The sequence below is a fragment of the Cebidichthys violaceus genome, unplaced genomic scaffold, assembly GCF_023349555.1.
Source record: "Cebidichthys violaceus isolate CVI_PGR_0920_01 unplaced genomic scaffold, fCebVio1.0.p SCAF_1, whole genome shotgun sequence".
Classification (NCBI taxonomy): Eukaryota; Metazoa; Chordata; class Actinopteri; order Perciformes; family Stichaeidae; genus Cebidichthys; species Cebidichthys violaceus.
The window spans coordinates 16135877-16207965 of record NW_027176262.1 but is presented as its reverse complement, the minus strand read 5'-3'; the positions used below and the strand labels follow the sequence as shown (position 1 = coordinate 16207965).

Genomic DNA, 72089 nt, shown 5'->3' with positions numbered 1-72089 from the left:
TCGGACAGAGTGTCGGTCTGTTCGTCTCACTCAGACAGAGCTGCAGAACCAGGGTCACAACAAAAATAGCGGCTCCTTGCTGGCACGGCGGCCAAAAAAGAACAAACTGCACAACACAAATAAACAATAAGATTGCACAGCGGCCAGTTAACACAAACAGCACTACCGACCGACCGGCCGACACTCCGCCTGAGTGAGGCAGTCAGACCGACCCGACACTCTGCCTGAGTGAGACAGACAACCAGACCGACACTCCGCCTGAGTGAGACAGACAACCAGACCGACACTCCGCCTGAGTGAGACAGACAACCAGACCGACACTCCGCCTGAGTGAGACAGACAACCAGACCGACACTCCGCCTGAGTGAGACAGACAACCAGACAGACACTCCGCCTGAGTGAGACAGACAACCAGACAGACACTCCGCATGAGACAGACAACCAGACAGACACTCCGCATGAGACAGACAATCTGACAGACACTCCGCCTGAGACAGACAACCAGACAGACACCCCGACTCAGACAGACAACCAGACAGACACCCCGACTGAGACAGACAACCAGACAGACACCCCGACTGAGACAGACAACCAGACAGACACTCCGACTGAGACAGAAAGCCAGACAGACACTCCGCCTGAGACAGACAACCAGACATGCACCCCGCATGAGACAGACAACCAGACAGACACTACGCCTGAGACAGACAACCAGACAGACACTCCACCTGAGTGAGACAGACAACCAGACAGACACTCCGCCTGAATGAGACAGACAACCGGATCGACACTCCGCCTGAGTGAGACCAATAGACGGCCGACACTCCGTCTGAGTGAGACCGACAGACCGACACTCCGTCTGCGTGAGACCGACAGACAGACACTCCGTTTGAGTGACACAAACAGACACTCCGTCTGAGTGAGACAGACAGACAGAGTGTCTGTCTGTCGTCCTCACTCAGACGGAGTGTCGGCCGGTCTCACTGCCTCACTCAGGCGGAGTGTCGGTCGGTCGGTCGGTCTCACTGCCTCACTCAGGCGGAGTGTCGGTCGGTCGGTCGGTCGGTCTCACTGCCTCACTCAGACGGAGTGAGACCGACCGGCCGGCACTCTGTCTTAGTGAGACCAACCGGCCGACACTCCGTCTGAGACCGACAGACCAACAGACCGACCGACACTTCGTCTGAGTGAGGCCGACAGACAGACACTCCGTCGCAGTGAGACCGACCGACACTCCGTCTGAGTGAGGCCGACAGAGAGACACTCCGCCTGAGTGAGACAAACAGACTGTATGTCTCACTCGGACGGAGTGCCGGTCTGTTCGTCTCACTCAGACGGAGCTGCAGAACCAGGGTCACAACAAAAATAGCGGCTCCTTGCTGGCACGGCGGCCAATAAAGAACAAACTGCACAACACAAATAAACAATAAGATTGCACAGCGGCCAGTTAACACAAACAGCACTACCGACCGACTGGCCGACACTCCGCCTGAGTGAGGCAGTAAGACCGACCGACACTCTGCCTGAGTGAGGCAGTCAGACCGACCGACACTCCGCCTGAGTGAGACAGACAACCAGACCGACACTCCGCCTGAGTGAGACAGACAACCAGACCGACACTCCGCCTGAGTGAGACAGACAACCAGACAGACACTCCGCCTGAGTGAGACAGACAACCAGACAGACACTCCGCTTGAGTGAGAGAGACAACCAGACAGACACTCCGCTTGAAACAGACAACCAGACAGACATCCTGACTGAGACAGACAACCAGACAGACATCCTGACTGAGACAGACAACCAGACAGACACCCCGACTGAGTGAGACAGACAACCAGACAGACACCCCGACTGAGTGAGACAGACAACCAAACAGACACTCCTTCTGAGACAGACAACCAGACAGACACTCCGCCAGAGACAGACAACCAGACAAACACCCCGACTGAGACAGACAACCAGACAGACAGTCCGACTGAGACAGACACCCCGACTGAGACAGACAACCAGACAGACACCCCGACTGAGACAGACAACCAGACAGACACTCCGACTGACAGAGACAACCAGATATACACTCCGCCTGAGACAGACAACCAGACAGACACTCCGCATGAGACAGACAACCAGACAGACACTCCGCCTGAATGAGACAGACAACCGGACCGACACTCCACCTGAGTGAGACCGACAGGCCGACACTCCGTCTGAGTGAGGCCGACAGACAGACACTCCGTCTGAGTGAGACCGACAGACAGACACTCCGTCTGAGTGAGAGAGACAGACCGACACCCTGTCTGAGTGAGACTGACAGACAAGACACTCCGTCTGAGTGAGGCCGACAGACAGACACTCCGTTTGAGTCACACAAACAGACAGACACTCCGCCTGAGACAGACAACCAGACAGACACTCCGCCTGAGACAGACAACCAGACAGACACTCCGCCTGAAACAGACAACCAGACAGACACCCCGCCTGAGACAGACAACCAGACAGACACCCCGACTGAGTGAGACAGACAACCAGACAGACACCCCGACTGAGTGAGACAGACAACCAGACAGACACCCCGACTGAGTGAGACAGACAACCAAACAGACACTCCTTCTGAGACAGACAACCAGACAAACACCCCGACTGAGACAGACACCCCGACTGAGACAGACAACCAGATATACACTCTGCCTGAGACAGACAACCAGATATACACTCCGCCTGAGTGAGACAGACAACCAGACAGACATTCCGCCTGAATGAGACAGACAACCGGACTGACACTCCGCCTGAGTGAGACCGACAGACCGCCGACACTCCGTCTGAGTGAGACCGACAGACCGACACTCCGTCTGAGTGAGGCCGACAGACAGACACTCCGTCTCAGTGACACAAACAGACAGACACTCCGTCTGAGTGAGGCCGACAGACAAACACTCCGTCTGAGTGAGGATGACAGACAGACACTCCGTCTGAGTGAGACTGACGGACAAGACACTCCGTCTGAGTGAGGCCGACAGACAGACACTCCGTTTGAGTGACACAAACAGACAGACACTCCGTCTGAGTGAGGCCGACAGACAAACACTCCGTCTGAGTGAGACAGACAGACCGACACTCCGTCTGAGTGTCTGTCTGTTTGTCTCACTCAGACAGAGTGTCGGCCGGTCGGTCGGTCTCACTGCCTCACTCAGACGGAGTGACACCGACCGGCCGACACTCCGTCTGAGACCGACAGACCGACCGACACTCCGTCTGAGTGAGACCGACCGACACTCCGCCTGAGTGAGACCGACCGACACTCCATCTGAGTGAGACAAACAGACTGTATGTCTCACTCGGACGGAGTGTCGGTCTGTTTGTCTCACTCAGACGGAGTGTCAGTCTTTTTGCTTTTTTTGGTATTTTGGTCAGACACATATTCAACGCTGAGTACCTTGTAATATGTGTGGTATTTGTTATAAATGTACATTGGTACATAGAGGGTGATAAGAGGCTGCACAGGGAGGGACTTAGGACCCAGGGGAATGAAGGTGAAGGAAACAGGAAAAGACGGAAGAGACGCCACACAAACAGTTGTTCACCGCTGGCTGCCCGATGTTATGATTTATTAACCAATACATCTGTTGTTGTCATAGTTATGGCAGCTGTTGCAAATTTACGCATTCGGCTGAAGGTCGCCAGTTAACAGGGTCCCTGTTTAAACCATAACACCGGTTCTTGTGTTAAAAATGTCCGCTAAATAATACATTTAAAAAACCTGCGTTAATGCGCGATATAATAATTGTTGCAGTTAATGAATGAATGCGTTAACGCGATATTAACGCGTTAACTTGCCCAGCACTAATAAAAAGTTAACTTCACTTACAAAGAACATGATGAAGACCATGGCACTTCAAACAATGCAAGTGAAGAGGAATCTTTAAAAAGTTTAAATAATCCTCTTATGGAAATAAAACATAACTCATCTTCATCAGCACAATAGTGGACCAATTTAACTAAAGTATTACAATTTTCACCCCAGCAATGGGAACATATGAGCACCTTCAACGAATGTAAAATCTTTCAGGGGTCTACCACCCAGACTAAAGGACCAGAGACACATCAAACATATCGCCTCAGAGATGACACGAGCAACACAAGCAGGCTTTAGCTAGTTCAAGATAAAAACATGGCACAAATGGAAATTAACAGTACCTAGCGCGGGAATCCAGTCAGTCTCAGTATTAATAAGCTAATGTTCGGCTAATAAAGTTAGCAAAAGACATTTTTCTACATAGCACCACGGTCACAACAAACATATCGGCTTAGAGATGACACAGCGGCCACACAACACAAAGCAGCACAACACAAATAAGAAGTAGTTATATCAGCTCTTACTGTGTGTAGCTCTCCTTCTGGGTCCTCAGCTAGCTTCAAACGTCTGCAGACCAGATGAAAACCGCGGCTAAAATGAGTCCAACGAATTAGCTAACTAGCATTAGCAGTGTTGACAAAAAAATACGAAGTTTGGTTCATAACTAAATCTCCTCAGCTGGTGTTGTCTCTGCAAGCTCCTCTCTCGAAATTAAGCCCTTCAGCTCAGTCCTGCACAAGGCAGACCTCATGACTTGAGCAATTTGTCAATCAAATGAAAACAAAAATATAAAAATGGTTGTCACCTGGCAACGAGCTCTGAGTATGCGCATTGTTGTTTTCCAAAACTACCGGGGGTACATCCCAAGTCTCTTAATTGCATCCCCGTTTCCTTCACTTGCGTCCTTTCCTTGCGTCTTAGTCCCTCACACCAGGGATGCATGGAGGAAACCATGCGAGGAGAGAGGAACGAGGAAATATGCTTTAAGAGACATGAGCCGAGAGACAGCCAGATCCAGTCTGCCAGTCAGGTGCCACAACTGTGGCTAGCGAGCGGCACTCGTTCGGCACCTGTCAATAAGCTGCCGAGCTGAGCGGGTGGAGCCACATTTCCTGAGAACACCCATTGCTGTCACGATAGGATTTTGAAGCCCGAGGGTCCCCCATTTGGACGCAGAGTACATACAAACTTAAGAGAGTTTTATGTTAAAAGTAACTGGCAGAGAACCCACGAAGAACGAATATAATGATGTTATAGTTCTGCAGAAACCTCAGCGTCCTGGGAACAACATGAACTCGGTCACTTCTACATGAGACAAACACATCTCCCATCAGCCAAGCAAACAAATAACAAAATATCATAAATCACAACTCGATATGACTGGAAAAGACCGGAGAAAACAGCTGCTACACTCCGTTAGCAACGTGCTACCTACGAACATGCTCCGCTTGACGGAGATTACGGACATATCTTCCATTTCTCTCTCAGGCAAACCATCGCAGAGATATTCAGCTTCGAACACAAAAAGTCACACAGCTTTCATCGAATATTGTACTCACTTTTGGTCGAATCTCAGCGAAAAAAGGAAATATCTCCGTACTTCCACTGCTTGGTATGTCCAGCTGCATGTGCTCCGTGTGAATCCGTTCGATTCGTGACTCTCCGACACTCCTCGGCTTCTTGGGAGGGTTGGAAGCTCAGCAAATTAGATTTCAGATCTGCCATCAGATGGGACGTTTATCATTCCCATTGGCTAATAGTGCTGTCAATCATCTAGCTTTCAATTCCAGGCAATTCTATTGGCTCCTACTGTTCGAAGGAGGTCTCAATGGTGAAAATCGGCGAAAGGGGGGCTGAGATACAGCCCTAAGCAGAGAGAGACGGGCTGAATCTGAAGCAGTATGTGACCATAAAATGAAAACTAAAAAGGGCTTAGAAAGAGCTTAAAACACTCAAAAAAGCCCAATCTTCTATCTTTTGATTCATTGAACATCAGGAGTGATACATAGAAGTGATATAGAGTGTTTTTGAATTTAAAAAATATTTTTTTATTCAAATATTGGAATATTTAATCAGTTTTTTTAATTTGATATGCTCTATATTTTATAAATGTTTCACTGTATCTATGTATAGCTGTGTATAGAGAGCCTTTATCAGTTGTTATAAGAGCTGGGAATATTTTAAATCTTGGATTTCCATAATTTCCAAAAAACAAAAAAACAGAACAGAAAACAGAAATTGCTGTTTTTCCAGGGCGAGCTTTTGAATTTTCCAAGTTGTGCTGTGTTCCATCCTTATCTTATGTAAACCTGTAACATGTATACTGATATTTCCATGACTTTTCACATCTCAAAAATATATAATTTTTTTTTTTTTTTTTTTTTTTTATTTAATTATACACTTAATTAGGTATTTCTTATCTTTTTTCGAGCTGAGGCCTGCAAATAGGCCTCGTTTTTAAAAGGTTTTAAACTATATTACGAACTGTATTGCATCAAACAATCCACAGATTAATCGAAAAGTTGATTATTGCTGTGTACATGGATAAATTAATATGAAATCGCATGTAGTCAACTATTGTTGCTAACATACTCCCATCAGCCCACGTTTATTTATTTATATTTATTTATTTTTCTTCTAATGTTACCCTGGTATGTGCTTGCACCATAGACTAACAGTTGTCTTGCATACAGTCATTCTATTGCCTTGATTTTTTTGACTTTTTTTTACATCTGGACTACCTGTCTTACTTTGCATCGCTCTTCAAAAGAAAAAAACTAATAATCCATAAAACAGACAAAACGTACACGGACCAGGGGGGCACACTCCTCTGACTACTGGTGACAATCCTCTGACGCCTGGTGGTACTGCCCTGACTAGTAGTGGCAATCATCTGACACCTAGTGGCACCCGGCTGATGCACTACTCTGACTACTGGCGACACTCCTGTGACTAGTGGTGACACTGGCAGCTTGTGGCACCTATGACACCTACATATAAGCAGAGGAAGAGTGAAGATATCACATATTTAAAAAAAAAAAAGTATTCAAACATTTTGGCATAACCACTTGTCAGGGTCATTTGGCACTCTGTAGATGCTTGGATGTCACAAAAAAGTGAAAAACAAACTAAAAATAGTGAAAAATGTATTAGTTATTGATTATTGCAGCTGATAATCTTTGGCTATTAAGGCCTAATAATCAGTAAAGATTGCATTTTTGTTTCAAAATGACCTAAATCATGACGTTGATTTAGATTGACTTAAATCATAAGATTGACTTATTCGGACTGTTACTGAGTTACATTTCCCATCCGATTTCAATGGAGGCTGTTTATATTCAGGGGTTTACGATCTACGTGTTAGAAAACAAGTTTTTTCTCCAGTTAATTAGAATCTACTATGATGATAAAACTGATTTATGGCAGCTGACCTATCGTAACAACAATGGGTGTTCTCAGGAAATGTGGCTCAGCTCGGCAGCTTATTGACGGCCGTGTGGCGAAGGAGTGTCACTCGCTTGCCTTCAGTGGCCGCTGAAGTGCCACTGACTAGTCACTGAGGTGCCACAGTCCTGACGCCTGACTGGCGCTTGCCACAGACTAGCCACTGCGGTGCCAGTGCCACAAGGAGGATCTCGGCCTTGCACGACAAATGACTGTGGAATCCCACAAATTTACATATTTGGCTTAAAGAGCCGCAGAGCGACATGAACTCCAATCAACTGCTCCATTAGACTCCATGTTAAATTTGACCACTAATTTCTCAAAGAAAGCAGCACCAGTTTTGTACATTGCGCTGGAGCTCACATTTTTAACACCACAAACATAAAAAACACAGCAGAGCGTTCGGCAGAGTCTTATCTCTCTCATGGTACGTGGTAAGAATAGCCATGGCCCTGCCTTCCTTCATATGCCCATGGTGTTTTTTTTGAGAAACTGTACAGTGAGTTAATGTTAGTTGAAAAGTTTGACTCTGAAGTTGATTATTAAGAACATCTGCTTCTCTTCTTCTCCCTCGTCCTCAGGGTTTGGTTCATTAGGAAGTTGTTGGTCTTTCTCTTTTCCAAACGCACTGAGAGAAACAGTCAGTTGTCCGTTTGTCCATCCAGCGAACACATAACACATCTGTTTCATGGTTTGGTTAATGTTATGACTTACCAAATGGCATTTTGACTTAGTATTTGTTGTTATTGTCTCCTTTTTTTAGATGATAAATTGGAAGATTTAATGGTTTCCAAAAAAAAAGATTGTAAGTGCCACATTTTTCACACTCAACATTTAATATATGTGGCTTTTACTGACTTGTTTAAAGAGAGTTTGGATGTCATGACGTTAGGGAGTGTGACTGTTCAAAATGTTAAAATGCAAAATGTCATTTCTTTTTAACAATATGCAAAGTAATATTTCTTGCCACAACAATTGTTACATGTTCATTGCAGCTGCCTCCTAATGTTTCCTTAGTGTAGTTTCCCTTCTTATCATTTAGGTTTTGCTAGTTACAAAATGATTCAGGCTAAGTTTATCATCAGAGCTCATCTATGTTTTAACTAACGGACCACAATTCAGTCTTAAAATGACCGTTTACCTTGTTTGTGTTTCCAGCTGGAGGAAGTGATGGAAATGGAGACGTACAAAAACGCCAAACTCATCCTGGAACGCTTTGATCCTGACTCTAAGAAGAAAGCTGTGAGTGCTGTTGTCTTTTTTTGTTCTAGTTTTATCTTTTAGTGTTTTTTGTTGTCTGGGTTGACTTTTGTTGGTTCTGTTTGCTGTTATGTTGTAGGAGCTGGAGTCTTGCTGCGTCCTCAGATGACTCCCAGGCCAGGACAAGGTGTGACGCACATCAATACACAACGGAAAGATAAACGTTTAAAATTTGTTTAGTGGCTTTTGATGGAGCTCAGGCTATACCTCAGCAGGTGAGGCTTGGAAAGATCACATTCAGCACCCGGCCAATCAGCACTGGCGCCCCCCCCCCCCCCCCCCCCCCCCCCCCCCCCCCAGGGATGTGTGCTCTCCCCACTGCTCTTTTCCCTCTACACCAACGACTGCACCTCAGAGGACCCATCTGTTAAACTCCTGAAGTTCGCAGACGACACAACGGTCATCGGCCTCATCAGGGACGGTGATGAGTCTGTGTGCAGACGGGAGAACAGCTGGTCCTCTGGTGTGGTCAGAACAACCTGGAGCTAAACAAGCTCAAAACTGTGGAGATGACAGTGGACTTCAGGAGGAGCCCCCCCCAACACTGCCAGCCCTCACCATACTCAACAGCACTGTGTCCGCTGTGGAGACTTCCTGCGCCAGCTCAGGAGCTGCTGATTCTGTTCTACTCCACCATCATCCAGTCTGTTCTCTGCTCCTCTATCACTGTGTGGTTTGGATCAGCCACCATACAGGACAGGAACAGACTACAACGGACTGTCAGGTCTGCAGAGAGGATCATTGGTTCCAGCTTGCCCTCCATCCTGGACTTGTACACAGACTCGTAGAGATTACCCCCCGCAGCCCATGCATCATGGGGGGGGGGCTCTCCTGGCCCCCACCCCCCAAAATTACATGGGATGCAAACTATGGTCTTATTGTCATGTCTGTGTTTCCAGAGTTGATATAAAAATAAAGAAAAATATATTTAATTGTGTTTTGTCTGTCATGCACAGCCAACCAGGAAGCCAACGGCGATGAAACAGTCCAACTTGAGGACAGTGATCGACTGACAGAAGAACATGACGAGGGAGACTCAGATGAAAGAGAGACCACGGTGCTCTCCGCACCTATATGGGGGGGGGGCCTCTCAGGGTTATTCTGCGGGGGGGGCCTCACATGTTTCCATTACGGTACTGCTTGTACACCTCCAGAGTCAGGAAACAGGCAGGAAAGATCACTGCAGACCCATCACACCCTGGACACAAGCTGTTCCAGCTCCTCCCCTCTGGTAGGCGCTACAGAACTCTGTACGCCAAAACCACCAGATACAGGAACAGCTTCTTTCCAATGGCCATCACTCTGATGAACAATAAATAATAAATTATACTGCACTACTACCTCTGTTTGCACTATTACCACCACCTGCACTATCACCTCAATTCCATTGCCATTGTTGTTTATAGGTTTATGTTTACATGTGTGTGTATTTATATATACACTTTTTTTTGGATATATATTTATACTTATATTGTATAGCTGTTAAATGTTTATACTTACATCTGTTCTACTTTTTTGCTGCCCTTTTTTTATTATTTATATATTTTTTCTTGTTTATTATAAAATAGTGTATGTACATTGAGAGCGGAGTGGAAACCGGAGCCAAATTCTTTATTCTTTATTGGCCAATAAAGCTGATTCTGATTCTGAAATTGCGTTATTTTAGGGGTTTAGGATGGACAGAAGTGTGATAGATGTCATGTGTACAGAATGAACATAACAGAGTTACACATTCAATGCATATAACAGAAATGATTCATATAATAAGAGTAGTAAGCCTAATCGTGATGGGAAAATTACGACTACTAATAATATCGGCAATAGCAAGCAATGCGACTAATAATAATAATGATAGTAGCAGTGGGTGTTAGCAGGACCACAGGAGAATGAAAGACCAGGGTCCAGGTAAAACCCTGATCAACAGAAACCTGTGAAGTGAGAAAGCAAAAAAACTCTGGGCAAGAAGCAAAGTCAATAATGAACATTAATACATACATTCATACAGAAGGAGAGAGAGAAGAGGAGAGAGGAGCTCAGTGTATCTTAGGAAGTCCCCCGGCAGTCTGGCCTATAGCAGCTTATCTAGGGGCTGGTCCAAGGCAAACCTGAGCCAGCCCTAACTATCAGCACTATCGAAAAGGAAAGTCTTCAGCCTACTCTTAAATGTGGTGAGTGTGTCTGCCCCCCGGACTGAAACGGGAAGCTGGTTCCACAGAAGAGGAGCTTGATAACTGAAGGCTCTGGCTCCCATCCTACTTTTAGAGTCTAGGAACCACAAGTAACCCTGAATTTAGGGAGTGCAGCCCTCTTGTGGGGTAATATGGTACTATAAGCTCATTAAGATATGAAGGTGCCTGACCAATCAGGGCTTTGTGAGGAGAAGGATTTTAAATTATATTCTAGATTTTACAGGGAGCCAGTGCAGAGAAGCTAATACACGAGTAATATGATCTCTTTTCTTAGTTTTTGTTAGTACATGAGCATTCTAAATCAACTGGAGAGATTTAAGAGACTTATAACAGCAGCCTGATAATAAGGAATTGCAGTAATCTAGTCTAGAAGTAACAAATGCATGAACAAATGTTTCTGCATGATTTTTGAAATATTACGTAGGTGAAAAAAGGCAGTCCTTGAAGTTTGTTTTATCTGGGAGTTAAAAGACATATCCTGATCAAAGGTAACGAGATTCTTTACAGTGCTGCTGGATGCCAGAGCAATGCCATCTAGAGAAACTATATCATTAGATAACTGATGTCGGAGGTCTTCTGGGTCTAGTAGAATGACTTCAATTTGGTCTGAGTTTAACATCAGGAAGTTGTAGGTCATCCAAGTTTTTATATTCTTAAGACATGCTTGAAGTTTAGCGAGTTGGTTGGTTTCGTCTGGATAATTGAGTATCATCTGCATAACAATGAAAGTTTATAGAGTGTTTTCTGATAATATTGCCTAAAAGAAGCATATATAAGGTGAATAAGATTGGTCCAAGCACAGAACCTTGTGGAACTCCATGACTAACATTGGTGTTCATCGAGGTTTCATCTCTTACATATACAAACTGAGATTGATCTGACAAAAAGGACTTAAACCAGCTTAGTGCGATTCCTTTAATGCCAATCAAATGTTCTAGTCTCTGTAACAGGATGATCAATGGTGTCGAATGCAGCACTAAGGTCAAACAAGACAAGACCAGAGAGAAGTCCTTTGTCTGATGCAATTAGAAGGTCAATAGTAATTCACCAGAGCTGTCTCTGTGCTATGATGCACTCTGAATCCTGACTGAAAATCCTCAAATAAACTTTTGTTATGTAGAAAGTCACACAATTTGCGACTGCTTTCGCAAAGATCTTAGAGAGGAAGGAAAGGTTAGAGAGGTCTATAGTTAGCCCACACCTCTGGATCAAGATTGAGCTTCTTAAGGAAGAGGTTTAATTACAGCTACTTTGAAGGACTGCGGTACATGGCCTGTTAGTAAAGACAGATTGATAATATCTAAAGAGGTGCTAACTAAAGGTAAAACCTATTAAAGTAGCCTAGTCAGGATGGGGTCTAAGAGACAGGTACAAGTTTCAGACGTAGAAATTGTTGAAGTCAATTGGTCAAGGTCGATGGGAGAAAAGAATTCTAAATATATACAGTGCTGTGAAAAAGTATTTGCCCCCTTCCTGGTTTCTTATTTTTTTGCATATTTGTCACACTTAAATGTTTCAGATCATCAAACAAATTTTAATATTAGACAAAGATAACCCGAGTAAAGACAAAATGTAGTTTTTAAATGATGATTTAATTTATTAAGGGAGAAAAGCTATTCAAACCGACTTGGCCCTATGTGAAAAAGTAATTGCCCCCTAAACCTGATAACTGGTTTTGTCACCCTTGGCGGCAACAATTGCAATCCAGCGTTTGCGATAACTGGCAATGAGTCTTTCACATCGCTGTGGAAGAATTTTGGCCCACTCTTCTTTGCAGAATTGTTTTAATTCAGCCACATTGGATGGTTTTCGATCAGAAACGGCTTGTTGAAGGTCATGCCACAGCATCTCAATCAGATTTAAGTCCAGACTTTGACTAGGCCACTCCAAAACCTTCATTTTGCTTTTTTTGAGCCATTCAGAGGTGGACTTGCTGGTGTGTTTCGGATCATTGTCCTGCTGCATAACCAAAGTGCGCTTGAGCTTGAGGTCACGAACTGATGGCTCGACATTCTCTTTCAGGATGTTCTGGTAGAGAGCAGAATTCATGGTTCCATAAATTATGGCAAGTCGTCCAGGTCCTGAAGCTGCAAAGCAGCCCCAGACCATCACACTACCACCACCATGTGTGACTGTTGGTATGATGTTGTTTTTATGAAATGCTGTGTCAGTTTTACGCCAGATGTAACGGGACACACACCTTCCAAAAAGTTCAACTTTTGTCTCGTCAGTCCACAGAATATTTGCCCAAAAGTCTCGGGGATCATCAAGATGTTTTTTTGGCAAATGTGAGACGAGCCTTTGTGTTCTTTTTGGTCAGCAATGGCTTTCGCCTTGGAACTCTCCCATGGGTGCTATTTGTGCCCAGTTTCTTTCTTATTGTTGAATCATGAACACTGATCTTAACGGAGGCGAGTGAGGCCTGCAGTTCTTTAGATGTTGTTCTGGGGTCTTTCCAGGCTGATTCATGTCAGTTACTTTGTTTCTCATCTGTTCTTGAATTTCTTTACATCGCGGCATGATGTGTTGCTTTTTGAGATCTTTTAGCCGACTTCACTTTGTCAGACAGGTTCTATTTAAGTGATTTCTTGATTCAACAGGTCTGGCAGTAATCAGGCCTGGGTGTGGATAGTGAAATTGAACTCAGTTTTCCAAAAAATCACAGTTCATTCATGATTTATCAAGCGGGGGCAATTACTTTTTCACATAGGGCCAAGTAGGTTTGGATAGCTTTTCTCCCTTAATAAAAGAAATCATCATTTAAAAACAGCATTTTGTATTTACTCGGGTTATCTTTGTCTAATACATTACATTACATTCATTTAGTAGATGCTTTTATCCAAAGCGACTTACAATTCAGTATCTATCTACACACTGTAGACGCAGCTACGGGAGCAATTAATATTAAAATTTGTTTGATGATCTGAAACATTTAAGTGTGACAAATATGCAAAAAAATAAGAAACCAGGAAGGGGGCAAATACTTTTTCACAGCACTGTATATCAGGTTTTACAGCTGTTTCTAAGGTTCCTGTATTTGAGGAAAAACCGGTACAGGTTGAGGGCAGAGTCATCAAGTTCAAAAAGTTTGCCTTAATAGAAAAAACTTTAATGATCATGTTATTGTATTTACAAATATAACTCACAAACCAATCAGACAAGGTACAACAAAATTACATCACGGACTAAGAAATTTCCTTGCGTACAAGAAAACTTACAAATGAAAATGAAAACACAACAATCACTACGAATTGTTGGAGAAGCAAACATGTCTAATGTTCACTTTCTTCAGAAAGTCAGAGTTCAGATCTAACGAGGGCTAATGTTTTCTTCCTGTTGGGCATTTCAAAGACTAACAGCAACATGAAGAGGTGAGCTCCGTATAAAGGTTTGGAGACTGTCTAGCCCTGGATGTGGTTCCTGCTGTGAGGATACGGCCTACATTCTGAAGACATCATATCACTGTAAACAATGAACATGTTGCTAAACGGCTCCACTGCAGTTTGTGTACATTCATGACGTTAGTGTTTCTGTTAGCAGTGTTTGATGACCCACTTAAATGACCACTTGAGAATGTGGGTGTGCATACTGTAAAGAAAAAAACACAACCTAACATCAGCGTACACTTTTCATGTATTCTAGCACTTTTCCTTAAGAGTCTTGAGTTTGTCAACGGAAAAGAAACTTTTACAGTGTTCAATTATAATCGATTAATACTTTTGCTTTTGAATTATATAATATATATATAATTTTATTTGCTTTTAAAATGTGCATTAAAAAAAGTAAAATTTAAAAAATATTAGATTGATTCATTGAATAACATAACATTGAACTGAATTGGAAAAATACATTTTAGGAAGCATTTCATATTTTACATTTAAAGATATGCATGCAGTATGTCTAAAAATCATATCTTCATACACACTTTCAAATTAAAGAGAGGTGTATGTAAAATACAAAGAAAATGAAATGGACACTGTGAATACTTGATAAAAGGTTAACTACTTAATAACAAACAATAAAAAGCTCATCCTACAACATATTGTGTGGCTGTACTGTACATGGCATCATGTGATCTACAGTATATCTGATCAGTTCTACAGAATAATAAGGACTTCACATCCAGATAACAAAATAAACCCTGAAACAGTGTGAGCTTCTGTATTCCTGACTGGTGACAGTGGATTTTCTTTTAGTGCTGCATCACATGTTTGGACCACACACGCTGTGTTTTGGAAGACTGATCGGGATTATGGAAGTGCAGTGATCGAAAAGAAAGAAAGTGTGGGATGATGGGAAGAATAGTCCAACATTTTAGGAGCTTGTTCACCAGAGACAGATGAAAGATCAATAATAACTTATTTTTCAAATTGACTGTTGCTTTCAAATATTGTCTTTGTTATGATTGAGCGCTCTGAATGGTACTAAAGAGTCCTAATGTTGATAACCTCTACTCCTGTGTGGAGTATTTGTGCTTGTATGGTGCATCAAAATCAAAACAGAGGAGAATCATTGGGGGGGGGTTTCCTGAGAGGAGAAGACATCAACTAAAGTTTCCAAAAAGAAGAATCCATCATCAACCTGCAGACAAATCACAGCAAAAACTAGACAGACAAAAGCTGCCTGAAACAACTCTGGAGCCAGTTCATTACGATACAGTTCAATAAACAACAATCCAAGTAGCCAAGTCATAGTATTATGGACTAATGTCTGTGACTATTTGGAAATATTGTGGATTGGAAAACAAATATCTTGGTGCCATTTGGGGGGAGCCTTTTTTTGTTACACAATGATTTCCTTTAGAAGACAGAAATGAGTGCAAAGACCCCATATAAGAGAGCAATCTGGATTGTTTATGTAGCTGGGTGAAAGGTCATAGACTAAACACAAAAGCCCACCATCTGTTCATGCTTCCTGTGACTCGTGTTGTCTGAGTATGACATTGTGTCTTTTGTCTTCCAATTTAAATCATTAAATCAATCTAAAATGTTTGTTTTTATTGAGCCTACTACACAGGTGGAGTGTCTGTTTTTGTTGTGTATGTTTTCAAAGTTCATTATGCAAATGAAATTCCCAAAAAGGTAAATCATTTATAGATACGTTTAATAGGAATTCATTCCATTTTGACGGGAGGGTAAACTGAGTTCTCTGTTAAAGTTCAACATTCAAACAAGCTGCTCAAATTGGACTTGAAAGTCAACATCAGTAAATAATCTGAATGAGAAATGAGAAGCAGCACACGATCATGAGTGAACATTTCACCTTCTGATGATGGGGCCATTTAGGGATTTGTCCCTTACAGCTGGAGTGCAGGACTTTTACATATGAACGTCCGGTTTGTTCCTTTCAAGCGTCTTCCAAACAAGTGAACACAATGCTGATTAACACCGTCACTGCCAGGGCAGCTCTCTGTATTTAAAAAAAAAATGATTCATTCGACGGTGCAGTCAAGCTCACATCTCTCCTACAAGCAAACCTCTAAACTGTTTGTGTAATTACTGTCAGTGCCAAGGGGGGAGACGAACGTTCTGCACTTCACTGTGACCTTTATGTTCACCTGCTAGGCTCTCACTGTGTGTGTGTGTGTCTGTGTGTGTGTGTTGCTTGGTGCTGGGCAGTAGAGGACAGAGGCTTTATCAGAGCTGCTTTAAAAGTGATGTCATGTATGACTTATAATACATGTGTAAAACATGCATGAACACTGGAGTGGGCCTTCAACAAATTCCTTTTTTAACATCAGTCAGTCATCCAAACTTTGTTCATCACTTAATAAGCAAATAGCACATTGAAGTAGTTTAATCAAAGGGGATAGATAAGTGATAGATAACACACACACTTAAAAAAAACAATCCAGAAAAGTTCCTTTGTGGAGATTTTCGGAAGTGATAAAAACATGTAATGCACAAAGGGAGAAAGAAAAGAGTTGATGATCTAACCTCTCCTAACACCTTCTGTTCACACAGGCAACACCTCACTCTTACTACTTATTGAATCCATGCTAGTTTCACATCTACACATACAAATGAGGAGCAGTAGAAAAGGGTCATTTTTGTGTTTGCATTTTGTCCAACTTCAGTCTTCACTTCCATGTCCAAACATGATGCCATTGTTTACAGCATTAACTGTGGGATCTAGAAAATGTTTTCTCCCTTCACTCAAGGAGATGACATCAACAAAGACACGATTTGCTACAAGGACAATCTGATATTTCCTATTTCCATAACATCTTGCAAACATCTCCCAGGTTTATGCAAGAGTTCTGGGAACCTGGCAGAATATTATCAAAGTTTTAGTGAAGCAGTGAATGGAGCTCTATGGGCATGCTCACTTCAAGCATGCCCAGAGCCAGGGATTCAAACTTCTAGTGTGGTTCAACAGGTGAGGTGAGATCAATGCCATTCCCCAAAAAAGAAACATTACAGTGAGGCCCAAAAACACAGGTCTGAGCCACAGAGTCCCACCCACACTGAAAGGGAAAACAATTCACCACTCTCCATTGACTTTGCATTGTGTGAAGGTTCCTCCTCGTCGCTTTCACTAGAAAACAGATAAATGGCTAAAAGCTGGTGTGTGGTTCAATGCTCTACCAACACATCAAAGAACACAGACTAAGTTTTTAGAAGCTGTCAAACCGAAAGAGGCATCAGCAGGAAGAATGGGAAAACTGTGGGATCAGTTTGAACTATATTTCTCTATATTAAGCTAAAGCATGATGACAGTTCGCAACTTGTCTTATAGTGGAATATGGACCAATTAGAAAGCTATGCAGTATTATGTTGGCAAGTGCCTTAGCCAAACAACATTAGCTTGCTAACTTGTCCCGTTATCGTTGGAGTTTTCAACTGCACCCCTGGAAGACATGCTGAAATCTGTGGCTGGCTACAGGCACTTCAGCCCTTGGTTGCTAATTGTTTTCCCTCCTGTAGGCGAGGTATCCAGAGAATGTCTCTGTCTCTTTGCTCTGGATGTGGAAGGGCTGAAAACATAATCCAAACCAACAGGACATGACCTCAAACATGTATGGGTTTATGGGTAGGAGGAGGTAGATATTGACATCTGGAATTGGAGTGCCCAATTCACTTTGAACCTTGCCACTGTTAACAGTAATGGTGTCCGTTTCTCCTATATCAAGGACACCACTGGTTTGGTCCCATTACAAATTGCAGCCACCACAATATTAAAAATAGAGGAAGGTATAATGCTCAGACTCATTCTCATCAAAATCATGTTATTGCTGTGTGGGAAAACAACTGAAGGATTTATTTAATCTAAGTCTGACAACAATATGCTGTTATGTCGCATCACATCTGTAGCATTACGTTTGATAAATGGTGTTATCATTCACGTGACACCCATGTTCCGTCATCCTGGTTTGATATTCAGACCACTGTGCTGTTCATGGTGCTACAACAGATTGAATGACACCGTTTCCACCTTTCCAAAAAAAGAAAGAAAACTGGTAAACTGCTCTAAACATGCTTTCTACTGACAGTCCTTTTGATCAACTGGTTACATTGGCCAAGTGTTGACATTTGGCCAGCCACAACATTAATGGCCACAATATTCAGACATTAGAATTTCACTTACATAACCCCTGACTTTCAAAAACAGCAGAATATTACAATCTGATAAGAAAAGATGGTAAAAAAGCTCTACATGGTTTATTGTATAGAAAGGATCTGAAATGCCAAGTCTGAGGGGCACCAATCAGAATACAGTCTGGAAAAGTAACAAAAGGTTCATATGGCAAGATCATCACTACTCTAGTGTTCCTCTCACTTAAGGGAAGTAGTTAACAAATACTGGTAAGGATTTATGCATTTTCCTTTACATTTAAAATGATATATTAACAAAGTGTTATAGTACAAAGAGAATGCATTTATAGACAGTTAGGCCAGTGCTGGGAACAGTCCAGTTCCCCTCTCTGGGGAGGAGGGGTCTCATTGCTGAGCCTTACATTGGCTGGTTTGGATTAGGGTGGGGTGAGCAGGTGGAGACAGGAAGAGCTGCGAGGCCACCACCCGTGAGTCATGCTGCCTTCGCCATGGTAACCCTGATATGGTGCAGCATCAGAGGATCTGAAAGGCAGGAGAGAGCGTGTATGGTTAGGGATTTACATCCCAAAATAAAACTATGAAGACATTGTCTGTGCCTTATTTTAAGGCTCTTGAAAGTGCTGGACTACAGAACTACAGAAGACACAGTGATCAAGTAGGACATCTCTATTTTGAGCTCAGTTGAGAGGAAGAAAGCAGAAACGTAGAAGAAGATGGTGGTCAGTATATACATTAGATTCAGACACAGACTGATTGATATTGAACATTTAATTCATTTTAATTGAGGCATGTGTAACCTTCAGACAAGATGGCCGCAGCCCCTTTGTTCCCTAACTTAACAACCGTTCACCTTATTCCAATCTGTCCACTGGCGACATCTTAGATTTTTTTTACAAGATGCCACACACCAGACTAAAGCTAAATGGAGCCAGCCATAATGACTCTTACTGGATTACCAATGTCATCAAAGTGGCAATAATAAGACAACAATATTAATTTATCTCTTGATAAAATGTAACTAGATACATTTGTGCATGCACTAAAGATGTTCTGTGTTTTCTTTCTCTTAAGGAATGGGCGCCATGGCTGTACTTGGCAAGCTTTTCTAGGGTCCTGTTACTTAGATAGTACCACTATGGACAACATGACAGATATTGTTTGTTTTTCTACTCTTACTTGAGGATAGGGGATACTGGATAAGTTATTGCCTCACCATTTCTTTATTTCCATTTGGCAGAGATTATATCTATTATCTTTTTGTTGTTTTCAAGGCTCGTTCTTCCTCCATGACAGTCATCCACATGGCTAGTTATAAGATTAAACGCTTGCTGCACACACATCAAGTGGATGTAAGATTTATCCAAAAGTCACATTTGAAATGTAACGATGTGACACATTCCTCTAATGCTGCATTTCCACTGCATGATACGGCACGGCTCTACTCAACCTGGTACCACCTTGGTAGAGGTTCCAAAAGAACCAAGCAGATACAAGAAGGTGGAGCTAAAACACTGCAGGCCACTGACTGGTCAGGGAGAATCATCACAAGCACGATACCGGACATCTAGCACAAACCCACCGTCTTTAAAAAGCTACCACTCTATCCACTCAACCGAAATGTGATGACCGGGCAGCCTGTATAACTACGACATCCACTACTGTGTACACTATGCCATACATGAAGTACACTACTACTACTTACATGACGGCATACAATAAGACCACGACACCGTACACTAACACTACACTAGTGTACAATACGGCATACATTACACTAAGAAGTACACTACAGAGTACAAATGAAGTGCAGACGTTCCTGTGTGGCTGCAGATGAAAGGATCCAGCGAGTGTCCTGTTGAAGATGATGTCACAGCAGTCTGACACGGTGTTGCTACGGCAATGGGGTGACGGTTGCTAAGTGGAGAGCAGGGCCGTCCTTCAATCAGAGGATCGGCGGTTTGATCCCCGGCTAGTCGCATGTCAATGTGTCCTTGAGCAAGACACTTAACCCCAAAATTGCTCCCGTAACTGTGCCTACGGTGTACCTAGATTCTGAATTGTAAGTCGCTTTGGATAAAAGCGTCTGCTAAATGACTGTAACGTAATGTGATCAGCTAAGAATCCCGCCTACACTGAGGGCTAACTATCTGCAGTGTAAACGAGCCATACACTCAAATACTAGAAGGTCTGTGGTCATTAAGTAACGCTCTCTGTCCTTAACCATCAACTAGAACGTTCTAGAAGTAAAGATGGTCGTATTTCTTCGATAAAGACAATTATTGCTGGTAAGAAGTTTGCTTTCATCTCAGTCTCTGACACCCAAAACTATTTAATTCCATGGTTTTTTGTATAAGAAATATTCACCAAACTCATACATGCTTAAGAATCACAACTAGAAGCGTTACGAGTAACATCAATGCTTTTCTGAGTGACAATCATTGACAGCTCAGCACATAGTACACTTTCTAATACATAGAATAAAGAGAAAGTACTATGTTAATGGAAATAAACCCCGCCGCTTTAAAGCTCAGAGAAAATTAGATTTTATTAAAACTATTCAATCAGACTGTGGCCTGCTGACAGATCTCAGTGGAATCTGCTCACCATTTAGCAAATGGTATGATCCTTGATGTAACAAACACCTCTCTCCCCTCTTTTATGTATTCTCCCCACTAACCTCTGACCCAAAAGATGAGACACTCTTGTTAATCACATTTTGTCTCCATTGCTTACATGTTTGACAATAGTTGGATGGAGTTAAGCACATGTTTCCATTTGAGCACAGTGTTGGTACGGTGCTGATTCATATACACTAGTTACAACATAGTCTTTATAGCAGGACTCACTTTTAGCCCACGTGGAATGACTGAGGAGTACCTTACCATAATATTGGCTCGTTGCGTTGCTCGTTTTCTTCCTGAGTGTTTGCTCTTCTGGGATGACCATCTTCCTCTGGACACAGACACAAAAACACATGAACATAGCTATATGTGCCCTGACGTAGTCACATTTGATCATCTTCATTTTCTTTTCTTAATAGTGTTTTGTGGTCGTTGTCATTTGACACTGTGGGAATGCTCTTCTTTAGGTACCAGGTAAGACACCAAGGTATCTTCTACATCAGGCACAACTTTTATCAGCTCAAATCTCATAAGAGGCCAACTAAACGCTACAATCAATAATTCTAATGTGAACACAGCAGGTGTGGACACAGGTGCAACACAGCCCACCCAGCTGTGATCAGGCATGTGGTCAGAGGTTCCCTGTGGAGTTTGTGGCCACTATTAATGCTTTAGGACAATGTTTTTATGTGCATGTGTAGGCCAAATTGAAACCAATGCTAAAGAGCTGCATTCTCTAGTGTCCATCAGGGGGCAACTCCTCTGGTTGAATAGAAGTCTATGAGAAAATGGCTCTACTTCTCTCTTGATTTATTACCTCAGTAAACATTGTAAACATGAGTTTATGGTCTAAATCTCTAGTTTCAAGTCTTCAATACAGCATGATGTCCATTTAGTAAATTATGGTCCATTTAGAGTCAAACAGACCATAAAGCAAAGAATGCTTTAGGGGCGGGGCTACCTTTAGATTGACGGGTCTCTAACACGGCGTTGTCCGAAATGGTCTTACAAATTTAACCCTTTCACAGTTTGTTTTCACTTCATGAAAGTTAATTCTAACCATTCAAAATGTTGTTGTACTAAGTTCCATCCTCTCCAGTCACAAAAAACAACCAAAATGCTGATCTCGAAGAGGAGGAAAACATAAATGGCTTGCTAAATCTCCTTTTCTAAAACAGGGAGCCCAAAAAACAGACCGAGTTGTCTCATTTCAGGTTGTGGGTTTGAAGTCACAGCAGAGACCCACATTTATGTTCATGGACTAAAAAAAGTTAGTTTTTCTTAACATGTCACTGGTTATGTTTTCGCTGCAGAAATGTAGCTATTTTGCAATAGACTCGAAGAAAACAAGGAAGTTCTATTATTGAGCAACATTTACAGCACACACCCTGAGGCCCAGACTAGAAATCAAAGCTGAAATAGCAGCCTGTAGTTCCAACTACATCATTGTTAGTGTTTAATTAAATTGGAAAAAACTTGAAAGTTGACATTGCAATAGTTTTTTTTCTGTCATATATATTGTGATATGGAAAAAGTACAGGATTCTCTCTCTCTCACACACACACACACACACACACACACACACACACACACACACACACACACACACACACACACACACACACACACACACACACACACACACACACACACACACACTCCTCTTTCTGGGTCAATATAGCACGCACTAAGGAGTTTATTGCTTCAATCAAGTTAATTTACCTTCAAAGCTGATTGGACATCCAGATAAAAAAGGTGGCAAATTTTCTCTAGAAGTTATTATAGTTTTCATCTTGTGAATTCAAATTGAACCACAGCTCAGTGGTCAGCTCGGTCTCCTCAGTGACCTGACGTCTGAGGGACCATCTGCACCCTGAAGCTAGATCAGTTAGGTAGCACTGTAACATTGTGGCAACAGAAAAATGTTTAACATCGTGTGGGTGACATGCATTTCTTACCACAGGGGTTTCCCTCTACATCGTCGAGGAGATTGGCCGTAGAGTTGGTTGTGCCCAATCTGGAAAGAACATTAGTTAAGAACACCAAAACCCTAGTTATGCATCAGTCACACAATTCATGGACTCACAGAAATCAGTTAGGGAGGCTGATCGTTAGCTGATGATGTATGTGTGAAGCAGAAATCTTAACAATTATGGTGTTGATGGAGTATGACTAGGGTTGCAAAGGGGTGGAAAATTTCTGGTACATTTCCGGAAACTTTCCATGGGAAATTAAGCTCTGGCATTTGGGAAATTTTGACAATTTTTTATTTTTTTTTGCAAAAGCATATAACAGGGAACTTAAATGTTGTTGAGAACAAGACTACGCAAGCCTAGCTCAGCTGGACCCTGGATGCAGCTAGTTGGGAACATTGTCTGCCAGAAACATAAACATGAAACGTTCTGTTGTTTTTGAACGTCTTTGTCATTACCTAGCATATTGATTACTTGGTAAACTGAAGCCATGTTCATTTTAATACCAAGTTTATTTGTATACAGTAGGCTAACTTTTTACAGCAGTGAGAGTAGGATGTATGTATGTCCACACAAAAGTACACCATCACCTCGATTATTCGCGGCTGTTGGGGTCCATCAAAAAGCACGAGTTGGGCGACTTATAAATAAAAGTAATTACTGCAAATGAAAGGCTGAGCAATTCAACGTAATTCAAAACTATATTTTAAAGATTTATGGAATGCAGCACATGCTGTGTTTCTTTCCGACGTGATCAAATACGTCAAATGAAAGTATTCCTCCATCACATGTGCAGTGCATTCTTCCATCACATGCACACTACAGGAGGGCTATTGAGGCCACACTACTGCATTTGAGCAATAGGGAATACACTATTTTATTCAACATTCATGTTTTTGTTGTTCAATGAAAGAATAAAGTTCTACTCACAAATGGATTAAGTCAAAAATGTCATTTTTTAAATCTGCTAATGACAAAACAAAATGTTGTTTTGTCATGTATGACAAGGTAAATACAGTTAAATTACCCCAAAATGTATCTGTTAATTCCCATGGAAAGTTTCAACTTTGAATATTCCTGGAATTTTCCCACCCTAAGTATGACAATGCTTTATGTAGATGATGTAAGACTTTGAGAGTCTAATGGCAATGATTTTGCTTTCTTCCATATAGATCAGCATTAAAGAAACAAACGGCACTAAGACAAAACATCTGCAGGTTATGTCTCTGCTTGTTGCACTCATGGAGGACAAGAATGTGTTGAGTCACTGCTGAATCACTTGGTGTTATTGAAGCAAAATGCTTTTATTTGCTGAAGTATGGCCACTTTGATGGTGCATATGATCGGGGTAAATAAACATTGTCTACTTAACTATTTGAGAACAAAATTAAAAATAGCCAGATAATGTGACCAAGGTATAGCAAAGGATACGAATGGTGCTTCAGGAGCATCTTCCTTTTCGACTTTCTCCGCTTTGTCTTTTCTGAGAATGTTCTGGCAATTTCAAACAGCTTCTTTCTTGTTGCTGAAGGAGAGAAAACATTCCAGGTCATGGACAATGACCTTAAAAAGGGTAATGCAATTTGTGAAATATGAGTGGTCTTGTAAATCAGAACACTTACATTTGCCCATGTGTTTGAGCTTGTCTCTGAACATAGCGTCATCTGAGACGGCCTCCATTGAAGCTGCAGGGTACTGATCTCCTGCACACAGACACAGCAACACTACCCCACTGTACACTTACGCATGTACTGGTACACAAACAGTATTTATAGTAGGATGTCTGGGGCACACAACCTTGACACAACCAACAAATATCACAGTGAATGCACACAGACCAGTATTCAGTCAAATTCAGTGTGCAAAGACACAGTTGCAAATAGCTTGGCAGAGGAAGCTTGATGGGTGATATCTACCTGTGGAATTCTCCATACTAGATGAATGAGTGGACTTTGATTTCTTTGATTCATACTTCAAGCGATCTAAAAACAGAGAGCAGATGTTATGACCACTGATGTGAGGAATCAAGATGTGATGAGCTCTGGTATAATGGTATAATGCCCAGACTTCTAAAGCTCCATGTCAATTCATCTCGACTAGTGTCAACCTTGTCTTATCTAGCTTGTCTCAGCAAAGTCGGAATCTCAGAAGCACTAAAAAGGGAGTAGTAACATTTCTCTCTAGTGGACTTTTTGAGAATAAAGTCAAAGTCTTATTTTTGTCTCAGAATGTAGGAAAAAAACCTAAAAAACCTTGAGCGTGGTTCAGGCCCAACTGGATCTCTTAATATACCTACTAAAACAATGGAAGCGAGGGCCTTAATCACAAGCTGAGGGATGTGAGACTATGACAAATGGAGACATATGGAATTCATTTTGTCCAAGTAAAGAAAAGCAATGAGAAAATAAACACCAGAAACCCCAAACTATTCAACTAAATGTGACAAGAGCCTATATGGGAAAAGCAAAATAATTGGATATTTAAAAAAAAAAAGAAAAAAAAAGGAGAATCACAGTTTAAACTAATATAAGACATTTCGGGAAACATGCTAAAATCAATGAGAGTGTCATGTCCGTACAGTAGGCTGGATACTGAACAGAGCTAGAGGGGAAGCCTGCCCCTGACTGAGTGAGTGACTGAGTTACACCATTCATGGTCAATGTTTAGAGTTTCCCCATTGGCCCTCGTGCTTGGGCACGGACAGTCCTCAATTATTTGACTTAGCTTAAACATGTCATGTGATGTGATCTATTACTTGAAAACATTTTAAGAACTCCAGAAAAGTGCAGATGAACATCAATATTTCCAAGGATTCACATTATGGACAACAACGCTGACTTTCCCTGGAACAATTTGGCTACAATTTAGCACACGGACCATAGACGGTCCAGCCATATACTAGTTTAGACCTAGTCTTTTTAAGCTAAGCTAGGCTACCTACCTCTGTTCCCACTGGAGCTCTCAGTTCACTCTCCATCGTCTACAGGCTGATCATGTGTCCCGGTCTCACCAGAAAGCAGTAAAGCAAAATTAATTTGCACGTTTGTAAAAACAGGTGGTGCTGGAAGCTTGGTGACCGTGACTACTGGGCCACTTTTCATTTTAACTTATGTTCAAGTATTCAATCTTTAATGATCAATTAAAAATTCACAGTGCGTTGTCGCAACACGCTGTACTACACTGTGTGCACTATTAGACAAGTGAGTATTTTGACCATATCATAATTTTTATGCATATTTTCCAACTCCAAGCTGTATAAACCTGAATGCCCATTGGATTTAAGCATATCAGGTGATGTGTATTTGTGTAATGAGGGAGGGTGTGGCCTAAGGAGATCAACACCTTATATCAAGGTGTGCATAATTATTAGGCAGCTTCTTTTCCTCAGGCAAAATGGGCCAAAAAAAGAGATTTAACTGACTCTGAAAAGTCAAACATTTTAAAAAGTCTTTCAGAGGGATGCAGCACTCTTGAAATTGCTAAGATATTGGGGCGTGATCAAACCAGTACAAGAACCATCAAACATTTTGTTGCAAATAGTCAACAGAATCGCAAAAAACATTGTTGAAATTTTTTTTTATTTTCTCAAATCTTTGGCAATTAAACGTGAAGCTTCCAGGAACCCATTATCCTCCAGTGCTGTCATATTCCAGAACTGCAACCTACCTGGAGTGCCCAGAAGTACACGGTGTTCAGTGCTCAGAGACCTGGCCATGGTCAGGAAGGCTGAAAGCCGACCACCACTGAACAAGACACATACTGTAAGTTGAAACATCAAGACTGGGCAAAGAAATATCTGAAGACAGATTTTTCAAAAGTTTTATGGACTGATGAGATGAGAGTGTCTCTTGATGGACCAGATGGTTTTTAGAAGACACTTTCTTCAAGCAGTGGTACAGGAAAAAAGTCTGCATCTTTCAAGAAGACCATGATTGTTATGCAGGACAATGCTCCATCACATGCATCGAAGTACTCCGCTGCGTGGCGAGCCAGTAAAGGCCTTAAAGATGAAAGAATAATGACATGGCCCCCTTCCTCACCTGACCTAAACCCTATTGAGAACTTGTGGGTCCTTCTTAAACGGGAGATTTACTGTGAAGGAAAACAGTGCACCTCTCTGAAGTCTGGGAGGCTGTGGTTGATCGTCAACAAATCAAGAAACTGACAGAATCCATGAATGGAAGGCTTATTAGTGTTATTGAAAAGGGGGTCACTGATTGGTCAAAAATGTTTTTGTAAATTTTGAGTTGTTTATTATTCTCACTTTAACAGATGGAAATAAACAAGTGAGATGGGAACATTTTCGTTTTTCATTTAGTTGCATAATTGTGCACACAAATGGTTGCCCAATAATTGTGCACACATAGATATTCTCCTAAAAAAGCCAAAACCTCACTTTTACTTTCTTAAACATTCAGGTTTGAGGTTTATTAACATCTTGGATTGACCCAAGAGCACTGTAGTTGTTCAATAATAAAATCAATCCTCAAAAATACAACTTGCCTAATAATTGTGCACACAGTTTAGAGCAGGGGTCAATAGAACTGGTCGTCTCAGGGCCTTTGTTCCCTAATGAGTCAGTATCAGTCACCTGATTGCAACTCCATTCACTGGTAATGATTTAATCTGAAACTTCAGGTTATTAATGCTGGTTTGGCCACGCCTTACGGAAATTGAACTCACCATTAGAATTGTTTCAAGTAGTACGGCACTATATTCAAATTTTATCCATTCGCATCTTCTACAGCAATAAGCACCGCCGACACGCTGCTGTTACACAACTCTCTCTCCGTTGTCTTCTGCTAGCTGACCTTTCAGCGGTGCCGTTTCATTTGCACTCGCCATAGTGTGACTGACTTGCACGCCAATCAGCTCGTTGTGCTCGCCGCAGCATACGACTAAAAGTTTTTGAATCTGCATTCCACGCATCAATCAACGTAACGTGTATTCTGCGTGCACTGGACCAGCTTTGGGTTGCTGATATTGCGGTGTGGTTTGTAATCATACATTTATCATACCAAGTTTCAATACTTGGACAAAATAATTCCAAAGAGACAGGCATAGGACTTGAGCATCAAGGCAAATTATGGGGATAACGGCACAAATAAAGTCTTTTAAAAAGGTGCCCTGTGGAGTTTTACATGGTAACAGTCAGTGTTGCTCACTAAAACCCATCGTGTGCATCATTGAGCTCCAACAAATGGGTGGAATGTATTTCCTCCCTCGCAAAACACTTGCTAAGCCGTGTTTTATATTTGAAATCCAGCATTGTTAAATGTTTTACAGCTGGCAGTCTTCTTCTTCTTCCTGCCTTTGCTGGTCTGTTACCAACACCTATGGATCAGCAGAATAGTGTGAAACTACTGGTAGGAGTGTGTACTGTGTCACCCAAGTGTCCTCGTGCGCATGCATGAGACAAACCAAACAGTTCCACAGCACCACTAGAGGTCTAAAACTCCACAGGGAACCTTTGATGATGACCACCTTAAAAAGGACAGTATCTTAATAATATGTGTTCAATATCTCACAACCTCCAATATACATTCTATACATTATTACCAGTGACTAAATATCTTATACAGTACAGCTATTGACACTGACCTCATGCTGACATTGTGAGCACAATTTCTCGGTGTATAATGGGTCGAAGAGACACAGTCATACCTCTCTCCAAGGCGACGAGGAACTCGCGGTTGCGCTGCAGCTCTCTCATGAACTCCTCGTTCTGCAGGAACAGGGCGATGCGCTCGTCTTCCAGGTACTGCTTCAGCTTCTTGTCTTGCTCTGTAGCTCCTGTTGTCAGACCTGGACTTCCAGAAGTCCCCACGGCTCCAGACTGAGAAGCAGACTGGGCCGTCCATTGGCTTATTGAAGAAACTGAGGAAGACGATGAAGGTTGGGATAGACTGCTCTGAGAGCTTTGCTGAGGTGAAGACAGGAGAGATTATTGGTTAATATCAGGACTACTCCTACTATTAGTACTGTACAGGCATTGGTAAACATTCCTTTCTTTCTGAGAGTTCGATGAGAAGACATATCAATCTCATGTCTGTGTGTTGAATACAGAGCTGATGTCAGCACGTAGAGTTAGCCTAGAGTAGCATCCAGACTGGAGGCAGGGGGAAAGCACCTCATCACCTGAACAAGTAACATGTATACTAGACGTATACTAAATCGTTGAGCTCACGACCGTTTCCTGTCTGGAAACCCTCGCTGTAGCAGAATAATCTGAAGTGTTGGGAGGATGGATTAACTAGTTCCAGTACATAGCTCCCCTAAAACCACAGATTCTCATTTAAACACAGCTGACTGTGCATGGATTTAACAAACAATATCAAACTCATTTAATTTGTTCATTCAGTTTTCAGCATATTTAAACTCAGACTTCACTTGTTCTTCCATCTGCAGTCTGTATGCTAGATCAAGCTAATCAACTGCCAGCTTCAGATCCATACCAAACCATTCCAGACATGTTTTTCCATATTATTGTGGTTGGAAAACGCTTAAAAACGGGTTTGAGTTGCGTAATCACTCATGGTTAAAAAAGGTACATTATTGTTTAATGCAGTGCAGGTAATGCACTTTAGACCTCTCAAACCAACCTGCTCTTGCAGGGCATTACCATAATGCAACACGGACAAATATTTGTTTGAACTTGATGTTCACTAATGGAATACTTAACTCCAGCATGTTTCCAACTGATCTCTGTAATGTATGGGAATTAATGGAAACTGGAATGGTTGGAAACAAAATGAATGAAAAAGAATAAAAGTCATTAGCTTGACTTTGTGGAAACAAAAACAGTCCTTTGACCTCCTACAGCAAAAAGGATCATTTAGTTCAATTTAAAGACTGCAGGATGCTGCCCAGGTGATCAGACAGTAAATGAGCCAACAGAAACTAAAAGTCATCAGTGATTGATAAGGATATCCCTGGCTGTACAGTAGACACCATTGGCTGGCAGTCACTTGAATAAGCTACTGTGTTGAGCTAATGTAGCTGCTGAATCCTGGGCAGTTAGAGTGTTGGTCAGTACTGCTCGTGTTCTGTTTACGAAGCACTTTGTTTTTAGAACCTTCTATACTATATTTTATAATGCATATGTATATTTTATGACAAAATTAAAATGCAAGTACATTTTGAAAAACTAAACCAAATGCACCCATTTAACATCTACTGTATATGCGGATATTTTTTACCTTTATGCTTTCCAACTGCTGTGGCAGGATCCGCAGAAAATCATCAGGGAGATTTCCAAGTAAAGGAGGGTTCCAGTTGCGGTAACTTCTGACCTGCTGGTGACCTGGTGGGGGCTGGGCTTCAAATCTATGAGAGCCCATAGAGCAACAGGACACATAAGTAAATTAGAAATTAAAAAATAAAAGTGTCTGATTGATTACATTAACCATTAGTGTACTTTGATTGTGGTATAATGTTAACAATTGAGCATATAATGCATTGTCTACCCTCTATTTTAGCCGCACATTACTTTGACCTGGACTGAAGTATCTGAGCAGCTACAGGATGGACTGCCATGAAGCATTGTGTGGTCTTCAGAGGATGAATCCTAAGGACCTTTCCTATTTTGAGTGAAATATCCCAACAGCGATTGGATGCATTGCCATGACATTTGGCACTGATGTCCAAAGTCTCTGGAGGATGAAGCCTAATCGCAACATCTACTTGTGATATAAGGCAAGCTACAAGGTTCCAACAGGAGTCAACAGAGGAGCTGCTTCCTCAGGATTGGGGAATCTGCAGATACCATCAGCAGGAGACCAGCACCCACAGGCCACCAGATAGGTATCCACAGAGGCAGAGAAGACTAGCTCTGGCTCTAGCTAAGAAGGCGGGACAAGACATGGGGAGCTGCAACTCCTTAAATAGGTTAGTTGCAGGGGGCGTCAGAGAGTTCAGTGCCCCGCCACCAGGTGATGTACCGGGGTAAGGGCCAAAACCTCTTAGAATGGTCCTAGAGCCTAGCAGGATTAACACCGACCTGTTCAAGTCAAAGGTTTACCACCAAATATTTGCAAAAATGTGTGTTAGCTACTACTTTGTGTTAGCAAAATAACACCATGCTAACATTCTAAACTAAGACTGTGAACATGGTAAACAGTACACCTACAAACCATACACAATGCAGCTGTTACACTTGGTTTATACTCGCGCACCAGAAAGTATACATTTGAGTATTTATATTTTGCAGCCAAATCAAAATTGATTACACGATAGTCAACTTCCGTTTCATTATAATGCATTAATACTTGACTTCTTTCTTTACAGGGCTTGTACAAAGGCAATAAAGTAGTTCATGAATATGAGATTACAGTTTATTACAGTTCCTCCTAGGCATCGTGGAGGTTGGTTTATGGCGTTTTTTTAAATTACACTCGTCTGCTTGCTTCTTCACAGTACATTTTGTTTGGCGTCTGAGAATACCGTAATGAATTGTGCACTGAGCATTGTAATGTGAGTATTGGTAATGTCCTAAACCAGAAGCAACACTATTAAACACAAACTCTCCCACATACAAACTCTCCATCCATTTAATAAAATCAAAAAGATACACTTAATGTGTGATACAAAAAGCCAAAGAGAACAAAAAAAGGTCTCAGCTTCTTATATGTGAACGTTCAGTCCCTCTTCCTTACCTTGGCGGGGGCGTTGGTGGGGCTTCTGGGTATTTCCTGTCATAAATGTGCATATCATACGTTGGTGGGGAGTAGACTGGAGGCGGTTCCTCATCTGAACTGTCAGGTTCCAGTGTTCGCTCCAGGATCTAGAGAGGAACAGACAAGCCTCTTTCATTAACTCGTCTTCTTCTCAGTTCTAATGGCCTCACAGAAAGGCCATTAGGCAATGCATTGCTGGGATCAAATCCAATCTTCAAAATCAAAATCAATTAGTGCCTGGCTCAGCCTCATGTCATGAAGCCCTGGGTCAATGCCTTGTGACTGAATAGAGTCAGCACATGTATTTATAAGTCAAGGTAATGTATGACATTGCGCATGTGATGTGTAACAGGAGAACACTAGGAACTCCCAAAATAAAACCAGCCTGTCTTAATCTGCAGAAAATAGCAACAGGTCTTTTGTTAGCTCACTGCATACAGCCACTTCTCCTGTCGATGGATTGAGCACCAATCGAAAGGACTAATTGTTCAATTTGTGGTTGTGGTTTACATTTGCTGTCAAAAAGGTTATGTATAGCAAAGGTTTTTGGAGTCTGTGATCATATGCTATGAGCAAACAAAGAATTCTGAAATAAAAAGTAAAAAAAGGATTCAGCGTAAACGACCTATAGTGATCACGGTTACAGCACACGCAGACCAATGTGTCCCTCCTCCCTCTACGCCACTCACCGTTCATCTGCATGCAGCACCCCACTGCAGGGACACAGAGCCGGCCAAAAAACGGCAAAGACTTACCAAAGGGAGCAGAATGTGATAACATTTTGCCTACGAAAAACATCCACTCAGTGATCACCCCGACCTGAACGGACAGGATCACTATAAGCGGTTTCTACTCTATCATAATTTCATGTCCATAAAGTGACGTTAAGTTTTGCATCTCGTTAAAAAACATTCAATGAATGCCCAAAAGTGGTCAGGTGTATTTTAAATCTTTTTCTCATCTTCTCAACATGTCTATCCGTCACAGACCCGACTAGTAATCATTGAAATAAGTTTGGTTTAACAGGCTGGGCCAGCATTAGACTGAGTGGACCTTTCCACTGACCTCTGGTGGAATGCTGTCATCAGAGTCTGAGCTGTCGTCTGAGCCCTGTCCGTCAATGCTCATCTGGAGCAGCTGATCGATAGTGGCGTCCACCGCTCCATTGTTAGAGCGCAGCACGCACTCTATTACCTCATAGTCCATTGAGGGGAACATGGTCTTGAAGTCCTCCATGGCCTGGTTGAACTCCAGGCGTCGGACCTGCCGGTTGGGCCTGCTGTTGTTGAGCTGCCCCTGGCCACTGCCGCCCCCACCACCGCTTCCACTGCTTCCGGAGCCTCCATTGCTGCTGCTGCGCTTGAACAGGCTCGTCATCCTCAGGTGCCGCCAACCTACTGAAAGGATGGCTCTTCTTCTGTCACCAACACACGCACTCTGGCCCCTTCAGTCTCACTTGCTTTCCACTTCTCCTCTGATCAGTTTATCATTCTAACACAAACATGGCAGTCTTTAGAAAAACTTGAGTCCTCCCCGTCACCCCGTCACCCCGTCACTCCCAACGCTACTTGTTATTCAGCTGCATCCAGCATGGCTGACTTTATTATAGGGTGTGCAGGGGCTGGAATAGTCCGGTGGTGACAATAATGAAAAGGTCCAAGGGTCTGTCACCAGGTACAGTTTACAGTCAAACTCTGCCAGGACCCACGCATAGCTACATCACAGTCATTGGCACCTACAGAGAGAAGAAAGGCAGTGTGTTAGCACGAGTTAGCAGCACAAACTTTATATACTTCTATTATTAATCTTATAATGAAACTACAGCATTGCTTCACGACTGGGACCCAGACAACTGAGAAATAGATTAAAATATGTTAGAGGTCTGGAGAGAGAAGCTGGCTGTAGCTTTCTTTAATCTATTTGCAATGGCTGCCTCTCCCTCCCTTCTGCTTCACTGGGGTTCATTGTCGCTGGCGGCCGCCCAGTGCCACATGGCAGTGCCAGGCCCCATCAACAGCCTGTAAACAGAGCCCCTCTCTCAGCCTCCTATTCACCAAGAGGCTGGCTTTGATGTTAACAAGATGCCCATCCTAACAGCCATGCCTTCCTGCCACAGTGAAGCTCTCTGTGTGTGTGTGTGTGTGTGTGTGTGTGTGTGTGTGTGTGTGTGTGTGTGTGTGTGTGTGTGTGTGTATATACACAAAGAACAAGAGTCACTGTACAATTCAGGAATTGAAAATAGTCCCAATACATAATTGTGTGCAAACACATGAACGTGAGATAAGGCCAGGCATACAGTGAGGGTGCAGTTACATCTAGGTCACTCTGAAGGCACTGGTCAGTAGGCTCTAGCCAGAAGTCTTGTTACAACTTCTGCATTTGATCAAGCACACGTTTCCACTGCAGAACTGTAACTCCTGATGGCCACCAATTGTTGCTGAGTCATGTTCCAGCTGAACCACAGCTGGAAAGTCGTGGCTCTTTTCTCTGCTCCACTAGCTTGAAAAACACGTCATGTTAAATATACTTTTCACATGTTACACAGTTAGGATTTTGATATTGCCAAACTAGTTTATTGTCTTCTTACTTAATCTGAACTATTGTTGTATTGCTTCATGTGACCAGCGCAACAAATTGCAGTTGTAGCTGTGGTCGGCGAGGCGTCTCAGCATCACGCTTGGAGGCGGGTCGGGCGCACTTTGGCCAGAGTCCGGAGATGGTCTATCTCAGGCGGGACTCTACACGCCAAAATTCTTAATGGAAAAGCTATAACTATCTTTTATTTGTCCACCTTCTTTTGGTCACCAACGGCCATTCTAAGCAACGGGAATGAAGGAAACATCAACATTCACATTCAACCTGAGGACACAGCAGCACACGAGGAGCCAGAGCACTTTAAAAGGCCCTTAGTGAATTTGTTCTTTGAGGAAACTCCATTTTTCTCAATTTTTTTGAGTGTGTGGTGAATGCATGTTTTAGCGCCGCAGCTCTGCTGGAATGTGCAGAGGCCTGTTGAATCGTGTTATTTGGGTTTTATGTTATTCTACATGCTTTGTTGTCATATAAATATATGTGACCGGTTCTTGTGAGTTTGTTTTTGTCATTGTGTTAATTACATTGATTTTGACTATATGCATTGTCCATTAATGACGCAGCATCCCGTCATGCTGGCGTCATAATGAGGTTATTAGGAGGTGGTTCAACTGTAGTAGGACAGCACTGAAGGCCCAGGTATGAAATACATGGCCCGCCACTGATATGTGGACATCCATTGCGTCACTGTAACCATAATAGGAGGATTTGGTTAAAGAGAAGTCTATATTATTTATTTGCTAATAAGGGCAGCTTTTTATTTCAAGTGATTCAGAACCTTTTTTTTTGTTGGTTCTCTTTGCAACGCTGGGGAATATGTTGGAAAATGTAAGCCTCCAGTTGACACATCTCTTACGTTTGTTACTAATGTTGCATTATTAAAATGAAAGTTAATTGATCTGTTCTATTAAATACAAATCATTGCAAATATGCTATGTTTCCGAATCAAACCATGAGGTGCCTTGAGATTCCCACCCCTAAATATGACAGCTGAGTGAGGTGTGTTCATGCTTTTACGGGCCTGCACTGATCTGTCAGCTCTGGCTATCTGACATGAAGGCAGCTATAGCAGGGAGAACTCCCAAACTAAGACGCATCACTTTAACATTTACGTACAGTATGAAAACATATGGGGAAAAAAACAAACATAATGAATATATTCATGCTCAGATGTTGATACAATAATGCATTAACAGTGAATCACTTAATGTTATGGGATTTTTGGGGCTCTAAAGTATGACAATGCCATTAAGTGTCCTAAGCAAAAGGTCTCATAAGAAAACTAGTGTAAAACATAAATATAATACTAATGTTAATTGACACCTTTGAAATGTCTCACTACTGTACATATCGTGTCCACCAGAGAGCACTGAACAAATGTAGGGCCTCATCAGAAAAGGGGATTTTGAGCGTGTAATAATGACACAGATAATAATAATAATAATAATATCCATTATGAATTTCTTAACTCTCAAACACCAATATTAGTATCAGCCTCAAAAACCCAGTATTTGTCTGGCTCTAAACCCAATAGGCCCTGGTCCCTCAACAAACAACAGAACCACTGACTTCAGAACTGTGACCTCACATTCACTGTGGCCATGTTCACCTACAGACGCTGATCTGTGATCAGATTACATGCCATGCACACAAGAGGCAGCTTGATGATCACATTAAGGATACAGAAGTTTCTGCTGTTGCACTTTTATATGACTTGTTTATGATTTGCAACCTAAAATGCGTGCGTTAGTCATCTAGCTTAGTTCAAACAGTGTTACGGATTTTAAGAGCAGTTTCCCCAACAGTGTGCCATGAAGTGTAAGCCAGCGCTACTGTAACAGATCATCAGAAGTACCTACTATACAGTAATGGAGACTCCACGGTGGTTTGCACAAGAGATTAATGTAATCTCTGCTACACTGCCCAGCTCGGTGTATTTTAGGTGGAGGGTATTTTGAGAACAGCTGACGAAATAAGAAGTTGATTTTACATAAATACTTAAGTGCCTCATGCATCGGATGTATGCTGAATTAATAAGTAGAGAATGGGGGGTCGTCAAAGCTCAAAACATAATGTACTTGTATGTGTCAACATACACGGCTGCATTAAAATACCATTGTTTTTTTCCACTTGCTTCTTGTGCATGTGCTCGTATCGGAAACAGGTCGCTGCTAACTGGCTAACGGTACTGTCCAGCTATTAGCCAACTCAGTGGTGGTCTAAATACCGTGATTAACGCTGGTGGTCCGAACGGAATTCATAAAATACTACAACGTTGACTGAATGCTACAATAGCTAATGTTAGCAGCGAGCTTTAGTTAGCGGCGATACGGTAGCTCTTCCAGCTAACTAATCACAAGCAGGCTCTTACGGTCCTGCGGACAGAGGCTTGTCATCGACCGTTAACGTCACAAGGCCTCGGTCAAGTGACTCTCGGTCGCAGCATATGAGCTCTGTCTGAATATGTCATCGAATAAGAGGCACGAATGCTCCGCTTGGAGTGGAACAAATGCCTGCTATTGAAGACGACACTGGTCCATCGCGGTGTTGGTGTTTTTAAAGAACAGTGGTGAACTAGGCAGAATATCGACACATAAATCCAGTAACGTTAGTTAAAGCTGTGCATCGTCAAACACGGAGCAATGTTAGCGGTACTCACCGAGGCACACGGGGTCCAGCAGAACCGATAATACCCGCAGAAGCTCAGTCGAACAGCGGGGCGGTGGGCTAGAGCATTCTAATGGGAACCAGAAGGATAGCGTTCCTCAACAACACACCAACAGATATGCCATTAAATTCAGCTGGCAACCGGATGTTTCAGGTCAGCCACAACACACTCAAAGTTTCAAAATAATGGACATTTTTCTGCATATTATTTGGATAATATTTTTCAATTTTTTAATTTATCAACGCCTATCAAAGATCAATGTGCGCATACATACTTGTAATAATTATGAATGCATTCCAGTAAATATATGCAACATGATAAGCATGTACTGCAGGGAAATCCATCCTGCATGTTGAATGTTGAGTTTGGGTTTATTTAACCATACTGAATTAGATTTTGAACACTCCTTATTTGCTGTGATAAGGACTTTGTTTTGAATCCACAGTAGGATCACAGATGTACATACATACATGTAATTGTGATATGCTCGTATATTCATGTTGTGCAGTCAAGCATTTTTCCAACCAACAAACCCATTTGTTTTAAATTCTTGTACAGGTTCTGCAAGTCTAAAACATACCAAATGTAAATTTTGGCGCAATTGGTATCATGATGACAAATATATTAAAAATATTATCCTTTTATTTGGAATAGTATAGTATAAATGGCATCCTGAGGTTGAATTATTAACTAACTAATTACTAATTGATTATCTACTGTCACTGGTGTGGAAGTCTTTGTACACAGGAATCGAGAATTTAAAAGATAAATAGAAACGTTGTACTGTTCACTACATCGCCATTCTTTTTAGACACATTTTTAAGTTTATTTTGAAGGCCACATTCTTTTGTATCCGGTCTTATTTTGGTACAGCCTCTGGTCCTCAGGGCCTTTAACCAGCACAGCAGATGAGTGAACACTAGTCAGACAACACAGGCTCCAAATAAATAGCAACTTGGAAAAAGTGACATGGATTTCAGTGTGAAACTGCTCTCACTATGAGGTTAGACTTCTCCCATCATGCATTTCAGCATGTCTGTAACAATAAGCTTTCTCAGATGGGTGAAAACAGGAACGTAATAAATTATAATACCAATAATTCAGTGTCAATTACAGTCACATTTAGATATTGATGAAAGTATTATTACCGTTTTCAACATGGTGGCAAGGTCACAGAACTTCTCATTTTACAGCTACATACAGTAACATTTGTTTCAGAAGACGTTTGAGGTGAGAAATAGGCAACACTGTAACATCTTGATTTATATTTGATCAGCTCTGCCTATGTTTGACAGTTGCGTTACAGACTCGTTGGCTCTGATTGGATGGTTTCCTGCCATCGCTGCAGAATCTTGCAAATGCCATTAGGAGCACTAAAAAGGACAGAGGAACCATATTCATATATTATCTGTCTCAGGATATAGTGACGGTTTGAGTACATGTGACAAAAAGTTATTTTCATCAGATCAGTTCATCCTAGAGTCCAAGTGGATGTTTGCACCAATTTTGAAGAAATTCCCTGAAGGAGTTCCTGAGATATCGTGTTTAGAATGGAGCAGAGGGACAACCTGTAAACATAACTCCTCTGAACACGACTGTCGCCAGAAAAAAACTGTTCTCTTTAAATGTCCATTGGCCAAGAAAACTATGTGACCAAGACTTGCCATGAATCCTTTCATTTTAATGAACATGTGGGGGGAAAAAGTACAATAAACACTTTCAATAACTTTATTTTTTTTCCCTTAATAGATCTGTACAATCAACAAATCAAACTTAAGATGAGCCTAGCAAAACTGGTCTGTACATGTTAAATGCTTTTGGGCAGACGACCGTAACACCCATTTAAATAATCAAATGATGACTTGTCTAGCTATGCAAACACTTATCTCACAGCTTGAGAACATTGATTGAAAAAGGGGAGGCAGGATGAACCAGAACAAACCAAACAGAAAAAAATACCAATAATGTTCCCTTTATACCTCTTTCTCTCCAGTGTTATAGAAAAGTACAGTCAAACATCTTATTTACAGAGAAATGAACAAAACTCTAGTTCGATTAAAATGTTTTAAGGTGTGGTGAGGGTAATTTATCTGGATTTAAAAAAGGGGGACAGACGGGATCAGACAGTTTGTATGGAACAGAGAGGAAGTATGCACACAAGCCAACAAGATACAATATGGCTACTGCTCCAATTCCAGCACCAACATAAGGACACCTTCTTCAAGAACTCATAAATGTCTTTTATGTTATTCTTCGTCAAAATGCCTAATTTCCCTTACATCAGAATTGTCTCTGTTCAAGCACAATCATGCCCCTTTCCTCTATCAGCTGCCCTCAGGCCTGTTGAGTCCATAACCAACCACCTAATCAACCATTCCTGAGATACATTATTGACAAGATGTATTATTGAGGAGTTTTTAAAGTGTTGTTTACATGTGTTATGTTATGCAGAGAACATGCTCTGTTTGTAGTGGTGTTATATGGAGCACTTTAAGCCCACCCCTTTCCACATTCTGTCCTCCTAATTCAAAATAAAGCTGCCTTATTGCTTGGGTAACAGTGATTTCATTTTTCATTGAAGAGACTTAATAAAAAATAAGAAATAGACAGAGTTTATGTTATTTAGAATTACATTATTAATATTTAGAACATGATTCAATGTCTGAAAAATAGTGTAATCTATACTACAGTAGCAGACTGGACTGAAAAGAAACTTGTAGGACTGTGGGTGTCCCTGCTCAGCAGGACCTTGTTCTTCATATGTAGTTTAGCTAATCCAGAGGGGTGATTCATAAAACATTACAAGGACGGCTGAAATAGATCAAGCTCATTTACAGTTTCATAAAGTCATAATAAATCACATTTTTCTCTTAGGCTTGTTGAATTGAGGTGATCCGCGCTTCATGTCTGCGTTCTATCACCATGTTTCTATTAATACGGCCACATTAATTTTGGGTTGGGTTAGAAGAAGCCAAGCTTTTCATAATAAACAGCACTCAGGCTAACGTGACGATAGCCAGCTATAATGGTCTCATCCAGAAGACTTGGTTTGTCAAACACAGTAAAAGAATTGATTTGTTAAACTTGGATTACATTATGAGTGACACCGCGCTCTTATTTTGGAAGGAAGACATGCTTTTGAAGAAATGTAGAATTACACCCACATTGTGTTCATTCTCAAAAACTAGAAAGGTTTCCATCAGGGGCCTGTATCACAAAGTGAAATTAGTGGCTGACTGGCTCACTTCTAAGGAGGTAGCGATTACCATGGTAACATATGCTGCACTGCTACTTCAGGAGATCCAATCAAAATCTGTCAACTGTCCTTCAAACCAATCAGATCACTAGAAAAGTAGTCATCCCTCTTCCACTTTGATTCTCCTGGCCTATAGAAACAGGTTGCTCTTATTACTGTAGCCTTTTTAAATCACTGTGGGTTAAAACAGGGCTTCTAACAAACAGTAGTGTGTATCTCACTAAATACTAATCAACTGACTTCATCTGCACTTTCATTGTTTCCAGACAGTGTTGATGCATTTATACTTATTCCATCACTGCAGCTCACATTAACATGACGTATACATTGCTTGTTGATACAGGCCCCTAAAATCTGAATTATGTCAACGTTTCAGGTTTGGGTTGAGGACTTGTTGCCATGACAACTGATCCATATCATCTTTAAGCCGAAGAAGTGATGAATCATCTCATCCACATGAAGAACAAGGCCCTGCTGTCTGTGGTGACACACACAGGTGGACAGTGAGGCTGCTTTACCATGGGCTCCAATGACACACACTGGATTTAGACCAACAGTTAATATTTGGTCCATACTGACGAGCAGCACTGAAAATGAACTCTTGTGTAGCGTTTCCTTCCCACGTCAGTCAGAGTTTGGTGGTTCCCTCAAGTCCTTGTACTGAAACTCACTAACCGCATGAATCATCCTTTTCTTTGGAATTATGAAACCAGAGGACACCCATGAGACATTGACCAACATGTGAAAATGAGTCAACACAGAACTCTAGCCGCTACGCTTCCCTTCAGATTGAAATGTTTGATCATTTGTTAGTTTTGATAGATTTAAAAAAGAAGAAGAAAAAAAAGCCAACTCTGTAATGGTGCCGTTAATTAGCAACGTTTTCCAAGTAGTTTTTGTAGTACAGAATTGTCTTTTAACTATGTTTTTCTTATCTCAACTGTGGGGGTACTTAATTTGGAGGTGCTATCACACAATGGGAGTGGATCTTTACAGTTCTGTCAGTCTTTAACAAACAGCCCCTCCATAATGATCTGCATCGTCAGCGGTACGCTGTCTTGCTGACATGCTGTCTGAAAAATGCATCTTGGAAATTTTGAGTTAAGGAAATCTTGCCCAACTTAGAGCTCCAATATGAAAAACTGGTCAACTGCATTTTGTCCGGTATGTTGAAATCCCTGGCTTCTCTATATAAACGCAGTGCAAGTTGGTGGAGAAAGGCAGAGCAAAGGGAACCAGGTCTGTCCTCCGTCCTGGTTGGAGGTGGAGCTGCAGCTCTGGACGTACACCCCAGAGAAGTCCATGTCTCTTAATGAAACACTGCTGGGCAGACCAGCTGGGTGCTCCACCAGGGACCAGCCTCTGGCTTCGTCTCCTCTGTGCTATGCTGTCACTCATCAGTCTCTACAGCCTCTCTGCCCCCCACATTCTATCCAGACAAGAACCCCAAAATATCAGATAAATCTTCTTTGAAATGTAGTGAGCTACAGACGACGATAACCGAGGTGTCAATGAAACTCCAAACTGTTCACAAGTGTCGACAATTCTGATGGAGGCGTTTGTCCTTCCACACAGCACGATGATCCACAGTCAGTGAGCAAAGGCCCGGAGCAAAAATTAAGTTGGGATGTGGGAGGAAAAAAATATTGGTTGAACCTTTATTTAGTTACAATATAGATTTAAAAATGTTTTTTTTTTTTTTTTTTTTTTTTAACAAGTACCTGTTCCTTTCCTTCTTTAAGTTATTTTTGTGTACAAGAACAAGAGGGGAGGTCGTCTTATTTTGAAGCAGTGCTGTTCTTGTAGATTTTGCCTGAAAACAATTTTTAATTTCTTTTCAAAGAAATGGGGTTCGGGAAAAAATAGAACAAAAAAGAGCAATGAAAGAAAAAACAATCTTCTTAGATCCACCGGCGTGTCTGGTGGGGCTGGGACCTCAGGATGACCCGGGTCCAAGACAGCTGTTCACAAGAGAATAAGGGGATGGAGCTCAGAGCATGAAGGAGTTCAAAATCCATCCACCCAAACACCCAGGGCCCTCTCTGCTAGCGTACGGTTCACTGAAATCACCTGAAATGAGGAGAAATGGAATTGGTTAGGGCTCAACATTAAGGCTCATAATCAGCAAGCTGTTTGGGCAACAGAAAAATAAATGTGATCTTTATCCAGTACAAATATGGCATTGGGAGATCGTCATGAATGTTTAAAATCACACTGAGCTTAAAATCTGTGTTGAAATCAGTAGGAGGAGAGCTAGTTAACATTAGCTGTTAGCAGCTGGGGGGCAGCACAGTCCTGCTTGGCTACATAACGACCTTGATGACCTGTTTAACTTCCTAACACAGATTATTATACATAATAGAAACTACTAATGTCAAGAATGTAGTCATAGCAAACATTAAAATAGAAATACAATGATTTATTTTCTGATCATTTGAATTGTAGAAAACAATAAAGTGAAACGCTTTCTGCAGCCACAGTATCGGTTTGCAGAGAGCTAAAAGAAATAAAAAGCTCAACATTTTTCCCCCAGAGGACGATATTGTAGTAAAGAAACTACTACCGTCACTTTCACTGGTTGAAATGACAAATGTCACCAGCAGTAGGTCACATCAGCTGTCGATACTTCACGTAAACTCTGTAACCTGACGGCTGGTTTATGTGCTCTCTGCAGGACGATGTTTATGAGGTGACAGCAGCTTCACTCTGTGGCACCACCGTACAACAGTCAGTGGACACAGTGGGTTTTTGAGTTCCAACAACTGCAACAGAGTGATGCATCTTCCGTCTAGTGGATCGTGTAATGCCAATTTCACATTATATAGCAAAATTTTCTTTATCATATCAATAACTGAAAAGAAAAGGTGTTGAGGGCTATCTGTAATATAAAACAATGTTGCCTGAATAGCGACGTTTTTTTTCCCCGACAGCTTGTTCGTTGGTGTTGGCATGTTGAATGCATGTCCAATGAGGCGAGTCATGCCTCGGGGATAACATTTAAAGTTGTTGGTTGTTTTTGGTCCAATTGTTCAGATCCCCGTTGATTTTCATTTATTTTTCAATGGGCCTACATTTTCCATTCATGAAGATTGTGTTAGTACAACAGAATCGTACTAACACAATTTGGGGCTGTTTTTTTTTTCTCCAGTGAAAAGTCAGGCTCTCTTTGGAGGTGCAACTTCTTTCAGCTGAGACGCTTTGGTTGCTACGATATGTCATACCCGCAGCAGTGAAAACATTGGCTCTGGATGAAGCACGCAGGGAGAAAGGACAGACCTGACAGTCTATGGCTAATGAGATGTGCTGGAAACATCACGTCTCTATGCTAGGCCATCTGTCCCTCCTCCACTGTGATTGGATGGCTGGGTAAAAAGCGAAAGAGACGAGCGGAGCGTTTTACCCAAAGTTGAACATGAAAAAAAAAGAAAAAGGTGCAGCGTTCAGCTCCTCATCACGCTGCTGCCGTTTGTAGCATGATAATAGGTTTCAGAGGAATACAAGTGCATTTCATGATTATGAAATGCACTTGTATGTAACACAATCCCATTCATTTGTTATTTTCTGTTTATTGTATGTATTGATGCCATCTTTCCAGAGACAGCTGTGGAGTAGAAATGTGTATGTAAGTGGTCCATTTAAAAAGGTGTTTTGTGTGGCTGCAGGGTTTTATACCGTGAGGGAAGACGATAATATTTAGTGCACAACGGCATTGGTTAAGGCCTATATTCACTGTGCGAAAGCTCCGAAAAAGGTGAAAAAGTCGGTTTTCACAGGGGAACATTTGCGGTATGTGTACAGAAACATCTATTGACGTGTGAATTAATTGCACAAAGTAAAAACTCCCTCGCCACTGACACCCTCAACTTTAAAACTACCAGTACAGTTATACAACATAAATACCCCTAAAACTACAAGTACATGTCTCAGACGGGTGCATTGAAGCATCGTACCTCTTCTCCGACCATGTTCCACAGGTGGACCAGAGGGAGGCCTGTGTTGTTGTCGTAGTTTGACACCTTCACAGAGAGAGAGAGACACACATGGTGAGTCAGTTACAGTAGACCAACCCTCTGGAGTTCAGCTCAGTGAGGAAGGTGGTCTAACCTGTGCAAGCAATGCCACTCCTCTGGTCATCTCCTCCAGCGCTGCTGTGGCCTCTGGTGAAAAGCGATCCTCTCCTGGTAACAGGGCATTTTAAAGACACGTGAGAACAACCACAGAGGAACAACAGTTCCAGCTATACACGACCTGCAGCTTTCAGACCGCAACATGAAGACACTAGAACTACTAGCACTGCTGTTGTCAAACTGCTGTTGAAAATGGTGTATTAAACAATGTTGTACCTGGAAGTGGGGCGATGTTGTCAAGCAATACTTCAGCCCCTTGAAATGGTAGTGTTACAAAATCAGACCTGGAAAATAAAAAACTGAGGAATCAGTAAAAGAAAATCTTCAAAATCTTTCACAAATCTTCTCATCCACAATGTCCCTTAGTCAGCACTTTGTTGAACCACCAGAACGACTGCTTTGGCTGTGCCTTCACCAGCTCCACAGTGCATCTCCTCCACACTTTGGTGGGTCAATTACAACTGATGGTGGCAGTAGTGAGAAGGTCAGGGTACACTGATCAATGCTGCAACAATCACATATAGTTAGAGAAGATGTTTGGGAGTGTGATATATAGCAATTTGCATTTGAAATTCCAAAATGAAAACATTTCAGTATGATTGCACCTCAGGAGGCACAGTGCTATTTATTGACTTTGTGGAAATAAACTAACTTAGACACACTAAAGTTCTGAGTCTGACAAGAGCACAACCACAGCTACACAGCCCCCTGCCAGGGACAAGACAGAATACAGACATATTGGAGCTGTACTGGAAGAGGATGGAGACCAGGGAGCAGCACAAAGTGTGTGCAGCTCTCTGTTTCTGGAATATTACCAGCACGATAGTGAATTGGCTCAAAATTCAGGACCACCACCACCAACAACAACCCCGAGGTCTCAAACGTTTCTCTTTAAAACTTGTTTTAAAGAGAGATATTACAATATAAAGTTAATTTACTCAAATTTGTGTGAATATACACAGCGCAGTGGTTACCTGGACAAAGATTAGACTTGGTCCTGAACTGAAACTAAATTCCATAGATATATGTATTTGAAACATATCTGGTCTAGAACTAGTCTAAATTCCAGAGAAGGCCCCTGGTGGAAGAATTTGGAATGCTTCTCCCACAGCGACCGCTACAAAGCATTTTCAGAGAAGCACTTGCATCCTGTTTGTTTGTATTGTAAATGGTGAGACCTCCAACACTCACCGTATTTGCCGCAGTGAGTCGATCTTAACTCGGTCGTAGCCTCCATAGTCGACGTATCTGATCTCCACTTCATTAGTTTCCTTATAGAAGGTGATGACCTGAGCTCTCCACCAGGCTTCCTCCGCCGCAGGAGCTGCACAGATCACACCCACTGGAGGACAAACACAAACACAAAAACGATTCTTTTTCAGAATATTCAAATTAAAAAATAATTCCAAAACATATTAAAATGATAAAGTTTAACTGGGATTAGGATTCCTATTTCAGTGATTTTGTATATATATTTTTTCTATATCTGTTTTTTTCTACTTTTGTATTGGTTGATTGTTCAAATATTCACAATGAAGACAAATGTTCCTTTGTTGCTGCATTTTGTGTCCAAAATAGAATTATTAGCAATTGTCCCTTGGCTGAGATTAGTTTTGTTTCGCTGACCTTCTTTATGGGGCCACAACCTGTTGCATATTTTAGACATTTTTCTTCAGCATTTGGTGAACCGAAACTATATCAAAACATCTGTTTAAACTCTCACACAACTCTTCAGAATAATCCACATGTCATTTATCCATCATGTGCTCATTACTTCACAAACAACCTATAGTTTTACTGTTCATTTACTTCAATCCATCAAGACTTTTTGTTTTTAGGATGCTCTGTTCACTATGGAGGCATGAGAGAAAATCAACACGAGGTGAGTAGGATAAAATAGATACGACTGTGGTGTTAGCTAGGACTCAAACACCAGTTCCTTAAATATAATATAATATAATATAGGTGCAATTTAATTTTTTCTCTCAAATTTTCACAATGCAGCTAGGCATGTTTACTGTCGCTGAAGATGCCGTTCTAGCTGCCCGTGGAGTGTAAGGTTTCCTGAAGTGCAGACACATCATCAGTGTGGCCATGGTTACCTTCAGCAGGTGAGGGCAGGGCAGGGGTGCCCGGCTGCGAGTAGCAGAGGAACATCTGCTGGTCGAGGCTGCGCAGAGCGTGGTAGGTGGGATGGGTGTGCTGCTGGACAAAGACGTGACCGGCTGACACGATGTTCACCACGATCACCTCAACGGTCACTCCACTAGGGAGCAGGAGCTGAGGACACAAATGACACGAGAGGAAGTGTTACTCTTCCATGATCCAGTGTGCATTCCCTTTGGCTAAAACCTACACTTCATCACTGAAAATAATACTGCATCCTAAATTATTATTAATGAGACCAGTGCAGTGCCAGAGTGCACAGAACAAGCTGAACTTTTTCTGCAGTGAAATGCACCGTTATCCAGGCAGAACCCCTTGTAGGATGTAGCTTGTTATGTTATGGTCAGTGGTTGTAGAGTCCTGTCTGAAATGAGAATAAAGCCATGTGTCCAATGAGCATTGGAAGTGGACGTTGTGGTTTGTACCGACTCTTCTCACCACGACCCTGTAGCAGACTCCTGTGGTGTTTTGCCATGTGTCTACTGGGACTTCAGAGTCCGCTTACCGAATCAGAATGCTGTTGAATCCCATAATCAAACCGTTTTAGGTAATTTGTTTGGTGAGGAAGGAAGACAAGTAATGAAGACAAATATGAACTATTTATTTAAATCGCGGCATCCGACCTTAACCGCACGGATTCCAACGGGCTGAGGGTATATAGCTGCTTTCATTGACCTTATCCCGACTCATTTGACTGCTCCCTTTAAATGACTGTGGTTGTGCCACAACATACAGCATCATGTTCTGTTTAACATCATCTTATCACAATCACTAGGACTGTACTGAATAGCTTAAAGCTTCATTCTACAACCTCAAAGCTTTGAATGTAACAAAGTACAAAGACTTTGGGTACATTTCCATAACGTTAACTTCTCTTACCACGTTTTGGTGAGCAGACATGTGGAGAACAGAGATGTTCTCCATATGTCTGCTCCACATGTCACCACCATGGAAAAGAGACGTAAAAATGGTTTGTAACAAAGAATTCAAGATTCACTGGTGCTGATTTGGGACATACCACTCTACCAGAAACATCTCTGAATCATTCTAGAGACTATTTTGAAAACATCTTAGTTCTGTTAAAACGACATTTTAATCAGTGTAGGAAAAACCAGTCGATCATCCTTCAATTGTTGATAAATGATCCAAAAGCCAGTCGTCACAAGACTACCACATAACCGAAACTATTATAGAAGTTAAGGAACTAAAGGCATGGTTAACACTTCCCACTAGTTGTTCATAGGTTCTTATCACATTTGAGTGTTTGACAAGTTCACTCTGCAGAAGGACAAATAAAGAGATGCAAAATTTGCTGAGAAACTAGTACGTGATAAACTCCAACTAGCACTGTGATGTGGCTATAATGTCTTTGAAGCCTGGGTGGACATATGCCCTAATCTTTAGCCTCACTCTTCTGCCAATATATTGTAGGCTAAATATCTGTCCACTTCAGTAATGGTGGCACAGAGCAGCCAGAGAGCCCACCCTTACCCAGGAGGTCATGGGAAGTGATGGCAATGTTAGTGGGGGCGGCGGCGGTGCATAGAGGTTGGTCATGTCCAGATCTTTAAACTTCTTCCCAATCAAGGACAAGGCTTTGTCAACCTGCTGCTGCGTACCTGGAGAGAAACACAAGTGGTTCAGAACAGCACTGACAAAAAAACATGGATGTCAACAGCTCCTTTCAAATACATGAAGATTTTTATTTTTAGATTTGACTCACCCTCTATGTGGCAGATCTGGAACTCCTGTGTATAAGGCAGGGTGGAGATGTAGATCTTTGCGCCAGAGTTCTGCTTCAGGAAACTCACATATCTTCCCTGCTTCCCTATTAACCGCCCCACAAGATGCTGGTACGGGAAGACAAGCAGGAATGACAGGAACGTGTTAAAATAACAGTTGATTCATACAAAACTGTAGTGGTAACATTTTATAAGAATGTGAAGCAAGCCCTGAAAGAAAATCTAAATCCTGTTTGAGAGGAAAACATAGAGGCCTAACGGCTACTTTAAAGGTTACTCTGAGAGACTCCAGAGTTCAGTGTGAATACACCTGCATACTCCCACAAACAGCACTGGCTCTACATACCCCATAATGCTGTCAACTCTGGAAAACTATTAGCTCCAGGTATATTTCTAGCACGAGTCAGCATATGCAAGAACAACTTTCCAGAGACAGATTCTAGCCTATTAAATTCTATTAAAATGGATGAGGCTGGCGTTACTCTAGATCAGGAGTCACTGATAGGTGGACTGCGATCCGGATCTGAACCCAGATCACGTTGTATCCGGACCTGGACCTCAAACCAATAGATAATTGAGAATCGTTACATTTTGACAGAGCGCTTCTATTTGAACCTGCGCAGCTTTTCCAAAAAGTGGACAGAGACCAGAGTCTTTAATAGACTCTTAAATGTAATTCTTCCCACAACCAGTTTAAATCCTGTGTCTCATGTGTTCAGAGACCGTGACTATTAGTTACAGCAGCAATGTGAAGCGCTACTAGGAGACAAAGCATAAATCTTTTGAGCAAAAGTACCCACTCACATCCAAAATGAAGACACAGAAAACCTTAGAGCCCAATATGATCAGAATCCTAACACATGAATTCATGCCCAACAAAGATGATAACAGAGAGGAATAGAGCTAAAACAAGAGGTTTAATAACCACAGATGAAGTCCGTGCTCACAAATTTCTCTTTTTAGAAGATGAGAAGAATATAATATTCTGGCTTTTGTGATTGACATCACTTCCCTTTGAATTAACTGAATTTAAAACTGCAGAACAATTCAGTTCATTTCATTGTTTCTAAAATTAAGTTTAGGAAACTAGTTTAAGCTGTTATGTAATTTATTCTTGAACGCATCCCTGATTGTACTTAATATTAGACATTTATTTATTATCAATCTTTGCCCTTTGACCTGGACATGCTTGCCACCCTATACTGTAAATCAATAACTGGTTGACTGTGTCACCATCAAAAAAGAGGAAAGCACCATTGACCTGACTAGAGTAGCATGAGTGTTGTTGTCTGCCACTGTCTGCTCTGATACTACCAGTCAAACATGTTCAAACCCACACATGCAATACAACCCCAACATTGGAGACTGATACCAATATTGACATTCTTTTTGGATTAAAACTGAAATTAGCCAAAATGTTGTGCCTATATTCCATTTCATGAAACATGATCAATGATCCACAACATCAAATATGAACTTGTTTATACAAACTTTAGCATTTTGTTAGAATGTAAAAGCCTTTGTTATTTTTAAATATTCCACTGACACTGGAACAGAGGAAGCTGCTTGGTTCCAGTTCACACTGACGGGACTTCTCTGGTGAACTGGTGCACGGCGTGAAAGGGGTTGATATCATGTCCCACTGACTTTGTACTGACTCACCTTGGGCACCTCGATCTCCCAGATGACCAGCTCAGAGCTCGAGGAGGCAGCGTGGTTGGTCTGGCTTTCCCCAGCACCCATAGTGCAGCCGCTGTCCACCGAGTCCATACTGTTCACATCAGATCCTAGACACAGAATCATCACCACCGTTAATATTTACAGCAACATTAGACGTTTTCTACATCGCGTGTAGACTGCGTCATAATCAAAGCTTTCCATCCCCTAACAACTGCTTTAGATTAGAGATGCACCGCTATCGATACCATCATCGGTTGATACTGTGCTCATGTACTCGTAAAACTACTCCTGTATGCATTGTTGTGGAAACATGCAGCCCTTGTCCCAGTAAGTCTCCCCTGCATTAACTAGATTAGCTGTGAGGTTGTCCGCTGTGTGTCTGCCTGGTGTACTCTGTCACGGTTTCAACTAGTGTGTTGCAAGCTCCGCATTACTAATAGTAGTAGTAGTAGTATTAAGAGTAATATAGCTGCTACGTTATAGCTGTGAACGTAGCAGTGCAGCGTGTGTACAGTTTATTTGTCAGTAAATTAATACTTCAACTCCTAAAGATTCAAGGTCAGTCCCACACCTGCTTTGTCTCAGCCAGCAGAGAAGTTTACAACAAAAAACATTTAGCCAATCGTGCGTGCTTTGCTGATCAATGGACTGTACTTGCATAGCGCTTTTCTAGTTTTCAGACTTTAACACTACACGTCATTCACCCATTCATACACTGATGGCAGGGGCTACCATGCAGGGGTCCACCTGCCCACCAGGATCTACCTAAGCATTCAGGGTTAGGTGTCTTGCCCAAGGAGGAGCCAGGGATCGAACCTCCGATCTTCTAATTGAGGGACGACACCGTCTACCTTCTGAGCCACAGTCACTTGTGCAAACATATCGGTGGTGGGTAGGGTTCACTTTTATTTACATGTTCACAGATGTATTGATAAAGTATTGGCTTTGTATTATTTTATTGCATGTACAGTAACAAGTGTCGTTACCGTCAACTCAAGTATACTTCACCACAGCGGTGTCTCTGCTCATGCCTGTCTGTGTTTGTATGTTTGTGCGTCTATGTGTGCATGTTTGTGTCCATCTGTGTTTGTGTCTATGGATGTGTGTGTCTATGTGCGTGTGTGTCTTTATGTATATGTGTGTTGTAATGGTAATTTTTTACCTAGTATATATTTCTACTCAGTATATTGTATTCATGCATAAGTTATTTTGCTCTGGACTTTGTTGAACTTCACCGTGTCTCTGTTGTGCAAAAGAAGGATTCTCCCTTGCCTGTTCACATAGATAACTAACTGTGTTGTATGAGAATGTTCCATGCCAAGGCCTCTGGGCTGCTTGTTTTGGTTGCTGGCCGTTTGTTTTTGAATGTTGTTCCTATCAGTCTGAGACCAAAAGTCTGAGACTGAAATGTCTGTAACGTTGGCCATCGGCCCCCACCTTTGCTCATTCTGTATAAAGAAAGCTTGTTCACTTTTTTCGCGTTCTTCCTCACGGAGACTGTACGCATTCTGTTGTGATGATTGAACCTTCTCTGCGCAGAGAATAAATACTTAAAAGACAACCTGGTTTTTGATATTATGTATTTCAGCATGAAAAGACTCACGCAGAGCGGGTATAGGAATATTTTCCACCACAGTGTGTATTTGTGTATATGAGTCTATGTGTGTGTTTATGTATATGAGTATGTGTGATTGTGTCTTTATGTGTGTGTGTTTATGTATATGAGTCTATGTGTGTGTGTGTGTGTGTGTGTGTGTAGTTGGAGGAGCTCAGCCCGACAGAGAGCAGAGCAGATGTGCGCTGCAGCTTGATAATAAATGGCATCAAAACATTATAATAAAAAGCACCAGTAACTTCTGGGCGTATCAATACTACGATCCTCATTAATTTAGCAGGGGGCCCGTTTGATACCGGGTTTTGAAACGCATCTCTACCTTCAGATAACATAACACGCAAAAGGCTCTCTCTCGAGCCAGTGTCCATTCTGGGCTGCTGTAGAAACATGGCGCTCCCCATGTAGATATAAATGTTTTTTTCAAAGCTAAGGAAAACAATGATTCTTTGTTTTTAGTGATTATACACTTAAAACATAGTTATGAATATTATATTCAATATCTTCCAATCAATTAAAATACAATCTTTTGGTTTTATGCAAATAACCACAATATAAAACTATAACAAAGTAAAAGAACAACAGTTGAAACTTTTTTACACTGACTTTAAAGCGGTTGAAAACATTTTTGGGCTGCGCTCCCAGGATGCAGGGTTACTTGTGGTTCCTAGAGTCAAAAGTAGAACGGTAGGCAGAGCCTTCCGCTATCAAGCTCCTCTCCTCTGGATTCAGCTACCAGTTTCAACCAACCTCTCCACATTTAAGAGCAGGCTGAAGACTTTGTAAGGGCAGACAAATTTGACTTGGGGGGCCGATGCCAATCATAAGTATTTAGGGGGCAGCCCTAAACAAATGGACGATATGTCAATGCCCGATTTATAAAACGCTCAAATATCAGTATTGACCTAAGTAATGCAGTATCAGTGTGGCTGTACTCTGCAACACCAATACAGAGAATCAACAGATTGATGCCTCACCTCCAGACTGGTCCGTCTCCACCTCACATGTCCCGTGAGCTCCATTCCTGAGGCCCATTCCATTGAGCCTCTTTCTCATCTCACACACAGCCACCAGGGAGTTTTCTTCAGTTGCCTCCGTGGCAGTCTCCAGAGATTGGGGCTGTGTGGCTTCGTTCTCTGACAAGTCTGTAACCTGGATCACATCAATTTGGTTTTTGAACATGCTGTTCTGGAGGTCCTCATTGCTGATGCCATCCTCAGAGTGGCATGTGCTGCAGGCCGAGTCGTCGGCCAGCACTGCTGCTTCATCACCTTTCAGTTTCATGTTTAGCAAAAGGGTACTTTGTGCTGCTTGATGCGAGGATGTTAGCCAATGGCCTCTCTGTGCATGGTTTGTCTGATGAACCCTGTGACTGACCTCAATCGGCTCCCATACTGGAGCCGAGGAGCATCCGTTCGGCATCCCTTGCTCTCTGGCCTCTCTAGACTCATTGCCTATCTGAGAGGGGGTAGTCAGTAGCTGTGCTGCTGCGATTGGCTCCTGTTGGGAGCACAGTCTGCCGCTAGCCAGTGGTGTGCTGCTACTGCAGCTGGGCTGTGTGGCTTGGCAGCTGGTGACACCAAGGATCTCCTGGGTAGCTGCTGAGATGACCTCAGTTATGAGTCCAGCCGCTAATCGCTCCAGATCCTGCTCCTCTCCATGGCCGCTGTGTACCTGGATGTCCTCTTGGGTCTCTGATATAGTGGTGATGTCTTGGACCGTTGTCAGGGCTGTGGAGGTCGGGGTTAGGGAGGTAGGTGTGCTGGTTAGAATGTGTTGGTGGAACTCCTGCGCTGAAGGGGGTGTCTCTAGACAGTCTCCCTCTGATGGTATCACTCTCTGCACTTTGGCTGGGGTGGCTGCACAAACAACCAGCTCATCTTGCGTATTAACAGTGCTGTAGTGCTTTGCAACTTCCCCTTCTGGCTCCGGCCTCTCTGCATCAGAAAGGTGTGTTGGTGTGGGGGAGGAGCTGGTGACTTTGGTAGACTGGCAGGACAAAATTACCTCTCCTACTGTGGCTTCTGGAGCACAGGCTGGATCTTTGACTAGGTGCTTCTCTAGCTCTTTTACCAAGGCAGGCGTTGAGTTTTTCTCTGGGTCTGTGTGGTCTGTCAATGACACCTGCAGACTGTCTTCTTTGCCAGGTGATAGCAGAGTCGAGACTGAGGGTTTATGGACTTCCTCTTGTTTTATTCTGTCAAGCTGAGGGGCAGCTTCTTCAGAATTGGGTTTCATTGAAGGTGTTGCTTCAGTGCCGTGGACATGGATTTGGGATATATTCTCATGTTCTGTTCTCAGGTTACTGACGTTTGGTGGTCTGTGGGTGGGGCTTTCTGTGTCATTTGTGGGTGATACAGTGCCTTTCTCAACCAAACCGTTGCTACCCTCTGCTGGAGATGCTCTAAGACCCGGAGCTGTTGGAGCCCCGTCTGGGCTGTCATGGCTGATGAGCCGCTCTTTCTTCCGCGATATGTACCACCACCAGCCGATCAGTGCAAGGACTCCGGGCAGTGTGTAGGGCACAACAGAGCGAAACCTCAGCGGCATTTCCTCAGGACACTAACAGCTACACCTGAAAGACACACATATTTGTATTAGTGAGGGAAAAGTGGTCTGGATCTGCCTGTTGATTGCATGCTGATGGAAGGGTTAAGCTTTAGTCATTCACTAGGACTGGACCATACACTGTGAAAGGTATTCTGTTTTCAATGTTGGTAATCAGATATACTTTTTTACATATATGGATAAGAAACACGCTTAAAAACACACCAAACCTTTTGAAAAATGCTTATTTTTCAATAACAAAAAAAAGAAGTATACAAACAACGATACTATAGAATAACAATCCTTAACAATTAATGCATTTAATTAAATTGAAGGACAGGTGTTGCAACGCGATGCCGGCAGAATCCTAACAGAGTCACGTCATGAGCTGAGCTGAGCTTAGCTCGAGCGCTCGTCGCCCGTGTTCCTCTGTAACATGAACGTCACATTTCTACTGTTCATCTTGTTACCTTCGCAACGAATGATAAAATAATTGCGATGTGTAAAATCTTGTTTCTGCATATTATCAATTCCAGCTGAACGGTTCATCTTATTTAAAGCTTTTACACTACCAAATCATATTGTTTGGAAAAAGAATGAAATGGAGAAAGAACACTGACTGGGTTGAAAGTCTTAGAGTTACAAAAGGGTCAGCGTGTACTAGGAAACCAGCCCCAACAGAAGACACTGGAACAGCCCTCTGCATACCCAATTCTTGGTGTGCCGCCTAACAGGAGGAGACTCTCTGTCCATGTTAAAAAAAGGACATGGGCACATGCCTTTCCTTAACAAACCTGCCTCCACCAGGAGGAATGCATCACATGATCTGGATGTCATGCTCACACACACACACACACACACACACACACACACACACACACACACACACACACACACACACACACACACACACACACACACACACACACACACACACACACACACACACACACACACATCTATATATGCATCTATTTATAGATATATATGGACTTTTGACCTCTATGGCTGCTGACACTCCCACCTGCTCTTTATAATCAACTGTTGGCCCTCTGCAGGATCCAGGGATATACTAAGAACATTAAATAGGCAATCGCAAACATTTTCATTTAAATAAATGTCTGTTAAGTTCCTGTCGCCAAAGGAGGCAACACAATGGTGATTGAGCATACGTCTTACTAATGAAAGGATGGCAATATTTTTATATTTGCAGTATTACAAACTGGGAGTCTGTGGCGACACTACTGTAAAAAAACAAACAAAAAAAAACGCTGTATTACAGTTTCACTCCATTGTACACACACACAAAAAATGTAACTATGCACACAATTCTGAAAAATGCCCAAGACTCCAGACTGCTAACGCTAAGCACGATTCCATGGTTTTCACTGAAATAGAAATCTTCAGGATTGCCACATTAAATAATAGAACGAGCTGATGAACAGCAATAAGAGACTCTCCTGTCAACATTTAGGCTAATGGGTGCAGACACATGAATGTGGCCCACGTCTTGAATAATGCAGTCATGAAGACTCATTCCCAAAGAGGTGGGACAGAGTCTACCATCCTCAGGGTGATACGAGGACACATTTAATGTCAAGCCCCGTCTCTCCTAAGAGAGATTCACACTTGATCAGTACTTGTTCCAGTCCTGATAATGATATCTGGGCTTTTGGTAGGAAAAGGCAATCGGGAGAAAATCAAAGATCACAATATGTTTGACCAAATACCTCAATATCGATATTGCAACAATATTCTAGGGTTGACCATTGGTGCTTTCACAAAAATATTTATGAGATTTTTGATAATCATCAGTAATGTGGAATAATAATGAATAATAAATGGTTATAGGGAAATAATAGAACAGCTAACAGAGTCTGGTAAGTTCAGAAAATGACATCACGTTACTGTACCTTTAAAACCAGGGAAAGAGAACACTTCTGCCATATTACAATATTATGATGGCCAAAAGCTAAGGCAACATTCAGTCTCATATGCCCAGCACTAGCTTTGGTATCAGCTAATACTGATCTGATACCAGTGTTTAATTAATAAGCCTCACTCTGTGGAAGTGACCATTCTTTACATGTAAGTCAACATCATGCTTGACTTGAGCATTGCTTTCCTTACTTTCTGAAACAAAATGTTCAAAGATATTAGGGATTGATTGTATTGTCTCTGTCCCGGGAGCAGAAGCACACAATCCCGATCAATCCTGGGAAATTTAAGGTTCAGCTACAGTCGACACACATCGGGCATCTTTCAAGCAACAAGGATACATTTGCATATACCTATGGATTCTCAACCTGACCGCATAAACTTGACACAGGAAACTACATTTTTAACTTCTGAAATAATCATTGAAGTTGTGCTGATTTTCCTTGTGCGTAAATACGTACAGTGCCTCTCTGCAGATCTGCTCTCTGCAATGTTCACATTTTCGAGAATGTACCGTAGTTAATATTTTCCTCATCGATGATGTATCATTTAAATCCGTTGCGGATCATAAAACTCACGGTTCGGACCGCATCACGGATCAGATGGGATCCGCTCTAAAGAAAAAAGGGAGCAAATAGAACTTTAAGAGATGTCCCCATCACATTTTTTGTTGGATACCATTTGCCAATCAATATCGGCTGATATAGATTGTTTTTGTGGTTATGTTTTGTAATAGCAGCTGGTCTACAAGGCTCCAGACAATTTCTTCTCACCACCGTCCCAAAAATGATATCAACTGCTCTGAGGTCAGTGTAAACCATCAAACCATGAGGGGGGATCTGTACAGTTCAACTACGGTTCGTTACATCATTAACTTCACCCATCTGCTATTAATCAGAATGTTGATTCTTATGACTCACCCCGCTCCATCTGCGGATCACTGCATGTGTAATGCACAAGTTAAAGGAACTGACAGGGTGGCATTTCACTGGAGTTCTACCTTGTCCAATATTTAGCATGCATGTGCATTTTTGGTTTATGTCTAGAAAATAACTAGTTTTCCCCTTTTCACGTTCTATTTCCCAAAAAAATGGATGTGTATTCCCAGGAATCTTGTTTCCTGGGATAAAACCCTAATAGATGCGAATATACTGAATTGTTCTTTATTTTTAAAATAATAAATCCTGCAACTTGGTAAGAAATCTTCACATTTAACAGAAATTAAAATTCAAGTATAAACCTTTTTAATGCTGCAACATTTCTTAAAAACTTTTAATAAATCGGTCCTGTTGTCACTGATACCCAATGTAGCTATGATAACAGTACATCCACTAATCAATACTTGATCAATCATTACAAATATTTTGAAATATATATTTACACTATATTTATAATTGACCCTGGTTATTTTACAGCACAACCCAATTTAACTAGGTCATTAATTACAAATCAAAGACTTAACAAAAAATGATTGTATTTAAAAAACACATTCACTCAAAATTGCTGCTCTGGCTTTAATTTTAATCAAATGTCCGGAAATATGAATTCAGATAAGACTTGCAGGTCATTTTAAACAAAGCGTAAGCAAACAATTGATAGAACTGTAGCCTGCAAATATCTTTATCAAGCATAAAAATTTAATTAACTTTCCCTGAGCTCCAAGAATACAATCATATCCATGTGATAAGGTTGAGTTGTAGGTGCAGCATGTTCAGTGTAATGCCATTCTGACAAGTCAGCAGTTCAGTCCTGCAATGACTAATATCATCTGTGATGTTAAATGTACCAAACGTAACACAATTCAATATTAAATCAGCAACTGAAATGTGTCCACGTGGACACCTAAAGGTCAGCAGAGAGGTCCTGATGAGCCTGTATACTGTACATGTATACAATTATACCGTACATGTGCCTATGCAATGGTGGCCCACACTCCGTTCACCTTGTGAAGGTTACTAGAGCAGTCCAGCAGTCAAACTAATCGTGAGCTCTCTCCACAGGTCACACGTGTTCATTGGTGCTTTCCTTCATGATTCAGCTGACCTTGGCTCCACAGAGGGGAGTGGTCAGGCGGTATTTACATGTCACAAACCCTACTGCTGAGCAAGGCAACCTAAGCAGCTACGGAGCAACTGTGGTATACACTTCATACTAGCAACAACACCCTGCACTAGATATATGTGGCATCTTAGCAGTCCAGCAGACTGTAGAGCACACCAAAACTTGACTGACTGAGTGTGTGAGTGTGTGTGTGTGTGTGTGTGTGTGTGTGTGTGTGTGTGTGTGTGTGTGTGTGTGTGTGTATATATATATATATATATATATATATATATATATATATATATATATATATATATATATATATATATATATATATATATATATATATATATATATAAAAAACTATATATCGGAAACTCAGATCGAAAGAGTGACATTTTTTAACCATTAACGCCGATGTGGGAGTTGCGTGTAAATTGTACAGTGGCCCTGATTACCGCACAGTTACACTTCAGGAGACTTCCAGGAGCCTGTGTGTGTCAGTACGCCGTCTAATGCTGCATGCAGTTTGGTAAACGACAGGACCCCGAACGTACAGGGGCTCCACTGCTAGAGCCAAGTTTGAATCAACCAGCGTTGATGTTAGCCACAACTAGCTACAGGCTAATCCTTCAATTTAACTGACCGAATCAAAGATCAGCGAGAATCGTATGATTGCATTTTACAATCCCATGACACGAAGATCCTTTTCACTTTTAACTGACGGAGTTGTCGTATATTCACGAGGGGCATAATACCAACTTTAAACGACCTAATGCAAAAACATTTAGCGTTAGCTAACGTTACGTGCTAATAACCCACACTGAGACGTAGGTTATGTGTGGCTCACAACACGTGCCGTGTTTAGATTATGAACGCTATTTTACAAGACCGCGTCGTGTAACGTTCCGACCATTTCATCGCAACAGACCGGTGCATGAGATGAGCTAGTTGGCTAGCAAGTTCCGTTACACACAGACCCCAACGTGAAACTGCACTTAGCATTCTGGTATTTTAATGCTTCCTCACAGTGAGGTAGCGGAGGGTACGTTATGCTTACACTATGCATATCAAATAAGACTCGAGGCTTTTTATTCCTAATTCACGGGAGTCCATTTACCTTTGCATACCGCAACAAACAAACACTGCTGTTGCTAACATGTTATAATATACAGTCTATGAGAAAATAAACGGATGTGCGATAAGTTAGCAAGCAATGACAACAATTCACAGAAACTAACTTAATATGTACCGCTAGGTGCCTCAATTGAATGACGAACTTGTCAGAGAACACCCACACACAAACTTATGTCCAGAACTAAAACGCACAACGTTTAGCCTGTAGAGATGGACGTGTGGACCAAAAGATGTATACTGGAGTTTGGCTCAACATGGACTGGAAATAAATCCAGTAAGTCGCCAGAGGTGGTTGTGACCTAACGCTAACGTTACACTACTGGGAATAAAGCATGGCTGGTTGGGAGGCCGCAGTGCATGATACAAAGTATGAAGTTAGCAGGCTAGCCCCGCACAGTGGTTACAATGCTAAACCGTCTATGAAGATAAACACGCACATTACACTATGATGAGTCGGTTACACAATTAAATCCTCGTGTATATCGCCACTTTAGAGTTTCATTTCAGCGACTGACCATCGCATTAGGTCACCACATAAAGGCAATGCATCACACAGCTTCAAACGCAACCAAATACACCAGTGAGGGCTTGTCCCAAACTGACGCAGGGTTTAAGGACGCTTCTGGAGTGCTTCTGTCCTACATGGGCCTCAAACCTTCGTGTTAGCTTACTAGCCGGCCTGGCGAAAATGATAGCTAGCTACCTTACATTCTTACCACTGCCAATCTATGAGCATTTGTTACTTTTCAAGGAACATGACACTGTTGTTAGTTAGTGCATGGAGACCGCACAAGAAAAGGAATTATGGTAATCTAAGTTACACAACAGGGAGAGAAGCTAGCTTGAGTGTGCCGACTGTTAAATTGCAGAAAGATGTGCAGGCTGTTCAATGACATGGGATTACTGCGCTCTGTCGATCAAACAGTAAACCCTAGACAGTTTGCAGAGATGAGTGGAAATGTCAACGAATGTAATTTTGTACACAGTGCGAGTGTTGCACCCCTGCGAGTTCATTTGAACTAAGTCACGCTGTGTGACCATGATGCAGATGGCTATAGGCTTGCATGGTCTTTCCCCTTCATTGCTGCATGCGCCTCCAGAGTTTTTTCATTTACTTACAGTGTTTTAGGGTCCTCGGTGCCGCCACGATGAGAGCGATAGTGATAATGTGAGTTTTTCAAACGTGTCCCTGAAGAAAGTCAGTCTCTCTTCCCCACGTGTAGACAGACGAGCACCAGTCTAAAAAAACAGACTAAACAGCTGGTCAAGTCTCGCGATACTCAGGCGTTGAAGTCGTTTGTAGTCTCGCGTTAACTAAGAATGCAGTAAAGTCACCTATTTCAGACATGCGTCCCTTTACGTTGATCTGATGGCTATATAACATGATGGTGTCATGTCTAAATCAGCGCCCTGGTCACTTCTACGTCAGAGACGAGTAGGCATTATTACTAAGTCCACATCACTTCCGTCATGACGCAAACGCCCTGAGATCATTATCAAGGGTGCAACAGCACAAGGTTAGAGAGAGAGAGAGAGAGAGAGAGAGAGAGAGAGAGAGAGAGAGAGAGAGAGAGAGAGAGAGAGGCTGGGCAATTCAAATTTTCAATCGCGATTAATCGCATAATTTTCTGCGATTATTCGTGATTAATCGCATTGTGATGCGCAAAATTCAATAATGAATTCAAAAGTGGTGTATTGCACACTTTTACTTTAAAAGCACTGCTATATGAAAAAAAGTGCAATAACATTTGGTTTGCAAACACTTTAACAAATAAGGTGCTTTTTAACAGCAGTATTCCCTTTACACAGTAGCAGTTATATTTCTTGCACTATCTGTGCTAAGGGTGCGGACTTTATTTGAAACGTTCCACTGCTGTGCAACATGAATAAAATGTTCTGTGCACGTTTCAGCAAAATGTCTGTCTTCTGTTTTCATGACAGTCAGAGCATGTGAATGCAGCTCCCACTGTTCATCAATATAATGCACTGTAACTCCGAGGTGATTATGGTTACCCAGCGATGTCCAGTAGTCTCCAGTGAAAGCAACAGTTGGTGCACATTGTAATGTCGTCGATTATGTAGTCCTCTCCTTTTCATACAACTCGTGTATTATTATTGTGATGGTGCGTCTTGAGGGCGGCTCATACGTGCCGTCATACGTGCCGTCATTTTTTGCATTTAGGTGCGTTCACACCAAACGCGACACGAACGCACCTTAGAACGTTCCTAAGACCGACATCTTCCACAATACTATCGGCCTGCAGTTTGTAGCTATCCACTTTGCTGTGGCATTTGTTAGCTTGTCTTGCTTTTGTTTTTAACTATACTTCTCCCACACGCTGCACCCAACGTAGTCTGCCGAAGCCTCCCTCCACTGCTTATTTCGGTGATTTTGCTGGCATCAACGGTGTGTATTGCATTTAAAAAAAACTGCGTTAATGCGCGATCAAATAATTGTCAGCGTTAATTAATTAATGCATTAACGCGATAATAATGCGTTAACTTGCCCATCCCTAATATATATATATTTACATATATATATAAATATATATAAATAAATATGCGTTAACCCAGCCCTAATATATAATAAATATATATATATATATGTATTATATATTAGGACTGGGCTATATATATATATATATATATATATATATATATATATATATATATATATATTATTTCAGTAATCATGTCTCATGCACAAAATGAGGACACTAGGAACCACTGTGAAAGAGCCAAATTAAAGTTGGTGAGTAGATCTAGTAGAAGTTATTGGAAAATGTTTTTTATGGACCTATATGACATGGAAAATAGTTACTGGACATAACTCCAGTTCTATGAGTAAGTGTGGCGCCAAACCCAGAGGCAAACATGAATCATTAGATTTCCGTGAGCAGGTCCAACTGCTGCCCAATAGATGTAGATGTAATGTTGAACGAGCAGAGCGATGCAAGTAAACACAATACAAACACTGGGGCTTAGCCGACTTTAAGGGGGTCAATTCTTTGATAAACTATCTATGTTGATGCTTTTTTATGCACTCAGGCACGTTAGTCTCATGCAAAGTAGCCTATATGTCCTAATCAAACTATTGTTTACTTTTCAGATTAATTGTGAATTGTGAAAAATATGTACGCTCTGCCATTTCTCTACTGAAACGTTTGTCTCTCATCGCTGACCAAATGCCAGCTGTGCCGCTTTCATCCTTTTATCCAAGGTGCTTGGGGGGTTGTGCTACTGTTGAACCTGCCCTTACTTAGCAACCAAAATCTGCATGCTGCAATGATGATGATGATTCAGTTGTGGTAATTTAGCAGTGAGCCTCACTGACTAAACTAAACAAAGTCAAAACAAAGATAAATTAACTTTACATCTCGAACTGTAGCGTTACGGCTTGCTTTGTCTGTGTCAGTTTGGCTGACCTTTCATCCCAAAGTAAGTCAAATAGTTTGTGGGACAGATGGTAAAACTTTGGGTAATCCTGCCCTAAAATAATTAGCTTCTCCTCCATATATTCATCGTAGACTAAAATTTACAGAAAGAAAAGATATTTGCCAGCTGTAATTGGTTGTTCCGTGTCACATGACACGTGGTGCATTCCAAAAGTTGAACTATTTTTATCTCTGGATGCAGCTGTCGCATCCTGAAAAATTAGCGCCTGGGAACACTTGCACACCGCAACAGCGTAGCTCTTGCTTTTAAGTGCGCATTCTGCATGTCTATATTGACAGCAATGGACTTCAGGGCACAAAAACATTACATGTGAACGGCAAAGAGGGCGGGCAAACAGGAACAGACCTCTAGTGGAGAGGAAGGGTCATCACGCATGAAATAAAAAAACATCAGGACGTCTCAGTTTGGTCACCCACACAGGCAAGTTCAGTGTAACATAAAACATGTAATAGAACATGTTTATTTCTTGAAATGCCTCTATGGACCTTGTTTTGTTGAGTAAACTAATAGTGAGGTAAAGATCAGGATGAGTCAACTTGTAATTTGGAATAATGGTGGTAAAGGTTAACTTCAGTAATTTTCAGTTTGGACCCTATTTTCGCATGCTTTTGTGTCTAAGTGACTAATGGGGACAATCATTTTTTAAATTGGTCCAGTATTGAGAGATGAAGCTGAAACGAGCAGCAAGGGCCACTGCACAGTGTCAATTTAACACTGCATTCACTAAGTGCTTGTTTTTCCCACAGACAGGCTCAGATCGTTATTTTAAGGGTCTGACAACACAATAGAAAGCAACTTACAGAGAAATAAAAATTTTTTTTCTTAATCCGGTCTGTTTGCTTTTGTGTCCAAGTCTGGCTCAAGGAGAGGCCTCGTTGTGAAATTGGGCAGCAACAGGTATCACTTTTTACAGCGTTCTTCCTCTGTGGTCATGGGTCACAGCACCCACAGGAACACCACCAGCCTCCCGAGCTTTGCGGCCTTGCAGCAGCTGGTTCACCCTCCTCTGCCCCCTCTGTCTCTTTTACTAAATACAGGTGGCCATCGGATTGAAAGACCTCATCTAGATTCTTGAAATCATGTAAATATTTAGCTGTGACTTTAAAAGTTTTTCTAGATAACACTAAGTAACTCTTTCTGTTCTCCAACACAAAATTCTGCCTGGCCGCCACTTGCGTTTGCATTACATTACATCATTACATTACAGTCATTTAGCAGATGCTTTTATCCAAAGAAACTTACAATAAGTGCATTCAACATTGGTAATCAAAAGAACCACTAGTCACCAGAAGTCATAAGTACATTTCCTTTTCCAAACTGTTGTCTTTGGCAACATGTCACCGCAAATTTCAGAACGAGACTTCTCCTCGAGCAGGACTCTTTCCATAATGTCAGATACTCATAATAACAATCGAGGGGATGTAAATTGACTGTGCCAATTTGCCCCGATGTGCACCCGGTTTACTGGCAGTCCTCTCCCTCAATACAAAACTCTCTCAACCTACTCAAAGGCAAAACCTGGTGGTGGAAGCCATACAAGTAACACATACACAAACATCAATACTGTATTGCAGGAAATACAAAATAATGCAAAGTGGCTCCTGGAAAACATGCTAGATCACTACTTCTTAATATAAACATTACCTGCATATAAATTAATTTCAAATCAACCTGTTGAGTGAATTCAATTAAATTGTACTTCAAATAAATTGTGGGTTCCCTGATAACCAATAAAAAACAGTTAACAGGAGGAATACTCCCAAAAAATAAACTCAAACCATCTTCTAAATATCAATTGGCCTCTCTCATATGGAATTATGGTGCTCTCATCCTTCCTAACTTTGTCAGATAGGTGTTAGCCAGACCTTTCTAGTGTACCTGCTACGAAGCCTCTTTTCTGCTAGCATGTAGTCTGGTTGTGAGGCCCAGCTCTTTTACCTGTAGTTTCTACAGACAGAATAGGTACAGACTGCAACCCTGTTATACAATGACAAAGGAACCTTGTAACCTTGTAACTCTTGAGCAGTGCAGAGAACTGCTCGAGAAGCAGCAAATTTAGATCATTTTGTATGTGACATCAACATGCCAAAGAGCTGCTGTGTGACTGTTTGTAGCCTTACATTACATTACAGTCATTTAGCAGACGCTTTTATCCAAAGCAACTTACAATTCAGTATCTATCTACAGCATACCGTAGGCACAGCTACGGGAGCAATTTTTGGGGTTAAGTGTCTTGCTCAAGGACCAGCTCACATTGACATGAGACTAGTGGAGCAGGAGGCGGGGATCGGACCCCTGACCCTCTGATTGAAAGACAATCACTTAGCCACGGTCACCCCAGCCTTCTAACGACGAGATCCAAAATCCAAGTCTCCAGAGTCTCTATTTTAGACCAGTTGAGGAATCGCTAACAGAAAAGTGGCTTGCGGGGGCCATCACGACGGCCAAACTTTAGGGAACGTTCCCTGAAGGATCTCAGAAGTTTTTTTTTCAAAAAACCTTTAGATAACCAACACGGCAAAGGAGTATAACCAAATGGGAATGTTTAGGGAATATTCCAGGTACATTACCTGTTTGCTGCGCAAGTGGTGTACACAACAATATACTTTAAACCAAAACTTAAAAGGATCAAAAATTCCATATTATGTTAAAAGTCCCATCATCCCAACATCCACAGTTCATTTGTAGTCATTTTTCTGTCCATGTGTGATCTGTGTAAGTCCATTATTTGCTCTCCTTTTTGGTCTACACCAACTTCTGAGTAATAAATATCCAGCTCTTTAGTTGCTAAATGCTCCACAATGTAGCAAAATGTATCTGTCTGCTGTTTGTTTTTTTTGGCCTGAAAACATGGTTGAGCAGAGCGATGAGAGTCAATCAACGTTTGTGTCATATTATCCAAAATCAAACTATTGATTAGTGCAGTTTTACTGAGATTTCTTATGGATATTTATTTACTTATCTCCCGTCCTGCTGCGTATGCCATCAGAATTATTTGAAAGATCCTACAATCAAATAGAGTCACATAGATGCATATAAAATAATTAAATGTGCAACAAAATAAGAAGCAGTGAAAATGGCAGCTTTATACGTATCTACATTTGCAGGTCTGCAACTGCAGGTGGTGCTGCTTTCCTGTTAGATGGTACTGGGTAAAGGAGAAGAGCTTAACTCTTTTGCAAGACATTTTGATTTCACAACACTTATATTTGCTAATGGCCATGATGACGAACCACAATATGGGCTGTATTATTTGATTGAATTCTGAGCTTTGCTTTATGTAGAGAAAAGTTGAAATACGTTATCCTAACTTGATCTAACATATCTGTCGCCTGATAACAGAGAGCACATTGTTACGCCCAGGCAGGAAATCGGTGTGATTGTTTGAGGAAGTTTGTCCCAAAGCACAAATTCACTCTGACTTTCACCAGGCAGCCAGTCTGGTGTGAGAAACTGGGGCTTAACAATGTCTACCCTTCTGCTGGTCGTGGGTGTTATCTTTGGAGTTGCTTACATTTTCCGTCATGTGATGGTGAAGGGAAAGCGGTGCACAAGTAAAACAAAGCTGCATGGGAAAACTGTGATTGTGACCGGTAAGTATAGATTCTTTTTTTATAGGCTGCTGTGGGTCATCAGGGTGGCAGTAGTCATATCCACTAACTTTTTTTCTAAAGACAGTTGCTTGGATGTCTGTACTACTTCCAACAAATTGTGTATTAAGACATTGCACATTTTATAGCTTGATATAGACTGCAACTCTGTATGAAAACAAGACTTTATGAGTATATAATAAAAAATGTACAGGTGTAAATTAGGAGTAAGGAGATGGAGCAAAGTTCCAGGTCAGGTTCATAACAAAGTCATTATATACTTGATTAAAAATCAGACAGTTAGTTTTAATCACCAACCTTAACATGAGTGACAAAAGTACATTCTATAAGCTTTTTTAAAGATATATTTTAAAGTCTTTATTTAAACACAATAATGACAATGAAAATAAATAGTTTTGGTTCATTCATTGGTGACACTTTTCTGTGGCTTCATCATTATGAGTGACGTATTTTCATTACACATAGTAATTTAGTTTGTTATACTTAAAACATTTGAGCGTTGACAAATTTTGCAGCTCAAACATGACCCCCTTGAGGGACCCTGTGTTATGGTTTCAGAGTTTTGAGGTGGACCCAAATGCAAGACATCGGGCAGGCAGGTATAATGAACAAAAGGCGAGCTTTCATAACAAAAAGCTGGTGGCAAAACAAAGTGCAAGGGAAAAAGAGCAAAAAACTAAACTGAGGACAAACTAGAATGACACGAGAAACACGAGCAGCGTGGCATTAAGGAGCACCAGTAACTAACACAGACCACCTGACACTGAAAGAGGGAAAGCAGTGCACACTAAATATATACACAGGAGAGCAGGGTGAATACACTTATAGACAGGTTGAACAGATCAGGATGGGGCTGACAATCACAAAGGCAGGAAAACACAAAGACAGCAAGTGAAATTAGACATGTGACATTGGTTGAGTGAATTTTCTAAATAATTCCCTCTGCCTGGAATTTCTCTTTTCTTCTTATTTTGCTGTGTTTGGGATGTTTCTGGGAGTCAGCAAAGAGCATTTAGGTCTCACTTGAGGTTGTAACCCCCAGCCAATAAGCAGGATGTGCAGCCCGTTGTCATTCCCAGGTCAAACACAGCGACACAAGGTATGTGGCACTCTGCAGTGTCTGGTTGAGACAAAGCGGTGGCGAGCGGGTTGTTACACCCCTGTGTGTTCTTATGTGCTGCTGTGTGAATGTGTTTCTTCAGTCTGTCTCTCTCTTGTACTGCTGTCGAACTGTGTCGGAGTCACAGGCAGACACAGAGACAACAGACAGGCCAGAGCAAGGTAAAACGCGCCTTGTGCTGCATTCATTCAAAATTCTGCACCTTGCCGCAGGTTTGTGCAGAGGTGTGGGCGTGTTTATTTGTGCTTTAGAACATAACCGCCACGACACTATCAGAAAATAACCTTTTATTCTTCTGATTCACTGCTTTGTTGTCACTGACGATGGTCCCTCTCTTTGTTCACTCTGTAGCTTGCTCGACCGCCCCTTCCAGTCTCCCTCTCTCTCACTCGCTCGCTCGTTGAGCCAGAGAGGAGGGCCGACGTTTGAATGCTGTTTTTACAAACAGCAACTGACAATGCTAATACATAGTATACCTTTAAACAAATCAAACAGGTTTATATAGAAATAGCTTGTGAACTCAGAGTCATTGAAATGTCATTTGATACTGGGATTTAGTTGTCCATATCCCTTTAATTGCAATTGATTCAATTTTATCAAACGATACACACGATGAACCTGGAGCTTTGGGCGGCAGTGCCACTTTCCCAAGTTTATAATCCAGCCTTGGCTTCACTTGTCACCATCCTTATCCTGAACGTAGTTGTCCACTTTCCAAAGCTTCACTTTTTTAAAAACTATGGATAGGGAACTCTACAAGGATGAGACAGATAGTTGGGTTGCCCGATACAGTGCCCCAACAGCGCTTGCTTAAAAACTGCAAGCATGCCCTCACAATGTACACGTCTGTCCTCATCATAACTTTGGGCGGAAAGCCGGAGATGAGACAGCAATCATTACCATGCTGACCCAGCTCCTGGTTGCCAGTACCTACTAATGTTTGTGTCGTACTAACGGCACAAGCTTGGTCAAATGGGTGTTGTATTTGATTCCAGTGCCCAGCATTCTGGTGTCTGTCTCAACAATGTGTGGAGACATGACTGGGATACATTGCTCCATCCAGCAAACTCCATCCACCCCTAAGGGATGTACAGATTCACCCTTCATTAAAAAGACTAAAGAGAAATCTCACCACAGAAGGCATTCAGCGGTTCTCCATCTTCAGCACGCTGGTAAAAGCTGTAGCATTCCTCATTCACTTGGCCAGGTCTTTCAAGCACTCCAACCAGTTTAAGGGGTGTAAGGGACGCCACTCAGTCAGTTAGCCTCAGTACAAGCCTTGGCAACAAGTCTTGGACTCGCGGAGGCTGGAGAACGCACTGGCTTTGCAAACCTACAGGAAGGAGACGTCATGCTGTTGAAAGACAGCCAAGTTGCACACAACGGGTGGCCCATGGCTGTGATCACTTCTGCCTTCCCTAGAAGAGATGGGAGAGTTATGTTAGTGGAGATAAAGACCACAGTCAATGACTCTGAGGACATTTCAGAGACCTATAGCAGTGGTTGTTCTATATCTCAGAAAAGAGAACTGGCAGTGATACTGTAGAAAGGTTTGTTGTCTGTTCTGACCTCAGTGAGGCTGGGTGGGGAGTATTCTGTTCTCCTTTTATATGTGTTGGTTTTGTGCATTAGATTTTGCTCCCCCTGATGTATTTTGTTTTTCATGCATTAGGGCTCCGGACAAACCTAGCCTAATGTAGTGTGTGTTAGTGAGTGTGTAGTCGAGCGACAGATGACACATAGTCTTGTGGTCTGGAGTCCTGTGCTGCTAAAGTTGAAGTCACTGTGTAGAAAGGTAGTAGGGGTAGAGTGACCACATGGTCCTACTGGAGGCTGCCATTGCAGAGGCTCCAGGTTTAATCCTATGCTTAATTTGGACAGTATAAACACTCCTACTAATTTACCCATTATTCACCGAATAGATCATATGGTTGTTTTTGTATTTTTTTGATATGCCACACACTTTTCCTGTAATTGGTTGTCTTATTATTGTGGGTGTATCCTACTTTACATAAACTGCCATATCTCTTAAATTCATTGTGCAATTGCAACCACATTTAGTTGACATCCACTCTGAGTGATCCCGTACAATCTCATGGCATTTCACTATCAGGTGGGGCTATTAGTTACATCATTAATTTAAATGAACATAACATCCATCATGATAAAAGGACCATCCTCCTTGCATCAGGATTAGGTATAGTTCATACACGGGCGCATCCATTGAAAGAAGTGACATCTCTTTGTTGGACTTGTAAATAAAACATGGATCCCATGTGTCTCTCACTTTTCATCTCCAGGCAGCAACACAGGCATTGGGAAAACTACTGCCATCGATCTGGCCAAAAGAGGAGCCAGAGTGATTCTGGCCTGTCGCAGTAAGCAGAGAGGAGAGGCTGCCCTTGAGGAAGTCAAGAGGGTGAGTAGAAATCTATAATGCTCTTTCTTCCTCCAAGAGAGCGCTCTCTGTCATAAATGCCTTGTTGACGAGCTTGTGGGCACCCCATGTCATGTAAGCTTATAGTTGCTTATAATGATATATTGAGGCAACAGAAGGTGTTTTGAGAAAGTGCGAGTCACTCTAACCACGAGAGGTCCTTGAGCACATAACCATAACTGGCCACCCAAAATGTTATGCTGTTTGCTGCAGTAAAAAGCGAGATTATCTGTGGACAGACAAAGAAGTGCTCACTCACTCACAGATGCACCCACACAGGCCCACACACGACCGATCGCGTGATCCTCTTGACGGAGATGATGATAACAACAAGTGTATTCCAAACAACTTTATTTTATATTTAACTTCTCATTGAATGGAAATACTGCTTGATTACTCCTACAGGAGAGTGGCAGTAATCAAGTGGTGTTCATGCCGTTGGATCTGGGGAGTGTCAAGTCTGTTCGTAGCTTTGCTGAAACCTTCCTGAAGTCTGAACCCAGACTGGACATCCTCATCAACAATGCAGGTTAGATTGTTCATTGCTGCTTATTGTCATAAACCTGTACACCATCACAACTGTTTGTTGTGTGCTTAGCTGTCATCCCTGCTCATTTCAAAAACAAATTAAAAGTTTGCAGGAAGATAATTGTATTATTCCTTATAATAAAGGATCATTTCACATGGTATAATGTGGGCAACAGTTGTAAATGTTACAGCTTTGTTTCTGACAAAGGTAAGGTAAGATCACCTTCAAATGTTGAACGTTACTCAATACGAGCATCCAGAGTATCAAAATATGAAAGATGAAATATGAATTGAATACAAACAATATTGGAATGTGTATGAATACTTTAACACTTGTTGAACTAAGTTTCCCATAACTTCAAACATACGGACACATTCACAAAATAAGTTTCTGAAAAACTTGAAATGTGTACAAAAAATTAACATTATTAGATTTATTCATTATTTATATATCAACTAGTGGACTGCTTGTAATTCAATGCCATTCATCCCCAGACAGACACCATCTGACCAATAGCCTCTGTGTGGTCACACCACATTAAACAGTAGCCAATGACAACTAGCCTATATGTGTTTACTTTCTTCACTGAGACTGACAGAAATGAAACAACTTTTAATCAAAGCTCAGCATTGGGAGGGAAGAGATACAGCACAAGATGAGGAGACAGAAACAAACAGGCAGATATAAGGTGATGGAGATGAGAGAGGAAGAACAGGTACTGCCCACTGTGTCCAGCATAGGATTAGCATTATGTCGATACAAATAAAAACTCACCTGATTCAATTCAAACTATGTCATCACCAAAGAAGTATACATGTTCAGAATAGACCATACACTCATTGTATTCATACATGTGCAATATCAATATCAATGTACATATGTGCAGTACAAACGCTATTATTAACGGTATTATATTTTATTTTTTAGATTTTATTGTTTTTTTGCGATATACTTATTTATTATACCTTTACTGTTTGACTATTTATTGTACTTGTTCTGTTTTTATTTTTTTTTAATTTATTTTTTTACTGATAACTTTTGTTACACTGTCCACTTTGCTGCTGTAATCCTGCAAATTTCCCCACTTTGGGACTAATAAGGGATTATTTTATCTTGTCTTATAATGTCTGCATATTCAAGAAACCAATATTCCATAGATATTAGATAGTGTGAAGCCTTGCCTGTTTTAATGTTGCCATTGTCTGGAAACAGGATTAAGCTTTCTCCAAGTTTTTGCTTCAGGTATTTACCTACAGGGTCGAACAGAAGACGGACTAGGGATGATGTTTGGCATCAACCACATTGGTCACTTCCTATTAACCAACCTGTTGCTGGACCGGCTGAAGGAGTGTGGACCTAGCAGAGTGGTCATCCTGTCGTCTGTGGCACATAGCTTTGGAAAAATAGATTTTGACTGCCTGAACACCCACAAAGCTCTGGGACTGGGGACCTCATTAATGAAGGTTTTGAAGATCTACTCTGATAGCAAGCTGTGCAACGTCCTCTTCACCCATGAGCTGGCCAAGAAACTGCAGGGAACCAAGGTCACCTGCTACTGCCTCCATCCGGGTCAGTAGACAGAATGTATCACCATTCAACTCCTGCAAAAAAATGTGAAATAAACTCTTTAAACAGGGAATTTTAGTACACTGGTTCCACACTGGTTAGCAGTTATTACATAGAGGTGTGCATTTTGGTCTAGTCTAGCATAGTCAGTATGCGATTTGTTAAGTTTTAGCAAGGGGATGGAGGACTCAGAAGCATCTGGTGGGCACAGCTGGACCAGATGGAGGCTACTGATATTTCAGAGCCATGGTCAGGGAGCATAGATTCTAACTTGCACTAACCTCAGTCAGTTAA

The 72089-nt window shown here is 41.7% G+C and overlaps 3 protein-coding genes across 4 annotated transcripts in view; 1 reads left to right on the top strand and 2 right to left on the bottom strand.

Moving 5' to 3' along the window:
* Window positions 1-16512: 16512 nt before the first annotated feature.
* On the bottom strand, window positions 16513-36969 carry cuedc1b (CUE domain containing 1b). Of its 2 annotated transcripts, XM_068712470.1 has the most exons (11): window positions 36823-36969; window positions 32637-33306; window positions 31551-31678; window positions 30096-30222; window positions 28561-28819; window positions 24813-24878; window positions 24519-24599; window positions 24328-24421; window positions 22882-22940; window positions 21185-21254; window positions 16513-18824 (listed from the first exon to the last, which is right to left on the bottom strand). In XM_068712470.1, coding segments are annotated over exons 2-11 (1197 nt in total). In that variant the 5' UTR covers window positions 32949-33306; window positions 36823-36969; the 3' UTR covers window positions 16513-18823. The 2 variants fall into 2 exon arrangements, with proteins under 2 accessions (XP_068568571.1, XP_068568580.1); XM_068712479.1 differs by lacking the exon at window positions 24813-24878.
* Window positions 36970-38545: 1576 nt separating this feature from the next.
* Window positions 38546-60462, bottom strand: akap1b (A kinase (PRKA) anchor protein 1b). Its single transcript, XM_068712458.1, has 11 exons — window positions 60196-60462; window positions 52392-53989; window positions 49785-49909; window positions 48104-48230; window positions 47872-47999; window positions 46317-46494; window positions 45406-45556; window positions 44431-44498; window positions 44192-44265; window positions 44038-44103; window positions 38546-42157 (listed from the first exon to the last, which is right to left on the bottom strand). The coding sequence occupies exons 2-11, from the start codon at window positions 53962-53964 to the stop codon at window positions 42095-42097; spliced, it is 2553 nt and encodes an 850-aa protein (XP_068568559.1). The 5' UTR covers window positions 53965-53989; window positions 60196-60462; the 3' UTR covers window positions 38546-42094.
* A 5304-nt stretch (window positions 60463-65766) lies between these two features.
* The window catches only part of LOC137873928 (dehydrogenase/reductase SDR family member 13-like), an 8871-nt gene continuing 2548 nt past the window's right edge, over window positions 65767-72089 (top strand). Inside the window, exons 1-4 of the mRNA XM_068712447.1 lie at window positions 65767-66125; window positions 69564-69682; window positions 70106-70229; window positions 71472-71798. Of these exons, the coding sequence (XP_068568548.1) occupies window positions 65999-66125; window positions 69564-69682; window positions 70106-70229; window positions 71472-71798 (697 nt within the window). The 5' untranslated portion in view covers window positions 65767-65998. The remainder of the gene's footprint in view (window positions 66126-69563; window positions 69683-70105; window positions 70230-71471; window positions 71799-72089) is intronic.

Excerpts from the sequence above, each read along its gene's own strand:
- cuedc1b (XM_068712470.1), bottom strand. The coding sequence starts at position 32,948 with ATGACGAGCCTGTTCAAGCGCAGCAGCAGCAATGGAGGCTCCGGAAGC. Across the intron at positions 31,679-32,636 it reads ATGACAGCATTCCACCAGAG|ATCCTGGAGCGAACACTGGA; the intron begins GTCAGTGGAAAG and ends GTTCCTCTCTAG. Across the intron at positions 24,600-24,812 it reads TAGTATGGAGAATTCCACAG|GAGATCAGTACCCTGCAGCT; the intron begins GTAGATATCACC and ends GTCTGTGTGCAG.
- akap1b (XM_068712458.1), bottom strand. The coding sequence starts at position 53,964 with ATGCCGCTGAGGTTTCGCTCTGTTGTGCCCTACACACTGCCCGGAGTC. Across the intron at positions 46,495-47,871 it reads CACTTCCCATGACCTCCTGG|CTCCTGCTCCCTAGTGGAGT; the intron begins GTAAGGGTGGGC and ends TTGTGTCCTCAG. Across the intron at positions 44,499-45,405 it reads GACTCACTGCGGCAAATACG|GTCTGATTTTGTAACACTAC; the intron begins GTGAGTGTTGGA and ends TTTATTTTCCAG.